This window comes from Myotis daubentonii, chromosome 3 (genome assembly GCF_963259705.1).
Source record: "Myotis daubentonii chromosome 3, mMyoDau2.1, whole genome shotgun sequence".
Lineage (NCBI taxonomy): Eukaryota > Metazoa > Chordata > Mammalia > Chiroptera > Vespertilionidae > Myotis > Myotis daubentonii.
In genome coordinates, this window is record NC_081842.1 from 24,289,991 (window position 1) to 24,361,585 (window position 71,595).

At 47.3% G+C, this 71,595-nt stretch overlaps 2 protein-coding genes and 1 pseudogene across 2 annotated transcripts; 2 read left to right on the forward strand and 1 right to left on the reverse strand.

Annotated features, from left to right (window-relative positions):
* Positions 1 to 1,755: 1,755 nt before the first annotated feature.
* Positions 1,756 to 9,491, forward strand: IL12A (interleukin 12A; the record flags this gene model as incomplete). Its single annotated transcript, XM_059685897.1, has 6 exons — positions 1,756 to 1,861; positions 2,831 to 2,979; positions 5,701 to 5,814; positions 6,335 to 6,376; positions 6,482 to 6,625; positions 8,898 to 9,491. Coding segments are annotated over 6 exons (711 nt in total), but the record flags the coding sequence as incomplete, so codon positions are not given.
* A 3,486-nt stretch (positions 9,492 to 12,977) lies between these two features.
* Positions 12,978 to 56,453, reverse strand: LOC132230061 (NACHT, LRR and PYD domains-containing protein 1a-like). The gene is made up of 17 exons (XM_059686910.1): positions 56,262 to 56,453; positions 45,386 to 45,417; positions 42,902 to 42,946; positions 41,659 to 41,700; positions 41,093 to 41,113; positions 37,298 to 37,342; positions 36,667 to 36,714; positions 36,499 to 36,545; positions 36,348 to 36,397; positions 35,859 to 36,076; positions 35,507 to 35,757; positions 32,878 to 33,012; positions 24,461 to 24,599; positions 23,722 to 23,775; positions 23,378 to 23,458; positions 19,613 to 19,876; positions 12,978 to 14,459 (listed from the first exon to the last, which is right to left on the reverse strand). Exons 1-17 carry the CDS (start codon positions 56,291 to 56,293, stop codon positions 14,449 to 14,451), a joined length of 1,515 nt encoding a protein of 504 aa, XP_059542893.1. The 5' UTR covers positions 56,294 to 56,453; the 3' UTR covers positions 12,978 to 14,448.
* Positions 17,578 to 18,851, forward strand: LOC132230062 (histidine--tRNA ligase, cytoplasmic-like; annotated as a pseudogene).
* Positions 56,454 to 71,595: the final 15,142 nt, after the last annotated feature.

Below are 71,595 nucleotides of genomic sequence, written 5' to 3' on the forward strand. Positions count from 1 at the left end.
CTCATCTACCCCGACGCCAATGGAGACCCAGAGGAGAGGAAGAAGAAACACCCACTCTTCTCTCCTGTATTCCCGAAGGCTTATCCCTATCCAAGACTGGTGAATCTGCACCATGGTGGTCACCAACGGCCCCATAGAGAAGTCCTGGGACCTTAGTGCAGTGTGACCCTTCAGAAGCCTTGAGTGTTGACCAAACACACCCTTCCCTTTCATAGACACCCAGGGTGACTAATGCTTGGGTAGAAATGAGTGAACTGAAAAGTCCCACAGGAATCTCAAACCCAGCACATCCAAAATGGAACTTCTCACTGTCGCCTCCAAACTCACTCCCCTCTTCCAGGAACCCCTGTGCAGGGCCTGGAACAACCTCCATTCAATATTCTCAGTGTCTGTCTGGCCCTTACACCTGAGGAGTTACCCAGCCTTGGCCCCTCTCTGTCCACCCTGTTCTCCATTCTAAATGGGGCCTTGGCCACACCCTCCCAACCTCTCCCTCCGCTCCACTCCTGGGATCCATCCTCCATGCTACTGCTGGAGAAATCTCTGCACCATGCAAATCAGACCATATATCCTGCCTAACACTCTAGAACAGCGGTGGCCAACCTTTCGGACCTCACGGACCACCAGTTGGCAACTGCTGCCCTAGAAGGCTCCCACCACCCTCAGCAGAATGTACACTCCTTTTTGTGGCATCTACCAATCTCACGGCACGGCCTCACATCCTCTTCAGTCTCCCACCCTGGCCGCAGGACCCCTGGATAGCCACTTGCCCTCCCCTCCCTGACTGCTTCTGGTGACTGTTCCCCTTACCTAGAACCTGCCTCCCATTCCACTGGAAGTGGTTTAAGGCCTATTCATCCTTCAACACTCAGGTTGGGGGGTGGGCAGGGGATGGGGAGGAGGAGTTGAGGAGGGACCTCTGCTCTTGGGAGCCTTTGCTGCTGCTTCACCCCCATGGCTCCTGCTGAGGTGCCCTCTCTCTGGGCTTCTCCTCCCAGGAGCTGAGCATCCATCCCACTACATTGTCACGATTCCCTCCTGGACTCTGTAAGAATCTGGATTCTTGAAAACAGTAAGTTATTACATAGTCTGGTTTCATCCCTTTTCCTGTTTAAGAGAGTACCCATGGGCAAAACACATTGAGTCAGACTCGGTCTGGCAGTGCCCCAAAAGGATCTGTTCACCGCTAGGTGTTCTGCTCCGGGCACAATGACCGCTTGGCACATTGTAGACCACAAGAATGGATAGATGGGTGGGTGGACGGGCGGACGGACGGACGAATGAACTAACGAACGAATAAATCAATTGCCCAACCCCATCCGAACCTGGCGGGTGGACGCCGTCAGGGCACATCCTCACTATACTAGATGGAAAGTGGGCAGCACCACTAGGCGCTCCGTCAGCAGGGGGCGCTGCAGGGCGGAGGGGTGAGGGCTGGGTACTGGGATTTGGGGGCAGGGGCGTCGGAGACCCGGAACTGAGGGGGCGGCAGGGGGTCGGGCGTACCCGGGGGGTGGACCCTGTGCCGGGGCGATTCTGCGCGAATTTTCGCTTTCGCTTCGGGCCGGGACGGAGGCGGCGGGGCCGTCCCGAGCGACTGCGGCCGGGGCCCGGGGGAGTTAATCCGAAAGCGCCGCCAGCCCCGCGGGCCCAACTCCACGTGTCACCGAGAAGCTGAGGTAGAGACAGAGAGAGAGAGAAAGCAAGTGATCTGAGTCGGGGAAAGTCCTGCGCGCCTCCGGGCAATTATAAAAATGTGACCCCCGGTCGGCTTCCAAACCACCGCCCTCACCTGCTGCGCCCAGCGGTCCGCCGGCTGCCGCTCCGTGTCCGCGCCCGCCCAGCATGCGCCCCCCGCGCAGTGAGTACCCGGCGGCCGGGACACGGGCTCGGGAGGGGAGGGGCGGCGCCCGGCAGGAGGAGGCAGAACCTCGGTACCGCTCACCGGGAGGCTGCAAACAATCAGCCGTTCCTAGTTAGAGGAGAACGAAGGGAGGGGGCGGGAGACCTAATTGCTTGCTTTCCAAGCGCTGAAAGGGACATGGCTCTTCTGGTCTTGAAACAACCCCTTGAGCTAAGTATTGTTATGCCCATTTCTCAAGTGACAAACGGAGGCCCCAGTGGGTGGCTTTCTTTCTTTCTTTCTTTCTTTCTTTCTTTCTTTCTTTCTTTCTTTCTTTCTTTCTTTCTTTCTTTCTTTCTTAAAATATATTTTTATTGACTTCAGAGAGAGAGGGAGAGGGAGAGAGAGAGAAACATCAATGATGAGACAGAATCATTGATGGGCTGCCTCCTGCACTCACCCTACTGGGGATGGAGCCCACAACCCAGGCATGTGCCCAGCCGGGAATGGAACCCTGATCTCCTAGTTCATAGGTCAGTGCTCAACCAGTGAGCCACACCGGCCGGGCGGGTTTCTTGCCCAGGGTCCCTCAGCTACAGCTCTAAGCGGGCAGATCCCAGCCCACTGCACACTGAGGCTTTGTCACCCCACTGTTTCCAAAACACTGGGTCGTGAGTCTGGGCCAGTCACTTGACCACCTGGCCTCAGTTTCCCACTAGTGAGGTGGAGACGTTTTCTGGTTGAGGTTTGAGTCAATACCCTTGTCTGAGCTCATTGGGGTTCCTTGCAGAAAGTTGGTTTCTCAGCTTAGAATGGAGCACTGCCTTCCAGGGACCTGATGCATCTCAGGTGTTTCAGGAAGATTCCAGGGTGGGAGGAGGTTGGCGTCCAGCAGAGGTAGATGGGTGGAGACAACCAGCACCGGTAGAAGGGAGAGGCAGGCCAAGTCAGGGAGACACCCTCAGCTGCCGCCCCGTTCCCTTCCAGGCCTCCTCCTGGCAGTTTCTCTGGTCCTCCTGCACCACCTCAGTTTGGCCAGGAACCTCCCCACCACAGCCACGGCAGGCCCTGGCATGTTCTCGTGCCTCGGCCACTCCCAGAACCTGCTGAAGGCCGTCAGCAGCACGCTTCACAAGGTGAGCTCTTCCGCGTCCTTGCTCCCACCCTGCAAGCCGCTCTAGGGCAGGGGCCTCTCCCAACCCCGGGTCACCTGCAGGGAAATGGTGGGCGTTTGTCAGGGGCTGTCAAGAGAGGAAGAGGGGCCTTTACAAATGGCCCGACTATTAGCTAAAGAGTCTCAATGAAATTGTGTCTCCAGAGAAAGCAGGAGTGGTAATAAATTATAATGGCATCCCTTTGGGCTGTGTCTACACAGAGGAAAGTGGATATTTACCGTGTTCCCTGTAGCCTGCCAACAGAGATGGAATGAATTGTGCCGGGCCCACACTGTTTCTCTGACACACTTATCAATCCAGCAAACCGTTATTAGGTGCAGCCTCCACGCTCCGGGGGCTACAGAGATGAATTAGACTTGCCCCTCACGCTGCTCGCCAGCTTCTCAGTCTGGTGACTCGGTTCGTTGTCAGAGCAACGCGTTTCAGAGAGCTGCGACGGTGCACGCCCAGCCTTCATTTTCTAGGGAGAGAATTATCTCATTTTGTTTACAGCTTCATTCATTTTTTAGGTTTCCTATGTTAATGCAAAAAAAAAAATTTTTTTTTTCTTTTAAAAGTGCTCCAGGAGCTATTGCTTTTGCTGCGACGGCCGAAGATGGATGTTTTCAAAGACATCCTTTTGCCGTCCTGCTCTCTAGTAAATCTTTCTTGAATATTTTTAGCTTGTTGTTTTACGAGTATCTTAAAATAAGCTCAATGCCACGGGGCCTTCTGAAAGAACTCTTTTTCCCCTTATCTTTCATGATGCGCTGCCAACTGCTCTGTACGGTTCAATCGATCTTAATTAAAAAGGCGGCTCACCGGAGGAGCACTGCTGAGATAAGTGCTGTGGCTCCTAGAGAACGGTTCAATATGGATAAAATGTAGGCGCTCCAATTTAAACAGAAGCTTTCTATGTAAAGGCTGGCTCTTTCCCAGACGTCGCACTAAAGGTCAAGGGATTGCAGAACTCGGTCTGATGTTTTTTACATCACTCTTGTGTCACATTTGCCAAGAACAGGTGGCCAGTGCCTGCCATCCACAGGTCGTATCCAGCACACAGGTTCATAGAGTTTGGCCCATGTCTTTCGGATTTTATTTAGATTTATTTAGTTTGATGCTATTGAAAAAAAAAAAAAGTGGTCTTTTCATAAAAGAAACCAAATTTCCAACTCCTCTTGAAAAGATCCGAAGAACTATAACAGCGGGCCCACGTTTCCAAACCTAACTTTTGACAACCCGCTCAAGCCAGTGGCTGCCCGGGTCTGTGTGAGCATCTCCAGGAAGAGTGTATTCATTTTCTTTGGCTACTGGAACAAATCGCCATGAACTTAGTGGCTTTAACCAACAGAAATGTATTATCTGACAGCCCTGGAGGTCAGAAATCCAAAATGGGTCTCGCTGGGCTAAAATCAAAGTGTCAGCCATGCTGTAACCTTTCCTGGAGACGAGGGAGATTATTTTTTCTTGCCTTTTCCAGTTTCTAGAGGCTGCTGAGGTCCCTGGGTATGTGTCCCCCTTCTATCTTCAAAGCCAGCAATGGCCAGTTGAGTCTTTCTCGTGCTGCATCACTCTGACCTTGACTTTTCTGCCTCCCTCTTCCACTTATCGGGCCACCCAGATACTCCAAGATAACCTCTCTATCGTAAGGCCAGCTGATTAGCAACCTTAATTTCATCTGCAACCTTAATTCCCCTTTGCCATGTCACAACATATTCTCAGGTTCCAGGGGGTTGGGAGGTGGATCTGTTGGGTGGTGTGTGTCGGGGGCATTATTCTGCCCAGCGTAGATGGGGATTTTACTGTCTGTTCCCAAATATGTTCTGAACTCTCAAGCTTTGATTCATGGCTCATGAAGTTCCCTCTGTCTGAAATTCCCCCTCCTCTGCCGGCCAACATTCTAATCTTCCTATTGCAGATGTGCCATCTCTCGCGAAGTCTTTGCTTCCCTTTCCACCTCCTCCTCAGAGCCTTCTCAGCTCTTCTCTCCAGCTGACCTGTCTCCTAGTCATGTGGGCACTTGCCTATCCCCTTGGATAAACCTGGAATCCTGAGGACAGAACATAGGCCTCCTCTCTGTCATGTTCCGTAGTGCCTAGCACAGTGCCTGGCACACACCAGGCTTGTGGAGTGGGAAAATGATCTCGACCTTCAATCAAAAAGTCATCAACTTCTTAAGATAAATTTCATTATTATATTCAACAGTGCTTTCCAAGGTGCTTGTAGGATGACGTGTGTGTGTGTGGGTGTGTGTGTATGTATGTGTGTATGTGCATACCACAAATTAAATCTCAATTTGTCTTTAGGGTTGCATGTTTGTTATATCCATCACGTTGTGACCTTAACAGTTCCCCTTTAGAACTTGTAATTGAACAAGATATTCATAAAACACAGGTGCTTTGGCAGAAGCAAAAAACGCCTTCACCAGGAGCAAGTGTCACAGCGTGTCGGAGATTCTGATTAGCACAGCCCGTTGAAATGATTTATGGTGTTTACACAATGGAAAAGCCTGTCATCCAGTCAAACACGTCCGAAAAGCAGAGGGAGAGAGAGTGTAAATGACCTGTTTCCTTTTGTCTCCTGAAGACCCTGAATTTCTTACAGGTCAAAGGAATAACAGGTGTTTTGCTGGCACCCCAGGGTATGGGGAGCCAGGTACCGTATTAATATTATGAACTGGGTTTCTCCTTATGACTTTTACAGGCCAGACAAACATTAGAATTTTACTCCTGCACTTCTGAAGAGATTGATCATGAAGATATCACAAAAGATAAAACCAGCACCGTAGAAGCCTGCCTACCACTGGAATTAACCACGGTATGGACAACATTCCTCCCAAAGCACATCATGCAATTAAAAGCTGTGGATCAAACTTCATCTTCTTACAAAAATGTGCATGTTTCTGGTCTCTACCATCCTGAAACTTTAAGAGATCCCCCTTCAAAGTTAGATTTGAGAAAAATTTATAAAAACAGATATGGTTTTTCACAATGTGAATATATTTAACACCACTGAACTGGACACTTAAAATAGTTAAGATGGTACTTTTTGTTAGGCGAACGTGATGACCATTACACTATGGAAACGGGCTTAAGATGGTACTTTTTGTTAGTTATTTTTAACCACAATAAAAAAAAACATATCTTTGAGAGGAAAAGTCAGAAAATTTTATATTAAGAATTAATATCTTTGGTGTGCGATTTTTTTCCCCTCTAGAATGAGAATTGCCTGGTTTCCAGAGAGATCGCTTTCATAACTATAAGTCAGAAAACTAAAGGTTTCAACTCATTTTATGAATTTATATCATTGATTGATGTCTGATTATTTTTTCTTCTAGAATGGGAGTTGCCTGCCCTCCAGAACGGCCTCTTTTATGACGGTGAGACACGGAACTTTTTCCTCAAATATGATGGGCAGGGGAGGGGGAGGAAAACACTTCTAGCTCATCTCAATGGTTTCTTCCCCATGTTGTCATATCACCCAGACCCTGTGCCTCAGTAGTATCTATGAAGACTTGAAGATGTACCAGGTGGAGTTCAAGGCCATAAATGAAAAGCTTTTGATGGATCCTAAGAGGCAGATCATTCTGGATCAAAACATGTTGGCAGCTATTGATGAGCTGATGCAGGTAAGGCCTTCATCCAATCAGTGAGAGCACCTTGTTCATGCCTAGACAGCCCATCAGAGTCCCAGATGAAGACGTATACAGTCAGCCCTTCCTGGACTGGGAGAGGTCTGAAATGCCCCCTCCTAAAACCCCTACGGAGTTATTGCCTTGAGGGTGTCCTCTAGAGCAGGGGTCGCCAACTGGTGGCCCGCAGACCACTGGTGGTCCATGAGGTCCAAAAGGCTGGCGACCGCTGCTCTAGAGCAGCGGTCGGCAAACTCATTAGTCAACAGAGCCAAATATCAACAGTACAACGATTGAAATTTCTTTTGAGAGCCACATTTTTTAAACTTAAACTATATAGGTAGGTACATTGTTATTAACTTAATTAGGGTACTCCTAAGGCTTAGGAAGAGCCACACTCAAGGGGCCAAAGAGCCGCTTGTGGCTCGAGAGCTGCAGTTTGCCAACCACGGCTCTAGAGAAAGAGCAGACACAAGCAGGACACATTTAGAAAAGCAGGCACCCATTGTTGACCAAGTGGTGTGCACCAGGCTCTCTGCGAATGTTTTCACACATTTTCTTAATGTCGTCCCCACAGCAAACACATGGGTTCTGTACAAAGGAGGAAACCGAAGCTTAGACAGCCACTTGTCCAAGGGCAGACAGCTTCCAAATGGCAGAGCCAGGGCTTAAGCCCCCAGCAAAGGGATTGCACTACCCTTCTTGCTCACCTCTAAAGGCTCCAGGCCCGCCTACACATCTGCAAATTTAACCAGAGAAAACAAGCAGAGCTAGTGCCTGGGTCTGACCCATTCTGAACCAAAGTGTGAATGAAATAAAAGAATGGCCTGTCACCTGGGGAGAGCCACAATGTTACTTAGAGACAAGAACTTGGTTTATAGTTTCTAAGTCATCATAGCACATAATGCTAATACAAAACATAGAAATCCTATATAATAAAAGGGTAATATGCAAATCGAACAAGCAGTAGAACAACTGGTCACTATGACATGCACTGACCACCAGGGGGCAGCCACTGAACACAGGAGCTTCCCCCTGGTAGTCAGTGCACTCCCACAGGGCTCACGGCTGGCAAGCGCAGCAGCGGTGTTGGTAGCCTCTCCAGCCTCTGCAGCAGCGCTAAGGAGGCTTGCGCCCACTACACCCAGGGAGGGGGCCTGAGCCATCAGTCGGACATCCCCCGAGGGTACCTGGACTGCGACAGGTGGCAGGCCGGGCTGAGGTACCCCACCCTCCACCCCTGAACCCCCGTGCACAAATCTCATGCACCAGGCCTCTAGTATTCACATAAGAAACAGCAAGGTCAATGCTTCAGTGACCAGGCATGCGATAAAAATATGGTGTCAGAAATCATTGTCTGAAAAGGAATCTTTCTCTCTTTCTTTCTTTCTTTCACCAAATTACTTGTTTGATAGGCACTGAACATCATATAGCATCAAAAAATCTTACCATCTACAGACTTATAGATAATAATTTCATGTTCAGGACAAAGAGGAGGCACTGGAGTCATTTCTACCAGTAATCAGACAACTATGACAAAGCCATTGGTACCTCTGTGCCTCAGTTTCTCCTTATGTAAAATGGGAGGACTTGACCCACCCTACCTTTCTTTTAGGCTTTTTGTGAGAATAACTGAGATTACCGATCATTGTGCAAACATAAGGTCTTGCTTTGAGTTATCAAATCAAAGGGCTAACCCTGGGAAGTCCATTGCCAAGTTTATTTATCTGACACAAACAAGTTTCTGCAGTAAACACCTTGGTACCGATAGAGAGTTTTGATCAATAGCAATCCATCACCTCCCTGTTCTAAAAAAGACTTCAGCCCTAGCTGGTTTGGCTCAGTGAATAGAGCGTTGGCCTGCAGGCTGAAGGCTCCCTGCCCGGGTTGTAGACTCGATCCCCAGCAGGGGGTGTGCAGGAAACAGCCGATCAATGATTCTCTCTCATCATTGCTGTTTCTGTCTCTCTCTCCCTCACTCTACCTCTCTGAAGTCAAGAAAAATATATTTTTTAAAATACTGATGGCATTTGAAACTGCTTTCAGGGTCTCTTCCAAGCTCAATGAAGATACATGTGCTTGGATCATGAGAATTTCTTCTTTCAGGTTCTGCCTGGCCATCTGGCTGGGAGAGTGGATTGGGTTTAGGAGATGTAATGAGGGGACGGGTTGCAGGCTCTGAGACACGTGTTGGCTTCCCCCATGTTTATGGGTGAATGCTTCAATTTTGGAATACCATGTATGCCATGCTCATTATCCGTCCTCCTAGGCCCTGGATTTCAACAGTGCGGCTGGGCCACAGCAACCCGCCCTGGAAGAACTGGATCTTTACAAGACGAAAGTCAAGCTCTGCATCCTCCTTCACGCTTTCAGAGTCCGCGCAGTGACTATCAACAGGATGATGAGCTATCTGAATTCTTCCTAAAAAGGCTCAGGTCTCGCCCAACCTTAAAGTCATTTGAACCAAAGCGATTTTTATAGGCTGTGCGGGAGGTGGTGGCTTGACCTGGTCCTACTTAAGCTAGTAATTTTCTTGTTGTTTACATTAGTCAACCACCCAAAAGTTGAACATGTAACTACTTTACTTAAATGGGTCCTTTCCTCGCGTATATTCCACATTTACTAGGGATAAGTTGTTTTTAAAGCTTTCATACGCAGATTGCTAAAGGGGGAAGTTTTCTTCACTGTGTGTGATTTTTAGAAAAACAGGAATTTATAAGCTATTTCTATATCAAAGTGTTTGTTGAAACACTCAAGCATAATTTATTTTAAAATATTTATTTATAGAAGGGTGTGTTCGTGAAGGCATGTGGGCTAACTTATATTTATTTATGTCATATTTATTAAAATATTTATTTTCAAATGGATTTGAGAAATACCTGATGTTGTTCTAAAAATAAGATGATGGAATTAAAGTAATTTTCATATTTCTCTAATGTAATTGGAGTACTTTCAGTGTCAGAAATACACGTTGTGGGGAAACTGAAAACACCAATAGAATCTGAACAGAATTACCTAGGAACGATTGTGGCAATGTTCTTACCCATTTCCTAATGACTTTAATCACCTGCTTTAAGGGAGCCTGGTTAGGCCAGATACATTTTAATACTGAAGTCCTCGAGTGAGTCACTTTATTTTTGTTCACTATCTGAGTCTAAAACACAGGAGCATGTTTTTCCCTGCTAGCCACAGCTCTATAACATACTGTGCACTAGACAAATACATAATAATACCCTCCAACTGGGAGAAGCATCATTAAGAGGCCTTCTAGTTAAATTATTCTAATTTTCATGACCCTTTGGGCCCGCAGGGGGAAGCTGTTTCTAAATTGCAATGAGAAAAATTCTCCATTTGCTTTAAATTATATAGAACTTCTGCCTGAACCACATGGGTAATTGCCTTGCGTTGGCTTAAGAGAGGTGCTCTTAAGGACCCAAATATTAAATTCCATCTTGTTAATTCTCTAAACCATGTGAATTTTAAAAGATGCACCTGATGGAATCGCATCATTTTAGTACTCTGATAATCATATTGTGCCCTTGGGAACAAACTATTCAGAGTACGCCCCCCTCCCCTCACCCTGGCCCCCCCTGCCCCGCCATCATGTGAACCCTCCCACCAGATCCCAATTCAGACCCCTGTGAACAGCGAGGGAAATGTGTTTGGCCAACACATGTCCTCATCTGTGTGGCAAATTACTCGTTTTTCAGATTCTCGCCCTATTTGATAGAAATCGTTGGTGAAGCTAGACCCCATCACATACCTTCTTTTCTTTAGAGATTCCTCCATAAACTGGAATGACCCACGAGTGACCCGCAGACAGGAGTCTCCCAAATTCATAAGCCCGTTGACTTAAACAATCCACCGTTTGGGATGATGTGGTTACTATCCTTCGGAAACCACGTGCCAGCACGCCACACGGGTGACTGGGACACGATCGCTTCCCGTGGCAGATGTGTTAGAAACAAACTCCTGGACGATCGTTGGAGAGATGCTAGTAGCCATCTCATCGGCTGGTCCCCACACCGCCCGACAAGAGTAGGTCAGGGTCGGCAGGGCTCCCTGGTAACCCCACAGTAGCCCCGGTAGTGCCCCCGGCCAGAGCAGCCCCACTTTTGAATGCTTGGCCAGTGCAGGGTCCGGGTGAGATTTCCCTTCACAATCGGCCTCTACAGCCAAGGAGAAGTTCCACACTCACTGAACTCCTCCAAGCTCCTCCCTGCCATTAGGTTTTCTTAAGGAACAAAACCATCCTTTCGATTTTCCAACTCTCTTGACAATAAAACATTGCTGTCACTGCAGAGCGCGGGCCCTGTCTATAGGTGGGGCTCAGGCCAGAGGGCACAGCGAGCAGCAGGGATGGGCTTCCACGGAAGGACGATGGCCGGCCACCTGCAGGCTGTCCCACTGGGAGAGACTGTGATGGGCACCGTGGTGGGGACAGACTGGATCTCAGTCCCTGGGAGGCCCCACCGCAGAGCTGGAGGTCTCAGCGGAGAAGCAGGAAGAACTTTGGGACCTGAGCTCAGAATTCAACCCCAGGGCCTCTATTTTAGTTCCAGCAGCCACAGGGCCATTGTCAGACATGCTCACACTGAATGGAAAAGAGCAATGCCAGCAGCCACATCCAGGCTACCCGGCTGGGACCTGCCCTTCAGCCAGCAGTGCTCTGATTCACACAGGCCTTGTGACGGCTGCTGGAGCCACCGCCTCCTGACAGCACATTTTGACATCGGCAACGACAGTGGCTTCTTTAGACAACGGAGTGAAAGTGTGCTTCCACATGACAAAGCCAGGGAGGAAACTTTCGCCCTAAAGCAATACAGTGAAATAACATGAGTTCCAAATGCAGAACAATCCCTTAGAGAGCCGCAGAGGTGAGGGACTCATCCAGATCCACCTGGTTTCAAATAAAAGCACACCTTCCCATGGCCAGGAGTGGAGGGGAAGCTCTAAAGCAGCGGTTCTCAACCTGTGGGTCGCCAACCCTTTGGGGGTCAAACGACCCTTTCACAAGGGTCGCCTAAGACCATCGGAAAACACACATATAATTACACTAGGGGCCCGGTGCATGAAATTCGTGCACTGGGTGTGTGTGTGGGGGGAGTGTCCCTCAGCCCAGCCTGCCCCCTCTCACATACTGGGAGCCCTCCGGCGTTGACCCCCATCACCCTCCAATCACAGGATCGCCCCCTTGCCCAGGCCTGAGGCCTCTGGCCTAGGCGTCCGGCCCGGGCAGCGGGGACCCACAGCTGCAGCGGCCCCGCGATCGTGGGCTTCGCTTTAGGCCCAGGCAAGGGACCCCTAGCTCCTCGGACTGCCAGCTTCGACCGTGGTCAGCTCCCATCGCTGGCTCCACCCCTACTTCCTGCTATCACTGGCCAGGGCAGAAAAGGCGCCTGATTCTCCGATCATGGCTGGGGGGCAGGGCAAAGGCAGCCCCAGGGCCGCCTTTGCCCTGCCCCCCAGCTCTTAGCTCCCCCCTGGGTTTCCAATCACTGTCAGTGGCAGGGGGCTTCTTCCTGCTTTCCCTTTCGCCTCCCTGCATTGTGCCTACATATGCAAATTAACTGCCATCTTGTTGGCAGTTAACTGCCAATCTTAGTTGGCAGTTAATTTGCATATAGCCCTGATTAGCCAATGAAAAGGGTATCGTCGTACGCCAATTACCATTTTTCTCTTTTATTAGTGTAGATATTGTTTTTGTGATTAATCACTATGCTTTAATTATGTTCAATTTGTAATAATGAAAATACATCCTGTATATCAGATATTTACATTACAATTCATAACAGTAGCAAAATTAGTTATGAAAATAATTTTATGGTTGGGGGGGTCACCACAACATGAGGAACTGTATTAAAGGGTCGTGGCATTAGGAAGGTTGAGAACCACTGCTCTACAGCATCCCTGGAGCCCTGACCGGTTTGGTTCAGTGGACAGAGCGTTGGCCTGTGGACTGAGGACCCCAGGTTTGATTCCGGTCAAGGGCATGTACCTTGGTTGCAGGCACCTCCCGAGTAGGGGGTGTGCAAGAGGAGCTGATCGATGTTTCTCTCTCATGGATGTTTCTAACTCTCTATCCCTCTCCCTCTCTATAAAAAATCAATAAAATATATTTTAAAAAATCATTTTAAAAAAATTAAAGCATCCTTGGAGAGAGACCTGTGCAAACTCTGGGTGCAATAGGTCAAGGGGGTTGGGAGGAGGTGGGTACACTCACTCAGCCTCTGTCCAAGACCTGGACCGCTGGGTGCAAGACCAGCCAACATCCAGTCACAGTAACAGCAACCGAGGAGCACGATGCTATGAGAAACCACGTGTAAGTAAGAACACAAGGGAGCCCGTGTGCACTGTACACATACATGTAGGTTTATTTTTCTTCCCTTCATCCATAGTATGAAAAAGGTTGAAAATGGCTAGCAAACCAGCTGATATACAAAGCACCTCTGCAATTATGCTTTTCTTGGAAAAACAACTTATAAAAAAAATAATAAACATTTAAAAAATTCAAGTCCTTTTAAGTAGTTTACACTTCTGAATGTTAAAACTCCACGTGTTTCCTAAAATATAGTACAATTTTTTTTTAAATAAACAAAACTCATTAAAGTGACACTGATTTGAATTCCACAGGATCCCGGACAGTTAAAAATGTTATTCCCTATAAAGTAAATTTGTTCTTCACAGGCAAAACAATCAAGTGTGTCTCTCTGCTTAATTCATTGAGATTCATTTTAACGCTCCAGCTAATGAGGGCAGAAGACTAATGGTAATTTATAGTGTCTTCAAATAAGTTAACAAAACATATCCGATAGGCTAATCACCACAGGCATGATTCCGGAAGAGCGACAACACCTGTACATACAAAACACAAACAAACACTTCCCCAATTATCAAGAGCCAATGTGACCCATTATCCCCGAGGGCGCGTCTTCTTCAAGAAGAGGTGACAGTTTCCCGTGGTCCTGCTGAGGCTGTTTCTGAGCAGCGTTCCCCGCCCCCACCCCCAAAGTAAACGATCCCGGGGTGAAAGCCAAGACAGATAGTGCTTGGGCTGGTGATTCTGACAGCAACTCTGACAATGGATCCAGTCGAACTTGCCCGGTAAGGTGAGGAGATCACCTGTGAGCGAGCCTACCAACTCTGTGATGGGGAGAGGATGACATTCCCTTCTCATCACTCCAGGGCCAGGCAACATGACTGGTTTGACGGTGTAACGGGCCACTAACCAGAGAGGTTAGTAAGGTGAGATGCAGAAATGAAATCCCACATGAAGAGACAGATTGTACCCAGCGGCACGTGTGTCTGTGTGGAGGCTGAAAGATCAGGAACCTCTCTTCGTTATTAATGTCAGCCCGATAAAAGCTAAACTAAATTGGTGCACGTTTAAGTGCGCCACTATTTAATTGCTAAAAGTGTTTCAAGCACTTGGTAAGAATTTCAGAGTCCACACTACTCCAAAAAAGAATATTACCACATGTCTCACCTGCCTGAGTTGAGTTATATTAAGCACCCTTTGTAATGATATCCGTTTGGGTTGGGGAGCTGGTGGGATGGTGTGAGCAGGAGGTGCCAAAAAAGAAAAAAAAAATATTGATATTATAAAGGTGTTTTCTTCCTCAAGTTTTCCAAAATTTTACATTCTCTTTGTTCCTGGATTAGTGTGAGCTCCAGAGTGGCTGGCTGTGGAGAAGTTGCTTCCAGAGACTAAGTTCAAGGTCTCATTAAGGCGATACCCAATGACCAGGTGAAATGGTGCTTTGCAGATAAAAAGTTCCTGAGGCTTCCTTTTCTGGTCCATCTTCCAAATCTCATGTTGCCTATAAGAAACCTGACAAAACAAAGAATTAAACAAACTCAGAGATTCATTAATGGAAAAAAATGGGGCAAGTGTTGAAATAAAATCACTTTTCTATTTAAAAAAAAGAAAAAGAAAAAGAAACTTGGGGAAAAAAGGAATTCCTGGGAGTTGTTAGACATGAGCAGAGCAAGATGATGGTCTAGGTACAAAAACTCACCAGGCCTATGGATGAGGACAGTGGATGGGGAGTGAGGGAGGAGGGTGAGGTGGGAACTGGGTGGAGGGGAGTTATGGGGGGAAAAAGAGGAACAAATGTAATAATCTGAACAATAAAGATTTAATTAATAAAAAAAATTAAAAAAATAAAAAAGAAACTCACCAGGGCAGGAAACCCCCATGCCTAGCAAGGGGCAAAGCTGGGAAAACAAGACCTTCCGCCCAGGGTAACCCGTCCTCCCCTCGCTGTCACTGGTCATGCGGGCTGGACCTCTGATCTTTCATCCCTGGTCAAGTGGTGTAGACCCCCTGACCTTTTCCTCCCCAGAGATAACAGCCAGGCCTCAGTTGTATTTCGGCTCCAGGCCCAGAAAAGCAGCAAAACCAGACAAGTGGCACCATGGCTGCCACAGGACCAGCTGCATTGACTGAAGACCCTCTGCCCTGCACGGACCAATCGCCTGAAAGAGGGGAGACCGCCACCCTGAAAGAGCACACCTGAAAAGCTGCTGAATAGTCTATGAAGACCCTCCCCTGAGGCCTCCCCTAAGATTCCCACCTGCAAAACAGAGATAAATGTGCTCAGGACAGAGGCCCCAGTGCACGCTCTCCCCACAAGGAGCAGGCCCATGCCACTCCCTTCCTCCTCTCTCTCTCCCACATGCATGTGTCCCCCATCTTCTAAAGGACCCCACGAGACTTGCAACCAGGGGAGCAATGGGCAGTGGCAGCTCATCCTGGGCTCACCCCCTGCACCTGCCTCCAAGGCCCCCTTTTCTCTGACTTCCCAGAGAGCCAAGGCAGCCCAGCCAGGCTCTCCTGCTGCTGCTTCTGCGCCCTTCCTTGTGTCACTGTCCTGAGTATATTTACGCCGCCATCACCGATCCAATGCCCCCTGGGTTCCGGGCTGGGCAGCTCTTCGCTTTGGATATCCCCACCCTCTTTTCCGTAAATAAATTCCATTTCCTGTAATCACCATCTGAGATGGCTATTTAGCCTGCCCACTCAACAATGACTTGAGCCTTTCATTGCTGCGTTTCCCGAGCTTAAGAGAAGCCACTGCGATGTAAAGGTGATAAGATACTAAAACATCCTGATAAAGATATAAAACTCAGCCAATTAACCAGGTATTCTGGCTTCAGGAGGGCATAAAATATTGGTAAATTAAGGGGGGGGGTGTTTTTAGCGGACAGATTTTTTTTCCTATTTAATGAGGAGATTGGGACAGTAAGTGTTGATGATCCCTATACTGCCAAAAAATGTCACAAGCCCTTTTGTATTTCTAATGTATCAGCAAATCAGGTGTCAGTGAGGCCAGGAGCCGATAAAAACAAACAACATAAGATAACAACTTGCTATAAAGGGTTTGAGATGGATGTTCTGAGCCATCTGGTCATCACAGTTGCGTGCGGGGCCACTGCTGTCCACAGCGCCAACATGCAAATGAGCAGATTTCCACACGTGGGCCTCAGTAATCCACAGAATTTCAACATAGCCAAGAACAAGAATGAAAACCTCGACAACGAAACTAGCCATTCTGTTTGGGTTGAGGCTTCGGCACCCAACGTCTCCTGGGGGAGTTCAGAAACCTTGCCCACCACCCCTGAAAGCATCCCGAGGGATCACTGAGTGCTTATAGACTTTCAGGGCGAGTATACACTTTGCATCCTCTGTGGAATAAAAATTTAACTAGCATTCCAAATAAAAACCTCTCTCCGACCTATTGAGGTTTCTGAGAAGTAACACTGCATTTGTTAACTATGGCAACAATATAGAATAACCAACGTTTTGAATTGGTTTGATCTTGGATATAACGAAATCAAAACCACAAAAAAAAAAAAAGAAGTGCTTAAAAACAAAGGAAGGAACCCTGTGGTTTTCTGGATTGAGACCAGGAACAACTCCCTTTGGCCTCTCCCACTCACCTTCCCTTCCTTGCCAACTGAGGTTCACTAGTGCCACCCAGTGGACTCCTGGAGCACTGCTTCAGCGCCGGGGAAGGCCCAGCAGGCCCAGTGCTACCAGTAGTCTCACGTACCATGACATTCTTATCTATTCTTTACAGAGCCTTACTACCTGCATGAAGCTTTCAATATGTTTTTTATTGATTTCAGAGAGAAAGGGAGAGGGAGAGAGAGAGAGAAACATCAATGATGAGAAAGAATCATTGATCGGCTGCCTCCTGCCTGCCCCCCACTGGGGGTCGAGCCCGAAACCTTCATGTGGCCTGACTGGGAATCAAACTGTGACCAAGTGGCTCATAGGTCGACACTCAACCACTGAGCCACACCGGCCAGCTGCCTGAAGCTTTACATGCATGCAGGACCTCTTTTCGTCTTCACAACAGACCAGGACTTAGAAGTTTTTGCATCCATCTGACAGATGGGGACAAAGAGGCTTAAAGTTAGGCCACGAATTTGCGCTCTCCAGTTTGCAGCCAGTATGGCAAAGGGTGCGCTGAGAAGCTGGTGCGACTTCAGGGAGAGCATGTGCGGGAACTGAAACAGCAGAAGGCCGGCACTGAGCAGATCGAGGAGGAGTTGGCAAAACTACTGAAAATGAAGGCACAGCCACACAGCGGGGGCCTGAGGAAGCGAAGCACAAGTTTGTGCTCAAAATCCCCAACGGGGCAAGAGACCACAATCCCAGGCAGGTGGCAGTTCGGGAGAAGGTGTTTGATATAATCATCAGCTGCTTCAAGCGCCAAGGTGCACAAGTAATTGCTACACCTGTGTCTGAACTAAAGGAAACACTGACGGCAAAGTATGGGGAAGACTGTAAGCCAGTGGCTCTCAGCCTTGGCTGCCCATTAGAATCACCTGGGAATCTTTTTAAAATCCTGGTTTCTGGGCCTCATCCTCTGGAAATTCTGTTTCTTTGTTACTAATGTTGTGGCCCCCACCACATAACAAAGAAACAGAATTTCCGGAGGATGAGGCCCAGAAACCAGGATTTTAAAAAGATTCCCAGGTGATTCTAATGTGCAGCCAAGGTTGAGGACCACTGCTCTAAAGCTTATTCATGACCTGAAGGGCCAGGGTGGGGAGCGGCTGTCCCTTCGCTATGACCTCACTGTTCCTTTTGCTCAATAATTGGCAATGAATAAACTGACCAACAATAAGCGCTACCACACAGCACAAGTAAATCGGCGGCATAACCCAGCCACAGCCCGGGGCAGAGATCGGGAATTCTACCAGTGTGACTTTGACATTGCTGGGCTATGTGGCCCCAGGACCCCTGATGCAGAGTGCCTGAAGATCATGTGTCAGATCCTGAATTCACAGAGACAGGTGACTTCCTGGTCAAGGTGAACCATGGGCGCATCCCAGGTGGGATGTCTGCGATCTGTGGGGTTCCTGGCAGCCAGTTCCGCACCATCTGCTCGTCAGTGGACAAACTGGACAAGGTGTCCTGGGAGGAAGTAAAGAACGAGATGGTGGGAGAGAAGGGCTTCGCACCCGGGTGGCTGACCGCACTGGGGACTATGGCCAGCAGCTCGGTCGGGTATCCCTGGTGGAACAGCTGCTCCAGGGTCCTCAACGTCCTCAAAACAAGCAGGCCCTGGAGGGCCTGGGAGACCTGAAGCTGCTGTTTAAGGGCCTGACCCTGTTTGGCATTGCTGACAAGATCTCCTTCAACCTGGGCCTTGCCCAAGGGCTGGACTCCTATATTAGGGTGGCCTATGAAGCGGTGCTGCTACAGACTGCAGCCCAGGCAGGGGACGAGCCCCTGGTGTGGGCAGTGTGGCTGCTGGAGGGCGCTCTGATGGGCCTGTTTGACCCCAAAGAGTGCAAGGTGCCATGTGTGGGGCTCAGCATTGGTGTGGAGCGGGTCTTCTCCAGTGTGAAGCAGAGGCTAGAGGTGTTGAAGGAGAAGGAATGGACCACAGAGACACAGGTGCTGTAGCATCCGCACAGACGTTGCTGGAGGAGAGAATGCAGCTCGTCTCAGAGCTGTGGGATGCGGGATCAAGGCTGAGCTGCTTTACAAGAAAAACCCGAAGTTACTGAACCAGCTGCGGTACTGTGAGGAGGCAGGCATCCCGTCATCAGTGAGCAGGAGCTCGGGATGGGGTCATCAGGCTCCGTTCAGTGGCCAGCAGAGAAGCGGTGGATGTCCGAAGAGAAGACCTTGTGAAGGAAATCAGAAAGAGAACGAGCCAGCCCCTTTGCACCTGCTGAATTGAGCAAACTATGAGAGGAAAGTGGGCGGCACCACTGAAGGCTAAGACAAAGCTTTGCCTATGTCCTTCAACCCCTTCGCAACTTCCAGTGGAAAACCTGAAGAGCAGTCAGAACCGAGACTTTGTGATGGTTTTATCGATAATCACAGGTAATTTTACCGTGCCATTTTCCGTAGGAAGCCCCGGGGGCTCAATCTGGCTCCTAAGCTACAGGGACCGGGCCTGAGATGGCCACCTCTTCAGGGTGCTACACCAGCAGGGACTGCTTCCCGCAACCAGTCACCAAAGGTGCAATAAAGTATCTCAACCACTAAAAAAAAAAGCCCTAGCCAGTTTGGCTCCGTAGATAGAGCATCGGCCTGCAGACTGAAGGGTCCCCAGTTTGATTCCGGTCAAAGGCACATGCCCCAGTTATGGGCTCAATCCCCAGCAGGAGGCAGGAGGCAGCCGATCAATGATTCTCTCTCATCACTGATGTTCCTATCTCTCTCTCCCGCTCCCTTCCTCTCTGAAATAAAAAATATATATATTAAAAAAAAAAAAAAGAATTTGCTTAGTCACAAAGCTAGCCAGCACCTGAGCTGGGATTGAACCCCTTCCTCTGACTCCGTGCACATAACATCATTACTTAGGCCATCACAGGCCACGAGCTCACTGCGGCATTTGCGTAAGAATCTGAACCCAAGCTTACAAATAAACAAGCCTCACATTTTACAGTGGAAATTTGCTACCCACAAAGACAGCTTGACTCCAAGCCAATGACTTCAGACCATTTCCTGCTCACCTTCCAGCACATCCTGGACTTCAGCTGAGACGTTTTTCAAGCAGTTATATAAATTCTGGACTGTGGCGTTGCTTAGCTCCTTGTCTTGCCACTTCTTCAGCATCCGAAACTTACAAATTGTCACATTTTCTTCCTTCTTCTGGATATCATCAATATCGCTGGTGTCCAACTCCAGGTTGACAATGCCAATTTTTATCCAATCTTTCCCCAACTTCCCAGCAAGGGTAATCAACTGATCGTCTGTTAACAGGGTCTTGGCTCCATCTAAAAGCAGATGAGGAATTCAGTAGTTCCTCTCAACACTTAATCATTGATAACTACTTACAATGAAAATGCATTCTCCTCCTATTAGAAAAGACACTAGTCCAAGCCACTTTGGCTCAGTGGATAGAGACTTGGCCTGTGGACGGAAGGGTCCCAGGTTCGATTCCAGTCAGGGGCACGTACCTCTGTTGCAGGCTCCTCCCTGGCCCAGGCCCTGGTCAGGGCGTGTGCAGGAGGCAACCAATCGATGTGTTTCTCTCACATTGATATATCTCCCTGTCTTTCCCTCTCTCTAAAAATCAATGGAAAAACATCCTCGGGTGGGGATTAAAAAAAAAAAAGGAGACTACATTTGTAGTAATTGTAACTGCTTGTAAAATATATTTAAATGCCAAAAAATCCTCGCTATCCAAAATATCTTAAGAAGTAAAGGGAACTCTTTTATATAATAACATTAAACTGGGGTATAATGTTCATAATTACAAATGTGACTTTCATAAAACAGCACAAATCAGGTTGGAATAAAAAAATTCAGATATCAAAAAGAACTTATGTGGCTCAAAAAGAAAAATATACAGCCCTGCCCTTGCCCACCTTTGTATCTCATATAAATGCTCGCAAGATGTCTGCATTGAAGTCTCTATTTCGCCATCTCCTGGCACGAGGGGAATAGCACGTTCCATAGGAAAGTCATGGAATGGTATTTGTAATAGCTGTTGATCTCCGAGAAGCAGTGTTATAATCTTGGAAGGGCATATATCTGCCAATGCAAACCACTGGCCCCATAAAAAATATTAGCACTATCATTAAACTAGATTTGCAACGATCACTTTGTGCTATGATGCAGCCAAGCTCACAGGTTGTGGAGTTCCAGGTAAGGACCCTCAAGGCATGACAAATACTGGAGGATATGAGAAGGGAGTGAGAGGTAAGAAGAATTCCTGCCCCTCCTCCAGGACTGCAGCACCTCTGCTCTAAAGACAACAGTTTATTCATGTGGATCTAACATTTGTTCTTGGACCCTTTTCCACTTGGGCCTCCTCTCTCTAACTTTCTAGACCAGCGGTTCTCAACCTGTGGGTTGAGACCCCTTTGGGGGTCGAATGACCTTTTCACAGGGGTCGCCTAAGACCATTGGAAAACACATGTATAATTACATATTGTTTTTGTGATTAATCACTATGCTTTAATTATGTTCTATTTGTAACAATGAAAATACATCCTGCATATCAGATATTTATATTACGATTCATAACAGTAGCAGAATTACAGTTATGAAGTAGCAATGAAAATAATTTTATGGTTGGGGGTCACCACAACATGAGGAACTGTATTAAAGGGTCGCGGCATTAGGAAGGTTGAGAACCACTGTTCTAGTCTGAAGAATGGGTTCTTAAAGAAGGCCTTCACCCTCTGGTGGTTTCCTGATACATGGCTGACCGCTCCTAGCTCTCAAGACTCCTGTTGATGAAAACGACTGCAAGGGAACCTATTTAGATGAAAGTTCTCAAGACCATCCCAAAACTCATTGTATCAGACTCTGAGCCTAAATTTTAACAAGATCTCAAAATAATTCTGTTCGGGCTGAGGGCTGATCATATTTTTAAAAGCAACACAGTGATATACTGAGTTTGAAACTACCAAGCTAGTGACTGGACATCTCAAAGAATATTATTGAGGGAATACCTAAACAAACAAACAAAAAATCTTTATTTATTTAGATCCTACACTGTCAACTCCAAAACAGTTGGAAATCCTTAATCTTTCTGGGTGAATCTGATTGTTTTGATTCTATTTCTAGCTACTTGTCTTTGGAACTCATTTTATTTTATTTATTTATTAATATTTTTAAATATATTTTTTATTGATTTCAGAGAGAAAGGAAGAGGGAGATAGAAACATCGATGATGAGAGAAAATCACTGATCTGCTGCCTCATGCACAACCCCTACTGGGGACCAAGCCCATAACCTGGGCAAGGTTCATCTACACTCAACCACTGAGCCACGACACCTGGGCTCATTATAAATAGCCAAATAATTGCATGAAACAGAAAAACTTGCCCAGCCAGCGTGGCTCAGTGGTCGAGTGTCGACCTATAAACCAAGAGCATACCAGTTTGATTCCTGGTCAGGGCACATGCCTGGGTTGTGGGCTCGATTCCCCGTAGGGGGCGTGCAGTAGGCAGTCCATTGATGTTTGTCTCTCATCGATGTTTCTCTCTCTCTCTATCCCTCTCTCTTCCTCTCTCTCTACAATCAATAAAAACATATTTTTTAAAGAAGAAAAACTTGTCCTATAAATCAATCAAATAAAAACTATGTCCCACTCAGTTATGAGTAATTTCTGAGGATCTAATGTACAGCATGGTGACTATAGCTAATAATACCGTATCGTATTATATACTTAAAATTTGCTGAGAGTAAATCTTAAGTGTTCTCACCACTAAAATAAAAAGCAACTGTGAGGTGATGAATGTGTTAACTTGATTGATAAATATTTCATCATGTACACGTATACCAAATCATCATGTTGTACACTGTAGTATATACAATTTTATCTGTCAAATATCCCTCAATAGAACTGGAAAAAATTGTATCTCAATGTAGTTAGGTTTGAAAAATAATTCCAGAGCCTCACTTATTTTGGTGTTGACCTGATAAAAATAACAAACATCTCTATAGCAACATACAGTAAAACCACACATGTCATTCTCATGGTCTCCTGCTCTAGAAAGTGTGGATAGATATCTTATTTCATTTTATAGAGAGTTTGTCTGCTTTTATAGATTCATACCTTCTTACAATAATAGTAAAAGAAAAGGTACTTTGGTGAAAGGGTTAATTTGGAGACCTATGTGAGGTCCCTAAATGCTTGAGATCTTGTCTCATATAATTTGGGTCTGGGCTTTTAAACTTAGATTTGTGAATTCTTGTTGGACTTGCATTTTTGAACTACGAATTCCATCTTCTGGCTCCTTAGAGTATTGTTTAATGTTTTAAATCTCCACTGTATTTTCACAACCTTTGAGCCTTGGTCTCTGCCATTTAATTGAAAGAAACTAAGTTGAGACCTGCCTCTATTGACTGAACTGGAGGTGCTTCACCCCGAAATAGCTAAAAACAGTGGAGCCAATGAACGCACACATGGACATTCACAATTCCGTTCACTCAAACTATGCTCACTGTCTCCTACACGAAGGCTCCATGCGCAGTGCTATGAAATGTAAAGATGGGTAGGTACAGCCTTACCTTGAAGGACTGCAAGGAACCCCCCTGCCTCACAGTTCTGCTGGGTGAAGGGGAGAAGTGGGGAATCAAATGGGAATATAGGCCGGGGCAGGCCACGGAGGACCCTTATCCAGGCCCGAGGCGCTGGGACACAGGTGCACACAACCGGATGTGGCGCGAGGAACACCGACCCAAGAGCATGTGTGATGGATGCGCATCGACGGGAGAGCCCAGGGAAATAACTGATGGCCACGGAGGGCAGTGTTACAAACCTGAAGTGTCAACCTGCTTCATTCTTTTAGCATTGACCTCCTCTTCAGGTAGAGTGTTACTTACTTTACGTCGCCTTTTACCTTAAAAAAAAAAAGAATCAACAAGTTTGCTTTCCATTATGTTTATTACCTTCAATCTGGATTTTTTTTTTAAAAAGCATCATCATTCAGGTAGAAACCAATTGAAAATGGATTCCAAGATTGTTCAGATGATTAACAGAGTCACAGAGCACTTAACAGATTCATAATGCAACCACCTCGGCGCAGCAAAGCACAGATCCTAGCGGATGGGAGGAACCCAAGGCTGGGCACAACTCGCTTAGTGTCCAGTTACCAGCACTTACCACTTGTTCTGCTTTTTGAAACGTTCTGACTCTGATCATGTTGAACCCAGTCACCTGTTAAAGGATGGAAAGCATCACTTAGAAAAACTGGTATGAAATCAGAATTCAAGAAATCAACTTGTGAAAGTGTATGGAGCTCTAGGGTCTTGGCAACCTCTCTGAAGTTCGCGTATGGGTTTGGAGTTTCCCTTGGTATGCGCACAAATGCGCTGGGCTTGAATTCTGGAGATAAATAATGAGCAGGAGAGGATGTTAAAGGGGAGGGGGGCGCTGTCAGAGGGCTTCCCAGCCCCAAGAATTTGAACAGGGGGACATAGGGGCTGTGGGGTCCCCCGGCAGAGCTGTAATCGCACAGAACGGGAGCTATCCCTTGAAGACCAAAGAGGCAGAGTCAGCCAATGAGACACACAGTCAGCCAAAATGCAGAGCTACATCCAGGTTGTGTCATAACACCCCTAAAATATCTGACTGAGGTCCAAACCTCAAGAAAACAACAACTCCACTGGCCAACTCCCCCCCCACTCTCTGAAGTCTCCGCAAACACGCTGAGCCACCCACTGACCCCCAGGATCTGGATGTGGGTGCCTGAGAACCAGGGCCGCACTTCTGTCCCAGGAGCAGCGCCTTTCCCTCCATCGGATCTTTAAATGTTATGCTGACGGGACAGACAATTACTCTATTTGCTTTCCCACCCCCACCACCCACAAACCAGTTTTCCTTTAGGATATAAAACACTTACATTCTCTCAGTTTCGCTTTCCATACAATCTCGTCGGAATCCATTTCAACCAACAGTAATTTAAACTCCATTGGCTGCTCCAAATAAACTTCAATATAATTTTTCAGTTTTAAAAGGGAACCATCCACAAATTCAATTTCCTTTAAAAAAAAAAAGTGACTTTTTTAATAGAAAAGTTGTATTCACTCACTGATGACATCATTAGCAAACGATGACAATTATTAGATAGGTTAATGCTTACTTGAATGCTCACAGACACCTTGGCCCTGGAAATCCCATTCCTGAATCACACACCCTCTTATTCTCTTGCTTCTCGGCCCCCCTTACTCCAACTTCCTTTTTTGTTTCATTTTCCTAAAGCTTAACTTTTCAGCCCTTTCCTGATTTCTTGTTTCCTGTTCCCAAACTAGAACGTGTGCTCACCCACCAGCCGCCCTTTCGTCAGTGCTTTTGAACTTCCTCACCCTCTCTGGCTTAGATCATGCCACACAATCTGGATGGAACAGATTCAACAACACGTACAGACTATGCTGCGTGTTTTATCCACACTCCCTCACTGAACACCTTCCCCCACCAAATCCTCTTTTTGCTATTTTACGGGTAAAGAATCTCAGAGAAGCAAATTAAACTTGCCCAACTTTACATGTAGGAAGTGGTAGAATTTAACGTGCACCCACACCTCCTGACGCCAAAGAGTGCGCTCTTAACCGCTACACAGCGCCTCCTGCCTTACACCTCCGCTGTTCCTCTCCGGGCTGCCTACCGAGCCTGGAGGGAGAAATGCACTTTTTATAAAGTACAACCTGTGCCTTGTTTTATTGCATTTCACTGATGTTACGCTCTTTACAAGCTGAAGGTTTGTGGCAACCCTACTGGCGCCATTTTCCCAAAAGCACTTGCTCACTTCATGTCCCTGTGTCACATTTTGGAATTCTCACAGTTCAGACTCCTTCATTATTATTATACTAGAGGCCCAGTGCACAAAATTTGTGCATGGAGGGGGGCAGATCCTTCAGCCTGGCCTGCACCCTCTCCAATCAGGGACCCCTCGGGGGATGGTCCGACTGCCGGTTTAGGCCTGATCCCTGTGGGACCGCTGGCTCCTAACCACTCGCCCCCCTGCCGGCCTGCCTGGTCACCCCCCAACAGCCCCCCTGCCAGCCTGACTGCCCCCAACGGCCCCCCTACTGGCCTGGCTGCCCCCCAACTGCCCCCTGCCGGCCTGGTCGCCCTCCAACTGCCCCCCTGCTAGCCTGGTCACCTCCTAATGTCCCCCTGCTGGCCTGGTCACCCCCTAATTGTCCAGAAGGAAGTCAGACGTCTGGAAAATGTTCAGTCAACCAGTCTAATTAGCATATTACCCTTTTATTAGTATAGATTTGCAATGGTGAGCTGCGATCATGATCTTTGATGTTAGTATTATAATTGTTTGGGGGCATCACGAATTTAATTGATAAGTATGTATGTGTTCTGACTGCTCAAACATCTAGCCATTTCCCTACTTTTCTCCCTCTCCTCAGTCCTCCTTATTCCCTGAGACACAACCATACTGAAAATAGGCCAATTAATAACAGGAAAATGGCCTCTAAAAGTTCAAATGAAAGGAAGAGTCACAAATCTCTCACTTTAAATCAAAAGCTCAAAATCTTAGTGAGGAAGGCATGTTGAAAGCCAACACAGGCCGAAAACAAGGTCTCTTGCACCAGTCAGTCAAGTTGTGACTGCAAGGGAAAAGTTATTCATGGAAATTAAAAATGCTATTCCAGTGAACACACAAATGGTAAGAACATGAAACAGCCTTCTTGCTGATATGGAAAACGTTCTCATGATCTGGATAGAAGACCAAACCAGCCACAACATTTTCTTAAGCCAAAGCCTAACCCAGAGCAATACCCTACCTCTATTCTATTCTGTGAAGGCCAAGAGAAGTGAGGAAGTGCACAGGTTTAAGGAAAGAAGCCATTTCCATAACATAAAAATGCAAGGTGAAGCAGCAAGTGCTGATCTAGAAGCTGCAGCAAGTTATCCAGAAAAATCTAGATACAATAATTAATGCAGGTGGCCACACCAAACAACAGATTTCAATGCAGACAAAACAGCCTTCCATTGGAAGAAGATGCCATCAGGAGAGGTCAATGCCTGACTTCAAATCTTCAAAGGACAGTCTGACTCCTTTGTTGGAGGCTAATGCAGCTGGTGGCATGAAGTTGAAGCCAGTGCTCATTTACCATTCTGAAGATCCTGGGGCCCTTAAGGATTCTGCTAAATCTACCCTGCCTGTGGTCTGGAACAACAAAGCCTGGAAGACAGCACAGCTGACTACAACATGGCTTGCTGAGTATTTTAGACCACTGTTGAGACTTATTGCTCAGAAAAAAAAGATTCCTTTAAAAATATTGCCGCTCAAGTGCAGAATCTCAGAGGAAAGGTGGGGGAGGGTGGGTGGGTGGGAGGTAATCAACCAGGGCCCTTGAATGCATATATGTATAACCCAAGGATGCAGGCAGTGGGGTGCTAGAGGCCTGGGGTGGGAAAAGGGGACATGGGGGAGGGGTGGAGTCAATGGGGGAAATAGGGGTCCTATGTAATACTTTCAATAATAAAGAATTATTAAAAAATAAAAAAAATAAAAATATTGCTGCTCATTGACAATGCACCTGGTCACTCAAGAGCTCTGATGGAAACGCACAATAAGATTAATGTTCCCATGCCTACTAACACAACACCCATTCTGCAGCCCATGGATCAAGGAGTAATTTCTACTTTCAAGTCTTATTATGTAAGAAATGCATTTCCTGCCCAAGCCCGTTTGGCTCAGCGGATACAGCTTTGGACTGCAGACCAAAGGGTCCCGGGTTCAATTCCAGTCAAGGGCATGTACCTCGGTTGCAGGCTCCTCCCTGGCCAGGCCCTGGTCAGGGCACATGTGGGAGGCAACCAATCAATGTGTCTCTCTCACATCGATGTTTCTCTCTGTCTTTCCCTCTCTCTTCCACTCTCCCTAAAAATCAATGGAAAAATATCCTCAGGTGTAGATTAACAAAAACAAAACACACACACAAAAAAAATACATTTCCTAAGGCTATAACTGCCATAGTGATTTCCTCTGATGGATCCAGGGAAAATAAATTGAAAACCTCCCAGAAAGAATTCATCACTCTAGATACCATTTAACAACATTCATGATTCCTGGGAAGAGGTCCAAATATCAGCATTCACGGGAGTTTAGAAGAAGTTGGTTCCAACCCTTAGGGATGACTTTGAGGGTTCAAGACTGCAGTGAAGGAAGTAACTGTCGGTGTGGTGGAAACAGCAACAGAAGTGGAATTACATGTCAAGCCAGAAGATGTGACTGAATTGCTGCAATCTCATGATAAAACTTTAACAAATGACAAGCTGGATGAACAAAGAAAATGGTTCCTCGAGATGGAATCCATTCCTGGTAAAGATACTTGTGAATGCTGGTTTAAACGCTTTAAAAGTGATGATTTCTATGTGAAAGACAAAGAACGTCCAGGTCAACCGAAAAGTTTGAAGACCAACAATTACAAGCATTACTGGATGAAGATGCGTGTCAAACTCAAAAACAACATGCAGAAAGATTAAACGCTGTGCAGATTGTTGAAATGACAACAAAGGGTTTGGAATATTACATAAACTCACTTGATAAAGCTGTGCTAGGGTTTGAGAGGATTGACTCCAATTTTGAAAGAAGTTCTACCTGTGGGTGAGATGCTATCAAACAGCATTGCATGCTACAGGGAAATCTTTCGTGAAAAGAAGAATCAATCTATGTGGCAAACTTCATTGTTGTCTTATTTTAAAAAACTAAGCCCTAGCTGGTTTGGCTGAGTGGATAGAACATTGGCCTGTGGACTGAAGGATCCCAGGTTCGATTCCAGTCAAGTGCATATGCTTGGGTTGCGGGCTCAATCCCCAGTAGGGAATGTGCAGGAAGCAGCCAATCGATGATTCTCTCTATCACTGATGTTTCTATCTCTCTCTCCCTCTCCCTTTCTCTCTGAAATCAATAAAAATATATATTTAAAAAAAAAACTAAGACAACAGGTACCCCAACTTTCAGCAACCTCCATCCTGACCATTCAGCAGCATCAACACTGAGGCAAGACCCTCCACCAGCAAAAACATTTTGACTCGCTGATGGTTAGCATTTTTTAAGAACGTATTTTTAAATTAAGTATGTACATTATTTATTTATTTATTATTTCAGAGAGGAAGGAAGAGGAAAAGAGAGATAGAAACATCATTGATGAGAGAATCATTGATCGGCTGCCTCCTGCATGCCTCGCCCTGGGGATCGAGCCTACAACCCAGGCATGTGCCCTTTGACCGGGAATCAAACCGCGGCCTCTTGGTTTATAACTTGATGCTCAACCACTGAGCCATGGCAGCCAGGCTGTATGTTGGTTTTTTTAGACATAATACTATTGCACACTTAATACTGATTATAACTTTTATATGCACTGGGAAACCAGTGACTCACTTTATTTCTAGATTCACCTTATTGTGGTGAATCTAAAACACAACCCGCAGTATCTCGTTGCCTTTGCATCACTAAATCACCCGGGGCCTTGCCATCATAAAACAATGGCTTTAACCAGGCAGGCCCTCTCCCTTTCTATTCCAAATCGCTAGCTTTATCCTCACAATCTTCAAAGGTTCACCAAGGCCCATAAAGCGAAAGTAAAGCCCTCCCTTGGCTCCACTCTTCCCAAAGCCCCATGTCTTCCCCTCCCTGGAACGACCCCCATGCGGAGCCCTGCTGCACATCCACCACCTCACTTAGGCACTGCGTTCCCTCCCCCAGTGATTCCCGCCCCGTCCAAACCCAAACCAAATGTCACCACGTGGTAACCTTCCTGAAAACCCACTGCACTTTGCACCCATCTCGATGGTAATATCGCATTATATGAAAATCACTTCTTTACGGAAATGCAGCATTTCTCCCTCTACGCGGGTGTCTTTGGAGGGAAAAGCTCATGACTTACTGGTTTTTTTAATTCTTAGCTCTTATCCCAGGCCTACTTGGAATAGTCACTTCTCACAAATGTCAGTTAAAGAAATCATGAATGGTATAAAACGAGTACGAACACCTTAAGATTTACACAGAGTTTTTCAAATTTCAGAGTGCCCCCCGAACCACGTCTACGACCCTTTGAGCAATGCTGGGAGATTATCCCCATTTTTAAATGCCCTAAATTTGCTTAAGAGAGCACACACAGCTAGTGACAGAACTAGACCATTGAAAGTCCCCAGCCACCACCACCTTTGTAAGAAAAACCTTGTGGGACCACAACGGTCTCTTTCTGGGCAGATCCATGCGCTCACTATGCATGATTCCCTCTCCGAGTGGCTGTTAACCTTGGCAGCACGTCACAGTCACCGTGGGCGGGTTAACAAGCCCGAGGCCCAGGCCCTTCCCAGAGCAGTGAGTCACTATCGGCTTCTTAAAAGCTCCTCGGGGACTCCATGAGGCAGCAAAGGCCAAGAATCACTGTCCTAAGCAAACCCTTCAAATCGAATTGCACCTCCCAGACAAGGCTGCAGTCGGCTTCCTGTAATTGTCTTGAGGTACCGTCTGCTAGGGCTTGATCAGAATCGGTGACACGACCTTGGCCTTAGGAGCCAAGGGCAGATGGGGCGCGGGGCCAGGCTCTCCTGCTCCCAGGTATGCGATCTGATCACATGCCTGCTCTGCACATTCGTTTCCACAGCTGCCCTGTCGTAAGGCTCAAATGACATGGGTGCAAAGAGACCCTTGGAAATGAAATAAGACCGTCTGTGTTCGAAAGTTACAGGAAACTGATAACCTGATTGCTCCAAAGAGCACGAGCCTCCTGATAATAAAATAATGCAACACAGATCATCACGATTAGCTCTCTCTTGCTTCATATTTTAATATAATAAAATCAAAACATGTTTTCGACTCTTTATATACTACTAGAGGCCCGGTGCACAAAAATTTGTGCACTCGGTGGGGAGAGGGGGTCCCTCAGCCCGGCCTGTGCCCTCTCGCAGTCTAGGACCCCTCGAGAGATAACAACCTGCTGGCTTAGGCCTGCTCCCGGGTGGCAGAAGGCAGGCCCAATCCCTAGGTGCAGCCCCTGGTCGGGCTCAGAGCAGGGCTGATTGGGGAGTTGGGGCGCCGCCCCCTGCCATGCACAGAGCAGGGAGGATCTGGAGGTTGCGATGCCACCCTCAGTCACACTCAGGGTAGGGCCGATTGGGGGGTTGGGGCACCGTCCCCTGTCACACTCAAGGCAGAGTCGATAGGGAAGTTGCGGTGCCACCCCCTGTCACACACAGAGCAGGGCAGATCAGGGGGTTGGGGCGCTGACCCCTGTCATGCACAGAACAGGGCCCATCAGGAGGATTGGGGCTCCGTACCATGTCACACACAGAGCAGGGTTGATCAGGGGGTTGGAGAGCTCCCCCTGTCACGCACAGAGCAGGGCCGATCAGGGGGTTGAGGAGCTCACCCCTGTCACGCACAGAGTAGGGCCAATAGGGGAGTTGGGGCTCCGTACCCTGTCACACACAGAGCAGGGCTGATCAGGGGGTTGAGGAGCTCCCCACTGTCACTCACAGAGCAGGGCCCATCAGGGGGGGTTGGGGCACCGCCCCCCATCACACACAGAGTAGGGCGGATCAAGGGGATGGGGCGCCGCCCTCTATCAGCCACAGCAGGGCCGATCAGGGGGTTGGGGCGCCGCCACCGTCACACTCAGGGCAGGTCCGACGGGAAGGTTATGGCTCTACCCCGTCATACACAGAGCAAGGCCCGTGGGGGGGTGGGGGAGGGTTGGGGCGCCGCCCTCTATCACCCACAGAGCAGAGCCCATCAGGGGGTTGGGGCGCTGCACCCTGTCACACACAGAGCCGCAGGGCGATCAGGGGGTTTGGGCGCTGCCTCCTGTCACGCTGATGATCCCAGTGCTGGGAGGCATATTACCCTTTTACTATATAGAATAGAGGCCTGGTGCACGGGGCCGGCTGGTTTGCCCTGAAGGGTGTCCTGGATCAGGGTGGGGGTCCCCACTGGGATGCCTGGCCAGTCTGGGTGAAGGGCTGAGGGCTGTTTTCAGGCTGACTGGTGACTGAAGCTCCCAACCGCTCCTTTTTTTCTTTCTTTTTTTTTTTTATTCTGGGCCAGCTTTAGCTTTGAGATCTCAGCTGCTGAAAACAGGTTTCTGGCCTTTGTTTACCATCTGTATTTGATACAATGTTGCGGTCCGGCTGGCTGAAGCCCGGCTGAGTAAAGTAGATTTCTGGGGTTTTGTTTATCTTCTATATTTGCAACATAGTTGCTTAGAGTTGCAGCTGAGAGGCTGGCAAGTCAGGCGGGGAATGTTGGAGTCCTCCGTCACTGAAGCAAGCAAGCCTCCCTGTTCGCATCAGCTGCCTGGCTGCCAGTCACCATCTTGGCTGGCAGTTAATTTGCATATCGCCCTGATTAGCCAATGGGAAGGGTAGCGGTTGTACGCCAATTACCATCTTTCTCTTTTATTAGATAGGATTAGAGAAACAAAGAGAGGTGTTCAAAAGGAATTTCTACACCGACGGCTAGGCTAGATAAGCTACGGCACACGTTCAGAGCACATAATGAAAATAAGTTTTAAAAATAACTCAGTCATTTACGAGAAACTGAAATCACTTGCAAATGCCATGGTGTGTTCAGCAAAGAGCTTAAATCAAAATGGCAATATGTTCCCATAACTATTTTTCAAATGTCTTCCAGTAAGAAAAGCCCAAACTCCCTTGTTAGCAATTCCTTCCCATTAACCTTAAATGCTCTTACAATAAAAGTTGAGTTTTTAGTATATAGTATTGCAACTTACAATAAAAGTTGAGTTTTTCATTCCGTTGATGCTAACACTGAAGAATTTAATAAAACATTCAGGAAAATTTAAAACCTTTTAAAAGGGAAAGTGATCAGCTAATCTATCTTTGCAATGGTTGCAGACTAAACCTTAAATTCAAAGCATCTTTGGGCCCTAGCCGGTTTAGCTCAGTGGATAGAGCATTGGTCTACAGACCAAAGGGTCCAGGGTTCGACTCCGGTCAAGGGCACATACCTCAGTTACAGGATCCTCCCCGGCCCGGGCCCTGGTCAGGCCTCGTGCAGGAGGCAACCAATCGATGTGTTCCTCTCACATTAATATATCTCCCTGCCTTACCCTCTCTCCAAAAATCAATGGAAAAATCAGGTGAGGGTTAAAAAAAAAAAAAAAAGCATCTTTGGAATAACCTACAAGATTAGCCAGACAACTGTTTTCTTATAAGTAGGAAATAAAAAACGAGAACAAAATGGATTCCTTTGCAACCTTCAAAATACTATAGCTAAGAAATATCCATCCATCCCTGCTATTACTCCAAGTTGGTGTGTAAAATATATACCTCAGGGGTGATGTCGGCTTCCGGTTCACTGACCAGTCTGTACTTCTTCCCATTCTCCAATAACTTCAGGCACACAGGAGGCTTGTCGATCTTCATGAATTTCTTAGAGGAGTGCTTGACAGCCTTGGCAATATCCTAAAGATGGAGATAGGTTTTGGCTGTGAAATGCACCAGCAACAACTCTACGAGCTGTAAGAGACCGAGCCGTGCAGGCCAGGCTGCAGGTTCTTCATGTCCTCCTCCCAAGTGCCGGCCCGAGTGACCTCCTCGGTGCCCGCAAAAGAAATGCTGAAGCTCAGGCGCCCTCAGTCTGCACCGCGGGCTCCTAGGTCTCCAAACATCCTCTGTGCCCGAGAGCTAAAAGCAGCACAGGCAGCCGGCGGGGCACCAGCAACTTGCTTCTGGAGAATCTGACAAACTGAGGTTAGCACCAGCGTATACATGGGTGCTCGTTACATGCCCACCATGGGAATGGAAAGCAACTGTTTTAGGACTCGGTTCCAGTTTACTCAGAGCTGTTTCTACCCAGCACTTCGTTTCCAGCGGATTGTCACAACCACCCCCCTAGAAGGGGACACCGATTTTGTACATATTGCTCGAATGACCTCAAGAGGTGAAAGCAACCTTTGGCCCAGGCTCCCCTGATAAAGCAGCTGTGCAGCTGACGTGAAATGTGGGTTTCCTGTAGGCAAAGGTCAAGGAAGTCTTTTCCTACATGGGAAAAAAATCAGGAGAAGAATGCAAACATAAAACATCGCCTTCGCTGTGCGTGCTCCCTCTTGTTCCAGCGGCTCCTCCTCTCCGTTGGCTGACAGGACAGCTTCTTACCCAGCTTCCCAGCAAGCATGGAAAATGCCCGTTTAATGAACTGAATTTACTTTTAAAATACAAAGCTCTTGACTTTGGGAGGTTAGCACATTGCAGTAAACAGATCTTGTATCATAGAAATGTACACTTGAAACCTACATGATCCTACTAACCAATGTCACCCCAGTACATTTATTTTTTTAAAAAGCTGCCCAGCTCAGCCAGGTGTGGCTCAGCCGTTGAATGTCGACCCAGGAACCAAGAGATCACGGGTTCGGTTCCCAGTCAGGGCATATGGCCAGATTGTGGGCTCGATCATCAGTGATTCTCTCTCATCATCGATGTTTTTTTCTCTCTCTCCCTCTCTGAAATCAATAAAAACTTTTTTTTTTTTTTTAAGCTGCCCAGAAATCAACCAACCCACCTTGGGTTTGCTTTAAAAACTGAACCTTTATTATTTTGAACAAAAAAAATTTTTTTTAATACAAACTTCATAAAATAATAGTATTTATTCCAAAGCTACGCTAATTATACTTTAGATGGGATTGTTTTTATACCATTTTGAAAACTAGCTTCCCAATTGAACATGTTATCATTAATGAGATTACAAAAAGCAGGTTTACCTTCTTAGGAAGAAACTAAAAGCCTATTATTTACTATAAAGTATTTAAACTTTCATACATATTGCTAATTATAATCAGTATGATTAATTTTAAAGTCAAGGAAATACTACAACCTAAACCACTGGGAGTAGATAGTTTGATATAAATTCTGTAATTCAACCTAGAACTCCTCAATTAGTATAGTACACTTCAAATCTAATGCTTAATTTTTTGTTTAGTTTTTTAATGCTTACATTACTTATGTCAATCCCTGATCTAAAATCTGAAAGTATAATTTCAAGTCACTGTTTTATCTGTTTACTTTGTCTATTTATTCTCCACCTACCTCTAAACCATTACAAGAGCACTAAGAATGGCAAAAAGTATGAAAGGACATTCAACTACCACTATTCTAATCTATTTAGTTCAGAAAATGGGCTAAATATCTCAGCCTTCTTCTACATTCTGGAAAACTGAACCACGATGAATATATCCAAACTCCCTCCTCTTCCCTCACTGCAACAGGTGACTCATGAATATTTGCTGCCATAAAACATAGACTGTTGAGCCCACGAACCATAGGACAATTTTTATCCAAAACATCACTCTGAGTTAAATGAGTTAACCTGGGAGGCCCATCGTATCTGAGAAGCATTAGGCCAACAAGAAATCTCAAGTCGCCTTACTCTGGACCCAAAGACCCCAGATGTCCCCCCAGTGTTTTCTGGAACAGGTGCTTCTCACACTCTAAACCATGCCCGAGTCCCCTGGGAATACCCGCTCTGCTTTGGTAGGTCTGGGATAGGGCTGAGAGTGCGCTAAAATTTCAACAACAAGCTCCCAGCTGATGCCGAGGGTCCTGGTCCCCTGGTTCCCAGACGACGTTTTAAGCAGCATTGCTGGAGAGAGCAGCCGGCCTCGGCTGTCCATCAGGCAGCCCTCTCCAAGGCCAGGCCTGCTTGCCTGGGCCAACCCCGCCCCTGAAGAGCTACTTCCCCATCTGTTGTCTTCGTGATGCTCTTTGCGTGTACAGACAACCGTACTCCGTGGATCTGAGGACTCAGGGCCCACCCCGGCGCTGACAATATAGCCTCTGTAGGTTAAGGGCCAAATTAGACCCAAACGGGGGCACTTAACAGGGACAGGACCCACACCCTCACGCGGTGTCATGTTCGAACACGAAGAACCGAACATTTATTATTCATGTTTATTGGCTTTACCTTGATGAAGGACTCGTTATTGGTTGCTACGTACACCCGAAAAGATAAGGAGGGATTCTGGTCGATGACTTTGTACAGAATCACAGCCCCGTGGTGGTATAATGTCTCTTCGCTTTGAATGACAGGTCCCACAGGAGAAAGAGAGCTCACGTGCCACTTGACGTGGGTCGCAGAATGGTCCACAGCACATTCTAACGAGGCCTTGGAGTTTTTAACATGGAAGACTCTGAATGTCATATTGGCATCATGGTCTGTGAAAACATGAAGGTGCAGGAGTGGTCCAGGTGTGACAGGGGTTGCACACATGCACACACACACACCATCGTTAACATTTCAGCAAACAAGTACTTACGCCCCAAGCAGAGGGAATGTGGAAACTGAATGGAGGTAAGACAGGCTGGGTCACATTTGACATCAAACATGGGTCCCCCAACAGCCCAGGGCTTGACAACCAGGTCTGCGTATTTGCTCCAGGACAAAACGCAATACTTGATGTCAACTTTTCTGTTAACCTCAAAGATCAGACCAGTTTCCGTGCACTCATACACTCCCTCTGTGTCCACCTTCAGCCTGCAATGGACAGATAAGAACACCTGCTGAGTCTTAATGTTTGGTTAGGAGAGGACTTCTTACAGTTACTTACGTTTTTAATTTCACTCAAAAGCATTAAGGAAACTGTGCATTGTGAAGAAGCATCATTATCAGAGACAACAATCCAGGTAATTACATAAAATGTGTGACATTAGTTATGCTATTTTGTGTCTCCCCTAATTGGCGTTATGTTTATGCAGAAAATTAAATTACTGATCATACTAAGTCTCCTGTATTCACAATTACTTACAAAAACTGTCCCCTGGAAAGGAGTCTGGGGGTCACTTGTTCATTGTGTTTCTGGAGAAAAATAATATGTAATATATAAATAATATATAATTAAGTGTCTCCTTAAATAAAACAAATCAGAGAGTCATATTTTATAATTAAAAGATACTTACATTTTCAGCATTACAGTGTTGACAGTGAGGTTCAATTTTAACACATTCTAAATAATAGAGACATTAAATAAATATGTGTAATAAGCTCAATTATAAAATTCAAAGGTATATATGCCCCTCAGCAATAATGATATTTAAAATAATGTGTTGGCAAACTTCAGTTCATACCTGAATTAAAATGATTTGTGGGTGATTCTTTGTCTCCCCATTCTTCAGCTGTAAAAGATGTCACACATGTATTGGCACAAGTCAATCACGGGGTAAATCTCCTACTAAACACCCCCCTTCAGCTTCACAACCAACAGGAACTTTAAACACATATTAACGGTCTCTGTGTGTTGACTCCATGACACATGAAATGTCACCATATTTGAGAATCCCACTGCAGGTCTAATGCAGGGGTGGGAACCTTTGCTTCTGACAAGGGCCCTTTGGATCTTTATATCACTTGTGGGTCAAACAAAATTATCAACTTAAAAAGTAGCCTGCCATTTTTGGTCAAGCATTTGATGAACTCATCCCTAATGCCTTGGCAGGGCCAGACCAAATGATGTCGTGGGCCTTCGATGGCCTGCAGGCTGGACGTTCCCCAGCCCTGGTAATGCATGAAAATAAGTTTGAATGTGACAAGTTTCAACGCACCCCGTTTGGGCACATAATTCTTTATCTGACGTTTTTATACAGCAGCCACTGCTCTCAGCATCCCTCAACCTGATCCTCACATCCTCCTGACAGCACTGCATGGAGACGGCAGGGTGAATCAGACAAACTAGAGGGCAGCACGCTGCCTGGCTCTTACCCTGAGCGGAAGCGCCCTCGGCGGAAACCTCTCCCAGTTCCCCATCTGTGGAGACAAGAAGGGCTCAGGGCACAGGTGCTCTAGAACAATCTCCTCTTTCCCTCCCCCTCCCCCAGGCCAGCTTCTCAACCAGAGCACTGTGGCCCCTCCTGAAGGCTGACCAGAGCCAGGAACTAAGCAGGAGTCCTTGTTCCCCAGATAAGGCTTGGCTGGCACCAGCCCTCTAGGCTGTTAGAGTTAGGGAGGGATTAGCTTGGGAGGAAGGGGTTAACAACTGATTTCAGGCATAAACTGGAATCTGAGTTGAGGCAGTTTGTAAGGCTCTCTGACTTAGCACGCGGGCTCCTTCTATGTGGTTCCAGACACAACAGGACCCAGGTGCCCACCTCTGGGCACTGACTGCCCTCCAATCGCAATCACCACCACCACCACCCCACCCCCTGCCATTTCTCCACCCCAAAGCACAAGCCTGACTCAGGGCCTTTGCACTTCCTATCTCCTCCCACAAACACTCTTGTTGCTCACTCTCTCACACCCTTGAGGTGTGTGCTCAGGGTCACCTTGTCCTACTGGCCGCCCTGAAACAGGGCCTGCCTGATGCACTCACTCTTCCCCCTTCATTTCCCTTCAGCACCACCCACCCCACCCCCACACCCCCGGACCTGGCACCTGCAGTTCTGTGTGTCTGCTTCCTGGCTCTCTCCCACCAGAATGTAAGCTTCAGAGCTGTTACCGCTAGGGCCTGGTAAGTGTGCAATGCCTATTTCCTGCGTGACCAGAATTCCGTAATACCGAAAATCCTATATAATAAAAGCCTAATATGCTAAGTGCCCGGTCGTCCATTCAACCAATCAAAGCGTAATATGCTAATGAAATGCTAAGGCTGCTCAACCGCTCACTACGATGTGCACTGACCACCAGGGGGCAGAGAGTCGACCAGTCAACCAGGTGCCATGACATGCACTGACCACCAGGGGGCAGACGCTCTGACCCATAGGTTAGCTTGGTGCTGGGTTCCAGCCAATTGGGACTGAGACGGGCTGGATACACCCTAGAGCCCTCCCTCGGCCCCTCCCCGCCGGCCAACCTCCCGCGCACTTCCTCAACCCCGATCGTGCACCAGTGGGGGTCCTTCAGCCTGGCCTGTGCCCTCTCACAATCCGGGCTGAGAGAGCCCCCCCCCCCCGGTGCACAAATTTCATGCACTGGGCCTCCAGTGTACTATGAAAGGGAATAGTACTGGATCTTCCTGTTATCTACACTGGCCACTGGTTGCATGAGCTTGGGCTGTCATGTTACTAAATCTCTCCGTGCCTCACTTTCCTCATCTGTAAAATAGGGACAAAAATAATACCACCCCACAAAGTTAGGAAAATTAATTATAGTTAGGGGTTGTGCCTCGAACTCAACAATTCATCAATGCGTGTTACCTGTTAACTATTATATCGCTATGGTGATGGGTAGGAATCATTAAAAAATTCAAGAATTCTAAAGTAGACTGGTCAGTATGGCTTAGTGTTTGAGCATCAACCCATGAACCCGGGCACATGCCCAGGTTGCAACTCACTCCCCAGTGGGTGCGTGCAGGAGGCAGCCAATCTATGTTTCCCTCTCATCGATGTTTCTATCTCTCTATCCCTCTCCCTTCCTTTCTCTCTAAAATCAATAAAGACATTTAAGAAAAAAAAAAAAAGAATTCTAAAGTAGACAACAACCTTGTCACTTGGGGTCAGATGCCTGGTTTTATATTGTAAATGTCTGAACAGCCTTTGGGAGGGTCACCCTGGGGTGGCACGGGCACTCCTCAACACGGGTGTAAGGCCCAGTGCCATCACCAGTGCCCAGAGGTGCGGCCCTCCCGCAGGACAGAGCTCCATCCGTAGCTACACAAGCTGCCTCATCTCTGGGACTCTCAGAGCAGTCAGCATCCAGGGACCAGGGTTGCAAGAGAGAACCAACTTCAAAAAACAGCACTAAAATGAACGGCAAAAGGAGACTGAGTATTCAAATCCTGGACTCAGAATACGATAGATGAAAAGGCTCTGAACTACTGACCCAGTCCTGCACCACACACCCGCCAATCAGATTTCCTCAGCCAGTCCTTTAGAGGATCATTAATTCTAAACTACGTAATGCATACATCACATTGTATTTCGTCCACATCCCATGTTTTTCTGTCTCGCTGTTTGCCTTGGGAGTAGAAAAAGGAAGAGAGTTTAGAGAATCCTAACCAGCAGGCAAACCCTGTCTTTGACTAGGTCTTCCCAGCCGAGGTGGAGGAATTGGAGCAATTCTCCCCAGCCTATGAGCCACAGCTTCTCTTCGCTCTATACACAAGGACGATCGCAGAGCCTGGGAGTAGGGATACATCCAATCACAAGGAAGATGGATGGGCCATGGTGCCAGCCAGCCCACACAGGAGCAAGCATCCCAGGGGGGCCCACCTCCTCCTACATCTGACTTGAGAATGGAGGTGAGTGGGAGGGTGTCTGCCCCCTCTCTCCCCCAGTGTGGAGAACAAGAGGCCTTTTCACAAAAAAGGGTAACCCTGGGGGAAGGCAGGGCCCCGTGGATGAACCTGGGGCTCTAGGGACAAGCACCCTCTGCCCACAGAAGACATTAGAGCACCTTCACTGCCAGAGACTTCGGTGTCTAATCCAGCAGGGCCAGGGCCAGCCGCTCCTGCGCGCACATGCCCTGCCCCGCCTGACCGCACTGACCCCAGCCCGCCACCCAACTCTGAGCCTATCGTGAGCTTCGCTGACTCCACATGCCTTCCGCCGGGGTTGCCGGCCGTGGCCCAGACCTCACTTCTGGACTGTAAAGCTCCTGCCTCTGGACCCTGGGTCCCCATGGCCATTTACCCAGTTAGCAGCCAGAGACCACGAAGATGTGACCCTACACGCAGCTTTCTACTTTAATTCCTGCCCTAAGCCAATCGGTGGAGGCCGGACTTTTGACTAAATAATCCATTGATGTATAAAGAAGACTGGGAGGCGGAGGGCTGGCTCACATTTTTCCCTTTTGCATATCAGAATGGGCAGCTACTCCACGAGCGTAATAGGGAGATAATTACAGGTTTCTATCAACACACAACATGACTGCAAAGAGCTTACAACTGCTAGCCTTGGGAGATTCCCATTGGGAAACTGCAGAGAGAATGAGACTCAGTGCAGAAGGACTTCTGAGTGAAGAGACCTCATTTATTTTAAGGGCTACGAAGAAGCCCTCCGACTGCCTGGGATAGTGTCTGTGGTCACGGGCAGATCAGATTCTCAGAACGGGGACAAAATCCCTTCGTACAATAAAATCAGTGACAATACAAGCTTAGTCACTCACCAAACTGGAGACGCAAACCATACTTTATATTTAGAATCTGTGTCCTGAAAAGTGGTTTCAGACTCAAGTTGCTCACAAAGAGCCAGAACAGCAAGCCAGGAACTGCAGACCACAAGGGGCGCCGCGCTTTGGGCAGCAGCGTGTTTACCCTGCGATCGTTCCTGAGCAGAGACCACCAGGAAGGAAGCCGGCACCGCTGTGGCCACACTGCATATCGGGTTCGGCCTGATTCTTCTCTCCCCGGGGAAACCGTGAGAGCAGAACCCCCGTCGGTGCCCGTGCAGAGAACACGAGCTCCCATGTTCAAAATGCTTAGACGGTGCCTCATGTCTAGCCCAGTTTTGCACAGAAGATCATGAACAAACCATTTGCCGCTTAAAAGCCCCGAGGGCTAATAACCTTCTCTGTCTTCCTTTCAACAACAAACGTGAAAATTCAGAGGAAGGATGTACTTACTTGTTTTTGGCTCCTCATTATCTACAAAAAAAAAAAAAAAAAGCCTAAGTCAGCTTCAGATGCCAGCTAAGAGAAAACCCAGGCTCATGGGAGAATAGGTAAAATGTTTGCCTTTCACCAATAGCAACCATTTCCTGCCTTTCTTCTTCAGCTCATCCTGTTTTGCTACTTCGCTTGCCAACTAGAATTATTTCCCATGTAAGTGCTTTTTTGGTACTGTACAAAACCACCACGCTAGAAATTAATATGTCCTAAAGCAGTGGTTCTCAACCTTCTGGCCCTTGAAATACAGTTCCTCATGTGGTGACCCAACCATAAAATTATGTTCGTTGCTACTTCATAACTGTAACGTTGCTACTGTTATGAATCGTAATGTAAATATCTGATATGCAGGATGGTCTTAGGCGACCCCTGTGAAAGGGTCGTTCGACCGCCAAAGGGGTCGCGACCCACAGGTTGAGAACCGCTGTCCTGAAGCAATGAGAGGCGCGTGTATGACTTTAAAATAAAAATAAAGGGCCATGTGCTTCGCCCGAATTAAAGAAAGAGATGCACATCCCACTTACCGGAGTCACTTTCAGAACTGCTCTCGGAGCTGCTGTCCTCTCCTAATAAAAACACGTGTCAGAAGCACAAATATAAGTAAGAAGTGGGAAGCACTGTAACTATTCTGTTAAAAAACAAGTCCAAACTCAACTGATTTCTCCTTCTAGTCACTTCCCAAGTCCACCACGAAGGGGGCTTAGGCTTCTCTGGAAATGGATAAAATAAACGTTAGCCGTTTAAACATGAGCGCAGCTCACAGGCTGGCTGCAGTCGCTGTACATGGGTGTCACCCGAGTCCTGCCCGGCCTTGACCTGCCTCCTGCGCCCATCTCGCCCCTGCACTTGCACGTCTAGGAGGTTCCCAGGCGCACGTTCAATGAGGAGGGTGCAGAATTCTGGAGTGTGGGTGCCATTTCACGGAAGCACAGGACAAATTTAGTCCATGTTGTTGACACTACGGGAGTGGGCCCCAAGAATGCCCCCGTCACTTCCTCACCCCCCAACTCAGCCCCTCCGCCCACTGCAGTCAGGCTTCTGTTCCCAAAACTAGTTGGGGATCCTTTCCCCGATGACCCACAGGCCTGCTCAACCCCAGGCCCATGGCATCCACAGGGAAAGACACCAGCCACTTCCTCTTGCCCACATGACCTTCCGGTGGAGCCTGTCCTGGCTCTCCTCCAGCCTCTCTGAGTGCCCTCCACTTGCCTCTGGGCTTCTCTCCACCATCCACCCCCATCTCTCTTCACCACCCACCCCCGACTACTAAAGCCCCAGGCCCCACTCCCCACTCCCAGCCTCCTTTCCAGCCATCTGACCTTCAGTCTCTAAAAGCAGCACTGTCTCTTGAACTAGGACAACTCTTCCCCACATTTGCCCTGTTACCCCAATTTATCACCTCCTCCAGGAAGCCTCCCAGGACTACCCTGGCCAAGTGCCCACCACCTGGCTGGACTCCCTCGGGACCCTGTATTAAGTTAAAGTGGCCAGTCTTAAAATGACCTAAATGCTTCATTAGGTAAATTCTCAATTCCACTAAGTACAGCTTTATCACCAAACTTTAAAGTAACTGATTTCATGAGAACAGGTAATCATAAAAGTTTAAAATTTATTCAACTCTTTCAAGTTGAAAAATGGAAGTCCCCACCTTTCACTCAGATTGTTTGAATTGAATCAGAAAAATGAACTGTAATTTATCTTGCTATGAATTAGTTATTGTATAAAAATTTCACTTGGGCATTTACCAATATCAGTCAGATCCTTTACCTGATTTAGAGTCCTTTGACGTGTCTAGGTTGGAACTAGGGCAATCTAAATTTTGAGAAAGAAAGAAATGTGTAAATACAAGCATAAAATAAAAGATTATGTTCTTTTTTGTAAAAGCCACTAAGCCAATAATAGTAGAAGCTCCCTCTACTACAAACTGAATTACCTCTTTAGACCCACAGCAACCTTGCATGTCAAACTAATGCAAATGATGTCATAGTCTCAGGAGAAAAAAGAGATAGTCCAAGAAACCTTAAGCCTTTTCCAGTAAAGAGAGAACAGGAAGCCAACAAACTTGAGATTTACACTTGGTTGGTTCCATGGTAAACTCTGAGTTTTGTGCCAAAGTAACTGCATTTGTTTCTCTGATCAGCTCAGCAGCTCCCTAAAAACATTCCTGGCAATTAAGTAACTTGACACCAGAAAGAAAGAAACAGCACCTGGTTTTAGATTTTGTCACTGAAAGGCAGAGGACGGTCCCCAGGAGAAGGACTGTCAACGAATTGGTGAAATGACACAAATGGGTTGACGCGAAGGCTCTGGAGTTGGCAGGATATGTGGAGACCAGACCGGAGAAGGCCTTGAATGCCACTGGGAAGAGCGGGCATCCCTGATGGTTCGACAGGGAATGCCATGGAGGCACAGACGACAGAAGAGCTTCAGACTGGCCCTGGCGGTCCCTGAGATGGTGGCTACTGGGGGACACTGATGTTCAGGATGGACCAGACTCCCGCGAGCCTCAGCCTAGGAGGCCACTGCAGAGATCCGGATGGGAAGTGATGAGAGGAGGCCAGGGTGAGTGGGTGCGGGAAAGGAGAAATGGCAGGTGATGGAGGAGAAGGGGGTGCAGAAGTCACCTCCAATGTTAAATGAAGCCAGAACATGTCTGTGTGGGGAAGGGCTGCCCCTCAGTTATCATGCCCATGCCTGTATTTATGCCACGCTCAATTAGGCTGCCCCAGAGAGTGGGACCTAGCAGCCTCTCATGCCCCCGGTACCCCAAACAGGCGTCCACACTGGGCCGGTGAACACAGCGGCTTACTAGTAACTACGGGTTAACTAATCCCCTTGGGCTTGGACCGAGACTACTGTCCCCCTCAATTTTATAAACATGGACTTAGCGCCTACTGTGCGGTGGGCACTCGGCAAAAATGAGGAGAAAATCCATGCCCCAGAAAACAGCTGATGGGCCAACGCAGCCATGAGGGCAGGCGTAGCTGTGCATTGGACAAACCACTGCAAGAAATCACAATACTATACGAAATTAGGCCAGTGTTTTGTTGGTCCAAGAGAGAAACTGAGACCAATCACGTTAAAAAGCAGAAGTTCATGAATCTGGGTGAGCGGACACAAGTCTTGGGGGGGAAATGTGAGGGGAGGGAGGAGGCACCTCAGGCAGGCAGAAATGGGCAAACGCAAAGCTGGGGTGGGGGAGGGAGTGGGGGTGGCGTGTATGCGGGTGGGCGGTACATGTCAGCGCTGGGAAGCAGGAGAGCCGCCAGGTCTGACCACAGTCTTGACAGATGCCTGGCATCCCCATGCACTGCACACTCCAGCCAAACGCTGCACAAACCTTTATCAGATTGTAATCGTGATACTTTTATTAGGCAGGTGATTGCTCTGCACTGAAAAACATGAGCCACCAGACGGAAACAGACCTTGCAAAAGTAAGACAGGGGCCCAAGGATGGACTAAGGAGTTTCCAAGTTGGTCCGCGGTTGAGTGACACAGACTAACACCTCTAGCGGCCTTGGGACCCTCCTCCAGAATGGCTCTCAGCCATGCAGCGTGGGCCAGAGGCCAAAGCAAGAACTACAGCCCGCACACGGTTTACAGACTCTCAAAACACAGCACACGTCGAGAGAGGACTCGATCCTCAGCAGTCCCACCAAACCCAGGAGCAGACCTAGTTTAGTCCTTTAATTTGAGAGTTCTGATTTGACCCAGAATCGGGGAGAGAATCGTGTTGCTGTTTCATTAACTGTATAAAACTGATGATCACACTCAAGTATTACAGATAACACCTAGTTTTTATGTATGGAAAATTTATAGAATTCAGTGGTTACTACGTCGTCATTGAATTTAAACTTGAATGGCAATTCTTCCCAGTTGCATCCAATACTTACGTTATTGAATTTAAACTTACGTTAAAAAGAACATTAGACCCAGAGTTTGAAAGGAGTGGGGTATTATAATAAGAGCATTTACGTCCTACCATCAACTTGTGAAAAGTTACAAAGGCCCAAGTTCTTTACATTTCACCCTTTTAAATATCAGTTGAAAAATAATCTTAAAATTCTAAAGAAAAATCATATCCTATCATCCTAACCTAATGATTATCTTAGTACACTTCCATAAGTCAGTGAATGCATGAACGTAACACAGCAATTGCAGCCAGTAAGTAAAATCAATAAAGAAATCATTTTCTAAAACTGCCAATGTTTCATACAGTTTTTCAATAACACTGACTTAGAGGTACCATACCTTTTTCTTCTGAAGAGACACTACGATCATCACTAAAACAAGAAAAGAGAAATAGTTTTATAGACTGATACTAATTTTATACACAATCATTATGAAAACCTTCAAAATGACCACTGTATTATGTTTCTCCAGAAATGTTGCAGACGAAAGAACTCTCTCCCTGCTCAATCCTCTTCCTGCCCCTCTCAATCTCCATGGCCTGACTCCAAACCGCACGAATACAGGCGGCTTACCCAGCGTGCCCTTGTCCTGGTCCACCCCCAGAGCCAGCACACCTTCCCAGGTTCACAGCACTGCCATGTCCATGCCCAGCCATCAGCCTTCTTGATCATGTTTCCCGTAACCCAATCCTAACTACCCATCCTGCACTGGCCTCTAGCCCTCACCTGGCTCCTTTGAGAGCCTCTCCCGGGTCCCCCTCCTCTCCCGGTCCCCCTGCTCTCCAGGGGGGAGAGGGTGAGGACCCTGCACATTGGAACAGTAAAATCTCGAAGGATTTCAAGAACAGGCTTAAGACTTCAAGGGGGTATTATAAAATGAGGGTATTTATTGCATGTGAATTATATTAAAACTAGAGGCCCGGTGCATGAAATTCGTGCACTCAGCGTAGGGGGGGTGGGTCCCTCAGTGTGGCCTGTGCCCTCTAGCAGTCTGGGAGCCCTCAAGGGATGTCCGACAGCAATGAGCCCAGCTTCTGGGTGAGTGGCGCTCCCCCTGTGGGAGCGCAATGACCACCAGGGGGCAGCTCCTGCATTGAGCGTCTGCCCCCTGATGGTCAGTGCGTGTCAGTGCCATCCTCACCACTGCCTGAACCTCTCTGCCCTTCTCCAGCCAATTCACAAAAGAACTGGGTTTCCACGTTCCCACTCTCCATTCTCTCCCGTGTGAGCGAAACTGCTCTTGTTGGAGCCACCAATGACCACTGCCCGGCAGACCCAGTGGGCTTAGTGACCTCATTCTCTTTAGATGAAGCAGGTAGCAGCCTCCTCCCATGGCTTCCAGACCCCCCACCTGGTCTGCTCCCACCTCCCCTGTTTCAGGGGCCTCTCCTCTCTCATCTCCCGGCTCTGTCGGCTCCGCCTCCTGGGGACTGATGTGACCCAAAATCACATTGTGCACCCTCCTCTTACCGCTCCTCACGGCCTCGGAGCTCACCTTCACACCAAGGCTTCAGGTCCCAATTCTTCACCTCCTTCTCGGGCCTCTTCTCTGAGTTCCAGGTGCCTGGGACCTGGGTCAACTGAGTCTCCTCATATCTGCCCCCCTCCCACATACACTGTCTCGGCCTCCATTCAAGCCCTCTTTCTCCCTCCCTCTCTCATTGGCTCTCACCTGGTTTGTTCATTATAAGTTCCTCCTAATGATCATGTCTGCCTGCAGTCTCTCCCTTGGCTCATCCCTCAGGTGACCATCAGCATGTTATAATCCTGGCTTTGCTTATACCCGTCTGTGGCCCCTCACCGCTCCCTAAGTCCGTTGGCATGGCACGAAGGACCTCCACATGCCCCGTCTCCACCTGCCTGCTCCCTCCGAGTGAAAGATCTTCAGTGTGCCAAGCACACCCTGAATAGCCCACACTCTCTCACACACACCTCTCTGTGAAGCCCCGCAGGGCCACTGCCTGCGGCCTTGCAGGTCATGCACCCCAACTCTGGGTGCTCCATGGACACGTACTATGATGTTGGGGTACCCCCTGGAGTTGTGTGTGTGCATGCAAGTGACAGCCCTGCCTCTCCCTTGATGCCCAAAGTCCTACTCGTGCTTTAAGAATATCCCTTCTCCAGGTGTGGTCTGAGAACCATCCGCACTCTATTTGATGCCCACTAAAAATAGTTTTTCTCATCCACTGAATCGGAATCTTTGATGGGTAAATGAGAAGGCAGGAAGAAAACAATAATGGTGTTATCTGCACTTAGGAGTGTTGAAAATATTTTTTTTTCTCATTTAATCAACCCCAAAATCTTATGAAGGCTATTTTACAAATGCAGATACTAAAGCCCAGAGAGGTTACTTAAGTTCCCCAAGGTCACACAGCTGATAAATCAGAAAAGGATGCCCTTGACCCTAGGCCATTATGACTTCAAAGACCATGTACTTGCCAGGTACCATGTCTTCCCTCACTCCCCACCTCACCTCAAAATCCCAACTGCTTCCACAGCTTAGGAAAAGTAAACTGAGGAAGAAATGAAAAGGTGCAGACCGAGTGCTTACTCCTTCCCTTCTTTGCCCAAGTTAGTGGGAACCCACAGATTTTTGGAAGCCTCCCTAACTCAAGATTTTACACTGGTGAGCTTTCCTGGTATACATACAGTATTCCCAGCTCCATGATCTTAGGAAATACATGTATTCTCATTTTCAAACCTAAATCTTCTTGTTTTTTTAATCCTAAACTGCTCAAAAAATCAAGAGTAGAGGTGAACCGAAACTGGTTAAGGCTTCAAGAAACTAAAAAAGACTAATATATGGTTCTGATGAAATGCATAAAAGAGCAAGCCAACCATTACATCTTTTTTATTCTCAGTTCAAACCTTTTATAATGCAGTCACTATGTCTTTCAATATTAAAATAATTATAAGAACATGGGTTGAAAGTGAGCCATTCTTATTTTACAAAATATTTCTGCTTAAGACCCACTCCTGTGTCCTCGATGACAACAGCGCATTTTTCTCTTAACTGGCACTTTCATAATCCCCTTTCTGCAGCTGCTTATCTCTATTTCCAGGCATGTACACATCTGCTCAGATATTAGACCTGCTGCTGAGACCCAGAAACCTCTGTATAAAACCTTTATTCCCTCCATGAAGCAGACGACAGCAAGTGGTGTCCAAGACAAGATTAGTGAAGTTGCGGGGCAGATGGCCAGATTTCTGCACAAAACACCTTCCAGTTAAGAAGGATGGGAGATAGGCTTGGATCCGGGAGGAGGAGTCCATCCACATGGAGCCCCCCTGCCGCCTTGTACAGCAGGTGGAGGAAGCAGACCCTACGGGGCCCCTGCTGGTCCATGAATGCTAGATCCCCACATCTCTTCCTTTCTGCTTTTCCCGTGTGGTCTGTTATAAGGAAACCATAGCAGCCCTAGAGAGAGAGCACCCATTCCAAATGCTCACAGCGTGATTTAGGGACTAGAGATCAGCAGGGAAGGGGACTTGGACATTTACTTAATAGCACTTAAAACGCCTTAATTTTGATCAAGACTCAATCATTATGACTAGGTATAACTTCATGCCCACCAGCTTCCAGGCCCCACCTTATTACACCTTTCCCTTAGAAGGTGAGGGGGGCAGGGGGAGACGGTGAGGACCCTGCATCTTGGAAAAGTAAAATCTCTGAGCTACAACAGGATGTAAAGAACAGGCTTAAGACTTCAAGGGGGTAATATAAAATGAGGGTATTTATTGCATATTTGTTGGGAAAAAATGTGGATTATATTAAAACTAGAGGTCTGGTGCATGAAATTTGTGCACTCGGAGGGGGGAGGGTGGTCCCTCAACCTGGCCTGTGCCCTCTAGCAGTCCGGGAGCCCTCGGGGGATGTCCGACAGTCGGACATCCTTAGTGCTACCACAGAGGCAGGAGAGGCTCCCACCACCACAGCTGTGCTCGCCAGCTGTGAGCCCGGCTTCTGGCTGAGCGGTGCTCCCCCTGTGAGAGCATACTGACCACCAGGGGGCAGCTCCTGCGTTGAGTGTCTGCCCCATGGTGGTCAGTGCATGTCATAGCGACCGGTTGTTCTGCCATTCAGTCAATTTGCATATTAGCCTTTTATTATATGGGATTATATAGGATAGGTGCAAATGAATAAAACAACAAACTTGTGGTTGGATTAGGTCATGGTGGCAGCAAAATGAGACCTAGAGCAAATCCTCAAAGAGGCACAGTATGTTAGCGCTTTCAACCCCAGGAGTGCACCAACTCCTCCCAGTAACTGCTAGGAATGCAGGGGAAGCACTGCCATCCCACCGGCAGCGAGGACACCAAGCCCAGAGGTGTTACACCCGTTGGCCAAACCTACCCTGGCTGGTGAAGCTGGGAGCTGGAGGGAGAATTCCGAAACTCTGACCTGTGCGGGAACTTTTCCCCCATCGTGGCCCCTGGCCTACCTTTGTGCAGCCTAGACAGGTTGGTATTAGGTGTCAGGAAGCATTAGCTCAAATCTAGCTCAATAACTAATGATTCTCCAGTTAAAGATGTTTAACGATGCTTTAAGTAAAAGTAATATGTAATGTCATCATAGCTAATATTTACTTAACATTTACTGTGTGTCTGAAACGAAGCCAAGGACTTGGCTTGTATCGATTAGCTCAGCCGTGGGCAAACTACGGCCCTCGGGCCGGATCCAGCCCGTTTGAAATGAATAAAACTAAAAAAAAAAAAAAAGACCATACCCTTTTGTGTAATGATGTTTACTTTGAATTTATATTAGTTCACACAAACACTCCATCCATGCTTTTGTTCCGGCCCTCCGGTCCAGTTTAAGAACCCATTGTGGCCCTCGAGTCAAAAAGCTTGCCCACCCCTGGATTAGCTCATCATAACCACCTTTTAGTGCCAAACAGTGAACCTCTATTATCCCCATTTTACAGATGAGGAAATAAAGCCCCCAAATTCTTGGGAAACATATCCAAGAACACTGGTCCATCTGAGTACAATGCCCAAGCTTTGACCAGTATGTTTTATAAAAGCAAAACACTTCCCAGTCTCTCTTCCTATGGCTCGTACCGCCTGTGAAGGTAATTCTCAACTATAACCACATTATAGTAGCTAGTATAAAGTTTTCAAGCACAATTAAATCCCTAATGAGCCCCAAATCCTCCTTTAACTAACTTTTCCCCAGAATTAAACCAAGCACTGTTTTGCTTCTCTTAGCCCCTATACACCTTCTAGGAAATAAGCCATAAGAAGTAAACAGTTTAAAGAAAGGGGAAAAGAGTTTATATTAGTCACAAACTAAGAGTTAATCTGCATAATCCCCAAGTAGCTATGCTTCCCAGAACACAATGTCAACGAAAGTAACATTCTCTAAAATACAAATCTCTTTCATCCACTCAAATGAACAGATGCCTATTTACCTATTCTAGGCGGAGGAGGATATAAAAGTAACACGTGACACGTGAACCTTGCCCCCAAGAGGCACACAAATGGAGGACAAATCCGAAAATAAATGTAGATGGGATGGGAAAAGCAAAATAAAACCAAATGTAAGTTGTAGTACAATGCACTGGGAAGAACCAAGCTCTTATCAAGAACACAGGCATGTATCTAGCTACAAGGCCAGGGAAACTCTGATGCTAAGGCCATCTTGCATTTTCAGGGTGCAACCATTCCCCAAACAGGGTCCTCCGAATGTTAGGAAAAGGTGAAGCCAAAAGGAACCTACGAGATCTTCCAAGTCTAACGAATGATTTTACAGAGCGGGAGATGGGACTCTAGGAGAGGTCAAGAGAATAAATACCCAAGATCACATAGCAAGTTACAAGCAGAGACAACCTTACAACCTGTCTCTGTCTCTCACCGCCTCCTGGCTGACGTCTCAATTCACTCCTTTAGCAAACATGTTGGGTTGTGTGCTAGGCACCAGTGAGCAAAGCAACTGGGCCTGTGCCTGTGAGAAACCGTCAGGTCAGCCCAATGGGGAAGGCTCTTCTTGTATCTGAAACAGGAAGTGCTTTGAGAGCAGACAAGAGAGCTTGTCTAAGATTGAGGAATTGGGGAGGGCTGCAGGGGAAGTGACTTTTAAGCTGAGCCACAGAGAACCAGTGGGAAGGGACAAGAGAGGAAGAACGTGGGGGGGGGGGGGGGGCAAGGGTGGGATTCAATCTGAGGCAGGAAGGAGTTGATCAAGATCCAGGAACAGGAGGAAAGCAAGTGCGGTCAGGGGGAGAGGCAGGAGATGAGGAGGGGGAGGTAGGGGGAGAAACCCTCCCTGTGTAACCAAACTGATGGCAAGCACTGAGTCTGCTGGGCAGGCTCCAGGAAGGGCTGACACTGGAGCGCGGAGGAGGAAGTCCACAGTGCAGGGTCCCAGACCCTGCTGCCTCCCACGTCACACATGGGCACCGCCTGGCCCTGGGCGGCCTCTGGCAATCTGCAGGGTCAGACAGTGCCGGGTGGAATCCAAAAGGCCCAAGCGCTTCCCTCAAGAAAAGCCTCTCTCCCAGGCCACATCAGCCAGTCTACCCAGCTCAAGAAGCTGCAGACCAGATGAAAACCCTGCCAAGGAGGCTGGTAGCTTTAAGGCGTCCTTCAGGAAAACAGCCATCCCTCAGAATCCATTGGCAGAAGCCCACAGAGCCACCTCCACGCTGGCAAGGACAGGACTTCCTCAGGGCCAAGCCCTCTAGGACCAGGCCCTGGGGGGGACCGGGCAGGTGGAGGGCAGGAGGGGCAGGTAGGAGAGATGTAGGCACCTTGAGCTGCCAGCTACGACGCCCTTAGGGGACACTGCCCGGGCCAGGCTGGGTTCCCAGGATTGCCCAGTTTCTTTTCTAAACACCCCAAAGACCACTTCCAATCAACTGGCCCACGACAGAAGCCATCCCATGGCTTTTTTCCTTCTATGTCCGGGTCCCTGAGTGAGAGCACAGCTTTCGATGCTTCTGAAGACCTTAGCTCTGGGAACTCCACAGGGCTGGCTCTCCAGGCTGGCTCCTCCACCTACTCCTCTTCCTCCCTTTTTTCAGTCACATCAGGTGCAACTGGTGGCTCTTTGGGTATGAAAAGGCTAAAGGATTCATTACATCGTTATTTGTAAAAGGCAAAAGCTGGAAATAACTACCATGCTCATCAAGAACAGAAGAGATGACCCTAGCTCAGTGATGGCGAACCTTTTGAGCTTGGCGTGTCAGCATTTTGAAAAACCCTAACTTAACTCTGGTGCCGTGTCACATATAGAAATTTTTTGATATTTGCAACCATAGTAAAACAGAGACTTATATTTTTGATATTTATTTTATATATTTAAATGCCATTTAACAAAGAAAAATCAACCAAAAAAATGAGTTCACATGTCACCTCTGACCCGCGTGTCATAGGTTCGCCATCACTGCCCTAGCTGGTTTGGCTCAGTGGATAGAGCATTGGCCTGTGGACTAAAGGGTCCCAGGTTCAATTCCAGTCAAGGGCACAATGCCTGGTTGCAGGCTCGATCCCCAGTAAGGGGTGTGCAGGAGGCAGCCAATCAATGATTCTCTCTCAATGATGTTTCTATCTCTTGCCCCCTCTCCCTTCCTCTCTGAAATCAATCTATATATGTATATAAAAAACCTAAGCAACCGTTCGGCCGGTAGCTATAATGCACACTGACCACCAGGGGGCATGGAAACATAGAACAGACTGATGATTCTCAGAGAGAAGGAGGAGAGCAGGAAGAGATTAACCAAAGATCTTATATGCATACTAGAGACCCAGTGCACGATTCATGCACTGGTGAGGTCCCTGGGCCTGGCCTGTGGGGATCAGGTCGAAACTGTATGGGGCCTCCGACATCCCCCGAGGGGTCCCGGATTGCGAGAGGGTGCAGGCCAGGTCAAGGGATCCCAACAGTGTGTGCACCAAGCCTCTAGTAAAAATACATTTTTAAAAAATAGACTAGATAAGTAAAATGTGATCTACTCATAAAACAGAATATTGTAAGCCATTAGCACAAAAGAACTACTACACACAACCATGAGTATCGCTCTCACACATATAACATTGCACAAAATAAGCCAGGCACAAAAGTATATACTGTGTGATTAATTCTATTTTGATAAAGTTTACAAGCAAGTAAAACTCATCTCTGGTTCCTTCGGGGAGGCAGGATATGACAGTAAAAGGAATATGAGGGGCGCTTCTAGGGTGCCATGTTCTAGTTCTCGACATGGGTGATTACATAAATGTGTTCACTTTGTGATAATTCATTAGGTTGTACACTTAAGAAGTGTTTTCTGAATGATTGTAGACACACACACACACACACACAGAGGATGGGTTTTCAGCATCTTGGGAAAGGAAAACTAGGGCTTTAGCTTTGCTGGCCATGGTTCTGAACAGGGAGGGCCCCTGGGTGGCAGTGGAGCAAGGTGAAATGTCTGAATGCATTGAGAATGTGCCCTAAAGGACCGGGGGGGGGGGCAGGGGGGGGCAGGAATTAGGGGGTGGACAATTTTAGGGCTTATTCCCTTCTTCCTTCTGGTAACTGTCAATGAATTCTCTGCATAATGTACTTCAAAGGGAAGGAAAAGGGCTGGGACTAGGCTGGCAGAGAGGAGGGCAGCAGCAGGAACATTGCCAGCAGTGAGAGGGACAAGGAGGAGGGAGGAATCGAAAGGAATCCTAAGTGCCCAGGGTGGGCAAGGAGAGCATGGGGTGGGGGATTCCACCACTCAGCCCAGTAGGAGCAATCCTTTCTCTACTCCCTCCCTGAGCCAATGTTTGCTATACAACTGGATTGAAGGTTTTACTGGGCAACTCTGCATGAGTGTGAGTGTGAGTGTGAGTGTGTGTGTAAGGAATCCGCATCCCCAGCATCCAACAAATTGTTTGGCATATAGTTTGCACTGAAAAAAAGGTGTCATTAGACAAATAAGTGACAGAATATGGGAGGCAGCTAGATACAAGGTAGAGACTCTATTTCTCAATACTTAAGAAATCTGTAATAACAACTTACATGACGAAGCGCTCAGAGTGGTATATTATGCAGCCGCCAAAAATAGCAAGCAACAGTAGCAAGCATCTGGAGGGTGCTTTCAGTTTCCTAAGGACTGCACCTCACCCTTGTCTGACACAGAACTATATGGACTTTGTTGCCACAGTGAAATGGGAAAATGACACTTTAGCAACAACCTCCCTGAGGAGGCCAAACGATGAGATGGTGGACTAACAAGTTTTGATGGAAAGGGGTGAGAAGTGTCCACATCTTAAGAGCAATACTAAGGAGAGCTGGCAATTCTGAGCGGCCTGCAGCACTTGGTTAGCTGTTTGTGTAAAAAAAAACTGTGCTAATTTCATATACTATATTTCAATTCCCTTCCTCTATTGTTTTCTTGGGGAAAACTTTAGAGATGTTCTCTTTAACAATAATTCACAAGTCTTGCTATTGAGTGAAACCTCTCAGAAGTGTTTGACGTTCAAAGTGGACTCGGTTCATGTTCCAGTGTGGTTTTATTCATTCTCCTAACAACAAGGGATGGCGGGGGGGGGGGGGGGGGGGGGAGCCTTGGCCAGTGTGACTATGTTGGTTGGGCGTTGTCCCATGCACCAGGAGGTTGCCAGCTAGATTCCAGTCAAGAGCACGTGTCCAGATTGCTGGCTCCATCCAGGTATGGAAGGGAGGGGCGTAGGGGGCAGCCAATCATTGTTGCCCTCACATTCATTGTTTTTTGTCTCTCCCTTCCTCTCTAAAAATCAATAAAGTATTCTTTAAAATAAAAAGGGGGGGGGACCTTTTCTGTCTAGGCTGTCTTTCTGACTGCAACAGTGTTATAAAGATAGGAAGACACACACACACACAAAAGAATACCGGCCCCCACCCTGAAAGAAGCTGGGCCAAATGTTTAACGATGGATGGAAAAAAAAAATGAAGTGTGGAGCCTTTAAACCTTGGCATTCTCTTCTGCCTCTAGTAGTGGTTCCTATAGAAACTTTGTTTTGCAGTGTGTGACTGTCCCAAAGGTAAATTCTCTGCAGGCTCTGAATCTGAGCGTTTCTGCACTGCTTTGGGTGGACTTCCTGCAGTGGGAGGATTGCTGAAAGGAGACATTTCACAAAACGCCCATCACGTGTCTTTAGATGCGACACGACTTCCAGGGGTAAAAGCCTGCTTTTGCAGAGGAAGTGGGTACCTCTGGAGGACCGGACAGCCCACAACACTCAGAGCTTTCCCACGTCAGCTCCTAGTAAACATTCTCATGCAAAAAGCTGCTTTGCAAGGTCTGTGGGACTCTGGGGACAGAGGCACTTTTACAGCAATTGCAGAAATCCTTCAAGCAGGAAGGCCTGTGGCAAGACTGGGTGTTAGTGCCACATGGGGGTGAGGGGCTGGCGGGAAGGGTGGGGACTCCGCGCTGGGCGAAGAGGGGCGTTGAGGAAACTAATCCTGCCTTCCCCTCAAACTATTTAAAATCTGTGGCCAAAGCGCTGACAGTGTTCAGGAAAAAAAAATTATATATATTGCACCCGCATGCAGCCCCAAGTCCTCCTCCTGGTACGGAGGGCATAGGGACGCGGGAGACCTGAAGCCCGAGAGCTGGGGGCACATGAGGACACAGAAGCTGCGCCCCGGGGCTGGGAGTGGCCCGGGAGGCGGGAAGGGCGCGGGGCCAGCACCGATTGCAAGGGAGGCTCCGCAGCGCCACCCGCCCGCCTCTGCCCGCCCCCACCACCCCCGGCCCCCATCGCCGCCAGGCGGTGAACAAATCGCGCTCACCTGCGGCCCCGCCACCCCGCGGCTGGGTAGCAGGAGGGAAAGCCGCGCCGGGCAGCAGCGCCGCCTGTCGGCCCCGCCTCCGGGCCGGGCCCGCCGGGCCTCCCGACCGCGCGCCGCCGCCTCCGCGCGGGCACCTGCGCGACCCGCCGGGGCCGGGGCCGCGGACTGGGGCTCGCAGTCGGGGTCGGGGCGCCCCGCCTCCGCACGCTCCGCACCCCACGCGGGCAGGTGCCGCCGTCGAAGGGCTCTTTGTTCGTGCGGCCAAACCGGAGATGCCGGCCGGCGGTGGCACCCGCGCCCCGCCCGGTGCAGGGCTGGGGCAGAGCCCGGGTCGGGGCGCTGCAGAAGAGCAAAGCCCCTCGGTACGCGGCGACATCGGGCCCAGCCGCCCCCGCCCCCACCCCGCGCTCAGCACTTTCCCCTTCCGACCGCCCCCCCCGCCCCGCCCCCGCCCGGCGCCCGCGCTCACCTGCTCTCCGCGGCTCCCCCGCCGCAGCTCATGGTCGCCCCGCGGCTGGGAGGGCGCCCCACGCGCGCCCGCGGCTCGGCGCTCGGCTGCTCCGCGGCGGCTGCAGGAAGGACTCGCACGCCGAGCGCTGCCCTGCGCACGCGGAGGCCGGCGCTGCCGCGGGTGGGAGGGAGGAGGGCGAGGGAGGGCTGCCGGGGGAGGGGACTGGGGGGAGGGGCGCCGGGCTTGCATCTGCAGCCGCGGCCCCAGCCAGAGGCGCCCGGCTCCCGTAACGGAAACGCGAGCTCGCGGGTGCACCCCCGCGTGCACAGCAGCGTGCACAGCCGCACACCGCGGCCGCGCGGGAACTCGGCTTGGGTGATGGTGAGACCGAGGCTTCTGGAAAGGAGAAGGGCCTGTGCCATTCTGGAGGGGACCGAGCGCGGGTCACCGTCATTGGAGTTGGATACTCCTGTATCGGGATTTTTACTGGGGACCACGAAACACCATCCCCCAAGGGGTTCCCAGATTCGCCTTAGGATCTGTAAAAGCCCTGAAATTCTATGCCAGATTTTGTATCTAAATAAGTGTGTAGAGCAGTGGCTCCCAACTTTTGGGGGGCCATGCCCCACCTAAGCATCTCTAAAATCCTGATCCCACATAGAATTCTTACTATTCAGAAAGTGAACTATTCACTGGGAGGAAGCCTAAAAGGCCATTAACTTGGTATAAACAGGCTTCCAAAGAACATGGCATCTATGAAAGAGAAAAATAAAAGAACGAAAGGACGGTTGAAGTACTGAGGAAGAAATCACTAAAAAATTGTTTCAAAAAACAATATAAAATGATATGAAAAATAGCAAATAAAGTTTCAAAACGTGTAATAGAGAACTGAAATGCATAACTATGTCACAATGTATATTTCTATACTGTATGTGAGGTCCCCTAGAACCATAAGAAATGCAAAAAATCCACTGTTAATAACTCATTCTTGAATTGCCCCCTTTAAAAATCAAATTGGGAACCACTAGTCTAGAGTGAGGGACCATAGCCTTCATTGGATTAAAGAGCTGTGTGACCCCCACCCCCACCCCAAACTAAGAATGGATGGATTAAACCAGTGGTTCCCAAACTTTGCTGCAAATTGAATCACTCGGATAGGTTTCTTTTTGTTTTTGTTTTTTTAATTGGGATGCCTGGAATGTTATCCCAGATCCATTTAATAGGTAGAGTGGGACGCAAGCTTCAGTAGTTTTAAAAATCCCAGATGATTTCAATGTGCAAAAAAGTGCCAGAAACTCTGCTTAGACTGTTGGTGGCCCTCACCGTATAGCCTTTTACCTGCCATTTCGGCATGATTGTTTGCCTGCCTGTGAAAGTCCACCCTGCTATCTGTGGAGAGCCAGGGTTCATGTTCACGTGGGTTTGTGGGGAGCCAGGCTAGCATGTCCCTTACTCAAGTGAGCTTTGGCTTCCAAATGAGCCTGAGTTCCAACCCCAACTCTGCCCTTTCCTAGCCATAGGAATTTGAGCAAGTAATTTAACTCTTCTCAAATTCAGCTTCCTTGCAAACAAAGTAAAAATAAAAATAATGGGGTGTCCTAGGAACTGGTGTTTTTTTTAAATTAAATCTTTATTGTTCAGATTATTACATTTGTTCCTCTTTTTTCCCCCATAACTCCCCTCCTCCCAGTTCCCACCCCACCCTCCTCCCTCACTCCCCACCCACTGTCCTCATCCATAGGTGCACGATTTTTGTCCAGTCTCTTCCCGCATCCCCCTCACCCCTCCCCCCCACCAAGAATAGCCAGTCAACTCCCTTTCTATGCCCCTGATTCTATTATAATCACCAGTTCATCTGTTCATCAGATTATTCACTTGATTTTCAGATTCACTTGTTGATAGATGTGTATTTGTTGTTCATAATTTGTATCTTTACCTTTCTTCTTCCTCTTCTTAAAGGATACCTTTCAGCATTTCATATAATCCTGGTTTGGTGGTGATGAACTCCTTTAGCTTTTCCTTATCTGTGAAGCTCTTTATCTGACCTTCAATTCTGAATGATAGCTTTGCTGGATAAAGTAATCTTGGTTGTAGGTTTTTGCTATTCATCACTTTGAATATTTCTTGCCACTCCCTTCTGGCCTGCATAGTTTCTGTTGAGAAATCAGCTGACAGTTGTATGGGTACTCCCTAAGGTGAATGACTTTCTTTCTCTTGCTGCTTTTAAGATTCTCTCTTTGTCTATTGCTCTTGGCATTTCAATTATGATGTGTCTTGGTGTGGTCCTCTTTGGATTCCTTTTGTTTGGGGTTCTCTGTGCTTCCTGGACTTGTAAGTCTATTTCTTTCACCAGATAGGGGAATTTTTCTGTCATTATTTCTTCAAATAGGTTTTCAATATCTTGCTCTCTCTCATCTTCTGGCACCCCTATAATTCGGATGTTGGTACGCTTGAAGTTGTCCCAGAGGCTCCTTACACTGTCTTCATATTTTTGGGTTCTTTTTTCATTTTGCTTTTCTGGTTGGGTGTTTTTTGCTTCTTTGTATTTCAAATCTTTGACTTGATTCTTGCAATCCTCTAGTCTGCTGTTGGGAGTCTGTATAATATTCTTTATTTCAGTCAGTGTATGCTTAATTTCTAGTTGGTCCTTTATCACAACCTCGAGGGTCTCATTATATTTCTTGTAGGTCTCATTAAGTTTATCGGCAGTTTCTAGAAAATTCTTGAAAAACCTTAAAAGTGTGGTTTTGAACTCTACATCCAGTAGTTTGCTTTCCTCCATTTCTGTCATTTGTGTCCTTTTTCTTTGTCTCCGCATTTTTTATGCTTCCCTGTGTTGATAAAGTGGTTTTCTGTGCTGAATGTCCTCTAGGGCCCAGTGGTTCAGCCTCCCCAGTTACCTGACACTCTTGGTGCACCCCCTTGTGGTCTTTGTGCACAGTCTTGTTGTAGGTAAGCCTTGATTGTTGTAGGTAACACTGGGAGGAATTGACCTCCAGGCCAATTGGCTGTGAGAATCAGCTGTGTCTGCAGTGGGAGAACTTCTGTGCTGGAGACACCCCTCTGGGGCAAGACTTGCTTCAATGGGGCTTTGGTGCTCACTGAGTCTGCCCCCTGAGTGTGTCCTTTATGGTTCAATGGAGTTGTAAACTGGATGGTCCCACTCTGACCTCTGGGTTTCCTGGCTCCTGGATCTCTAGGGAGGTGCTAATCTAGCCTTTGCCTGAGGTTATCCAGCAAAAGCCTCCCTGCAGGGCTTGGACGGGGTGGGTCCCACGGGATCAACAGGGCGGGCTAGCAGTTATGGCTGCTCTCAGTCCTGCTCTCAGAGGCTCTGCTTTTCAATGTCCCAGTAATCACTACAAGCCCCTCCAAGAGAAAGCTGCCCTCGAGTTCCAACCGATGCCAGACGGTCCCGCTTCTTCCGAATGAGTCTGGGTCCCTAGAGACTTGCCCGGAACTGGAGCTCAGAGCCTGAGACTCCCTCCCGATTGAAAACGACAACCACGCCCTCAGCCGCCAGCCCGCTCCACATGCACCTCCGCACCTTAGTATTTTACTTCTGCATGGCGCCTCCTCTGAGTCTCGGTATGTTTTTCTGTTTCCTTCTAGTTGTAGAATTTCCACTCAGCCAGCCTTCCTGTGGTTCTGGATGATGTCTGTTCCATCTTTTAGTTGTATTTTTGAAGTGGTTGTTCGAGGCAGCAAACTCCGGTGTTTACCTATGCCGCCATCTTGGTTTCTTCCTCTTTCTGGTATTGTTTTTTAAATTGAGATATAATTGACATATAACATAGTTCCTGGTGTGCAATATAATGACTTAATATATCTATATATTGTGAAATGATCACCACAATGAGTCTAGTTAACATCCATCACCACACAATTACATTTTTTTCTTTTCTTGTAATGAGAACTTTTAAGATCCGCTCTGTTAGCAACTTCAAACATACAATACAGTGTTATTAACTCTAAGGAATTGGTATATTTTTCTTTATTACATATGTTTTTTATTGATTTTAGAGAGAGGGGAATGGAGAGGGAGAGATAAAGAAATATTGATGAGAGAGAAACATCAATTGGCTGCCTCCTGCACACTCCCTACTGGGGATTGAGCACACAACTTGGGCATGTGCCCTGACCGGGAATGGAAATGGCAACCTCTGGGTGCATGGGTCGATGCTCAACCACTGAGCCATGCTGGCTGGGCAGGAATTGGTATATTTTTTATAAGCTCCGCAGGTGGCCCAAACCAGCAGCTGTTGCAGACCCTGGTTTAGGATCTACTGGCTGTCTCCCTTTCCCTCCCTCCAATTCCCTTCTCAACCAACCTTGTGATGTGGTTCCTCACCCACTCCCCACTCTCCAGTGAGCTTGCAGCTGCTAGACTCTGGTGCCCTTTTCTGTATGCCACTGACTCACTTGACCATTTCCTCCTTCCTGAAATTCTCCTTTGGCTTCCAGGAGGCCCGTGTGTTATGACAAGCACCTGAGACCCGCAAAGAATTGAGGCTCTTGATCCAACAGCCTGCAAGAACTAAAACCTGAAAACAACCATATAAGTGGGCTTGGAATTGGGTCCTTTGGTCCCAGTTGGATCTTTTGACGACTGCAGCCTTGGCTGCAATCTCCTAAAAGACCTTGAGCAACAAACACTCAACTAAGCCACTTCCAGATTCCTGGCACACAAACAATTAAATAATAAATATTTGTTGTTTTAAGCTGCTAAATTTGGGGGTAATTTGTTATGCAGCAATAAATAACTAATACAAACAGGAAACAAGATTCCATAGTTAGTGCAATGGAGTCACATCATTTGTACTTTTATGTAAATTCAACCATAGTTGTGCAAAAAAGAAAAAGAGGACACTATAGAGTGTTGCTAATTCTGCCTGTTCTTCCAGTGAAATGAGGTGATGAGATGAAAGAGGTGGATCTGGTTCCATTCGCTGTTCTCCATCCAAGTCCTGATCACCTCCCATAGAAGAGCAAGTCTTTTTTTTTTTAAATAGAGAAAATGAGCTTTTATTTGTCTATAATTTACCGTGGATGATTAGAAGATAAAAGCAAAGAATTATCTGAAAGAAAAAATCCTGAATGAATGACAAGCAAATCTACGAACAACAGATGGCGGCAAGAATTCGAATTTTGCACCACTCTCTCTCATCCCCAAGGCAAGGTATGAGATAAAAAGTTTGGGGAATAAAGGTACTTAAGTTATGACAGTTTTCAGGGTACCTTCAAAATAAATCTTCCCCCAGAAAACTGAAAATTTCTTAAACTTTAAAAAAGTAAACTATAACATAAATTCGGAGGAAAAAAACACAAATCATTAGCCTGCGTCTCAATGAACCACTACCTGGTGACCACCACCTGAGCCAAGAAATAGAGCGCTAACTCCTTCTCTCCTTGAAGAGTAAGCCTTGATGCTGGCTGTGCTGCACAAATTTTTAAATACCTAACACAGCCCTAGCTGGTTTGGCTCAGTGGATGGAGCATTGGCCTGCAGACTGAAGGGCCCCAGGTTCGATTCTGGCCGGGGGCACATGCCTGGGTTGCAGGCTCGATCCCCAGTAGGGGGAGTGCAGGAGGCAGCCGATCAGTGATTCTCTCTCATCATTGATGTTTCTATCTCTCTATTTCTTTCTCTTCCTCTCTAAAATCAATAAAAATATATTTAAAAATAAATAAATAAATAAATACCCAACACAATACAAAGTGGGAAGAATGAGGCTAAATCACTGACTTTGATTCTACATCTAATGTAGTCAAAATGACCCTTGAAATCCCTTAACTCATGAGGACCTGAACCCAGGACTCCCCCAAACCCAGAATAGTACTTAGAGCAATGTAAGAGGGGGCCCAGCCCTGGACCCCTTGCTTCAGAGAGCTCCACCATGGCCCTTTGCCAACCACACCTCCCACAGGGTGAGGAGTCAGTGAGGCCCAAGGAATGTGCCTTCCAGAGCCTGTGTCCACTGCCCCCCAACTTTTAGGCCAAAGTCTGGAATGAGAGACCCCAAATTTTCTGTCCAAATGGGCCCTGAGCCCATTTCCAGGGCCTGCATAGGCCTCTCCCCAGGTCCACCTTTCCAAAGGTGGAACATACCACTGGAGTGCACACACCAGGCCAAGGTGCGACCAAGGGCAGCTGTGTAAAGGGTTGCAGCTTGTACACGGGAGCTGAGTGATCCTGATATGTACACAAAACCCCTTGCCAATCCAAGGCAAGAGCTACTAGCAGATGCAGGAAGTTGCTGGGGCTCAGGTCACAGCCAGTGCCCTCGCTCAGGGGAAGTCAAGGGAGGGAGCAGCATTTCCAGTTTAAGTAATGAGTTTAAGTAATGAGAGGAAGGATGTGCCTCCAAAGGGGAAGGAAGCCAGGGAGGGTCTTCAAAAGAGGCGCGGGGCTCAGCTGCTGGGTGGCCAAAAAGAATGACAGGCCTCTCTCACCTCTTCCTTCACGTCTTCTCTGAAGATTTCATTCCCGTGCTCCCATTCCGGATCGGTTGTTCTCTCCTCTGTGCTGCCCGGAGCCTGCTTGACCACTTGATGGGGTCACTCTCCATGCTATTGTCACTTTGTTTTTTTAGTTCCATTTTATTTTTATTTATTTTATTTTATTTTTCTCATCACTATTTATCCCCTCTATGCCCTCTTCCACCTTCACCCCCCACTCCCGCAGTCACCACACTGTTGTCCTCTCTCTCCTTTTCTTGTTAATCCTCACCCATGGATATTTTTCCATTGGTTTTAGATAGAGAGGGAGGGAGGGGGGAGGGAGGAAAGGAGAGAGAGAGAGAGAGAGAGAGAGAGAGAGAGAGAGAGAGAGAGAGAGAGAGAGAAACATCGATGTGAGAGAGACACATCTATCGGTTGCCTCCATACACACTCCCACATCTCAACCAGGGCCGGGGGTCAAGCCTGCAACCTAGGTACCTGCCCTTGAACAGAAATCTGAACCCACGACCCTTCGGTGCATGGGCTTGTGCTCTAACCAATTAGCCACACCAGCCAAGGCTCTCTCTTTTTTTTACTGTTATTTTTAAGTGATGGTTTCTATTTACACAGAGCTTTACTGTTTTCAAAGCATCCCCGTGAATACTTATGTTTTCATTTGAGCCACAGGACAACTCTGTGTGATAGAGAATGGAGTGTTATCTCCATTTTACAGTTTGGGAAAGAGAGGCAGTGCAGAATGACTTGCTTGGGAGTGCTGAGACCACAGAGTTCAAGCTCCTCATGCTGTAACTTTGTCACCACAGTCTAATGAGTTCATGTATGTGAAAGTAAATAGAAAACCGTGATGTGTTTTTATAATAAAAGGTCCTTATGCTTGTGTATCCAGAATCTGCAAGCCCCTTTCTCTCCTTGTGGCATGATAAAACTATTCCCAGGAAAAGTTAATAACATCATCAGTGGTGAGGTGCATATTAATGAACTATACAGGAATGCCACAGAAATCCAGATAGAAGGAACTGATCAAACTAAAATTATTTCCTTGTTTAGTCTCCTGCAGAAAGTAACTGAGAAAATCATAACTTTTCTTTTATACTATTTTGAAGAACTAAAATGACAACCATTTAAATTATTTGTTGTTTATCCTCATACTTTTTAAGTCCTTCTACAACGTCCTATTCCAGCTCCAGGGGGTTAAAGGGCAGCTAAAGGGCAAAGACAATGCTAGCACGCAGAATTCAGGTCTTCTGTTCTACAAAATCAATGCTTATTTTGGGTTTCTCAAATAATGAGCCTCTTCAATTTTTTTCTCTAGAAAGACACAATAGTTTTCTTTTATCTCTCCTTTAACAGTAGGTCACACCCCATGGTTCTTTTATCATCTGATATGAATTCCACTAACTCTAGTTCTTTTTTTTGTTATTGATGTTACATCAAGTGAAAGACTTTTCAACAGGGTTTTAAATTGGGTGAGATTGCAAGGTCAAATGTCTTTGGCAAAGGCTGCCCAGGGAAATAAGTTCTCAGCTAAAGCAGCAGAGAAAGGACTGTTACATTTTTTAACTTTATAAAATCCCTGCTCTGCAAATATCTGATGATAAATATCACCATCCCGTCTAAATAGAAATACCTTTATTTATATTCACTTATTTTCCTTTATAGTGGGTAAAGGGCTCCTTTTCTATTTTGTATGGGTCATAACAGCCATGGTGCCCACTATGGACTATTCTAAGTATTTAAAATGTATTATTTCAAACCCTCTATGGTCCTATCAGCATATCAATAATATTATCAACATTGTACAGTTGACTAATTACAATCATACTGATACCATTATAATAACCTGTTTATTATTTGACAGAAAAGGAATAAGGGAAGACTAGATCATATAGGCATGCCATTTACACAGCTTTGCTAATTTAACATTCTCCGAGTCTGTTCCCTGCTGATGGATGGGGGAAGGGACTGGACAAAGGCCGTTTGGACCCATGCCCAGTAAGGGGTAAGTAATTGGGAAAGTGCTTACCTGTCAGTCACACCTGGAAGTGAGTCAGTGGCCAGAATAAGTGTGGACATTGCAAGCACGAGGAAGCTGAATATTTTAACTCCTAGGCAAAGGAGTGTGCTTTCTGGGCTCTTGGCTTCTGGCCCTCTGGCCCTCTTGGCCCCCTGCGTCCACATGACCCACGGCCATGTGGGCTCCACACAATGGACTAATGGACGTCAATTAACCTGAGGCTGAACCCGACCCAGCTTAACGTGGAACGGAAGCTCTGGACACTGGCCCCCTTTTGGCTCTGCTGGAACCCCAGCTGCACCTGCTTCGGGACTGGCTTAAGGGGTGTGGGGCTTGACAACCCCAGGAATATAACTCCATGCAAATAGAGTCTTTACCACATCTCATTCTCCTGTGGGGCTTCTGAAGATTCATATTTCAGCGGCACCCCAAGAACCCCACTCCTACTTGTGTCTGGGAAATCTGGCCCATTAATTTCTTCAGTAACAATAATAATCATTCGTCTTTACTGCTTTTTATAATGCAGTTGGCAATAGTGCTAAGCTCATATACATTGTCTTGCTTGGTCCTCACACTCTTCTTTTTTTTAAATATATTTTATTGATTTTTACAGAGAGAAAGGAAGAGGGATACAGAGTTAGAAACACTGATGAGAGAGAAACATCAATTCAGCTGCCTCCTGCACACTCCCTACTGGGAATGTGCCCACAACCAAGGTACATGCCCTTGACCGGAATCAAACCTGGGACCCTTCAGTCCGCAGGCCGACGCTCTATCCACTGAGCCAAACCAGTTAGGGCCTGATACTCTTCTTATAAGATTATTACTGTTATCTCTTCCCATTTTACATATAAGGAAACATTGTGGAGGGGAGGGGCCGGGTAGAGGAAGGGGAGAGAGCCTATGGAAAGTAACCTCACAGGGTGATCCGATCAGACTTCCGAACTGGGCAGTTCACAGGTGGATAGGCACACTCCAGGCATATAACTTCGTTACTAAAAGGCTCTCTTTGCGTAAGCAAGTCCTGTCCATTGCTTCTGTGTGTCTAGGTGAGCACCTTTGAAATGCCCCTTTCAGACCCTTCTTCTAAAGCAGACCCCCTTTGTGAGAGCACATAATCTTAACTGCCATGTAATTCACCTTCATGTAATCTTCCAAGGTCCCTTAATTTCAAAGGCATAAAAGAAGCTGCACCACTGTTACTCTCCAAAGCATCTGAGATCTTGCTCCCCAGTATATGTCATCAGTTTGGCTCAAATAAACTCTACAAGAATTCTCCACAGGTTTGGACGTTTCTTACGTTGACACGAGAGACAGAGATATGAAGAAATTTGCTGTGGTCATTGGATTAATAAATTTTGGAGTCAACATCCATCCCATGTAGGTTCATTGCCAAAGCCTTTTTGCTTCCGAAGAGCACATTACCTCTGAGTTCTGCTAAATCCTTCTAAATGCAGTTGCCTTTAAAAAAAAAAAAATTATATATTTATTGATTTCAGAGAGGAAGGGAGGGGGAGAGATAGAAACATCAATGATGAGAGAGAATCAATAGTTGGCTGCCTCCTGCACACCCCCTACTGGGGATCAAACCCACAACCCGGGAATCCCAGGCGTGTGCCCTTGACCAGAATGGAACCTGGGACTCTTCAGTCCACAGGCCGACGCTCTATCCACTGAGCCAAACTGGCTAGGGCTGCAGTTGCCTTTGAAAGGCCTTGGAAAGCCTAGCTTAGCATAGGCTCCAGATTCAGACAGTTCTGCCTTCAAATCCCAGTGAATTAGTTTGGCAATAACCATCAAGAGGGTTCCCCCATTTCTACCACCAAATCCACTTTCCAGTGGGGAAGGAAGAAAGAAAAGAAGCACAAACCCCTTCCGTATGTGGCAGGCCGTTAGACAGACGTGAACAGAGCAAGTGAGATGGGCCAAGGACAGAAGGTCACTGAGGGGGAAAAGTCCTGGGTGCCCAGCAAAGGGCAATTGTAGGGCAGGACCTCGCCGGCAGGGTGATCTTTCCTCCCCTCGTGCATCACTGGTAATGCAGTTTGGACCACCTGACCTTTCCTCCCAAGAGATAATATCTAGGCCTCAGTTACCTTTTAGCTCCAGTCCCAGATAAGCAGCACAGCCAGATGCTCCAACACATATAATTACTGAGCTTGCTCCTATCTATATTTCAAAGAATTCTGGGAGCTAAATCAAGTATTAAAATAAAATACTTCAAGATTCTTGGACAACTGAGGTCTCATTTCCCAGATAGAAATGGTGACCCCACTTGAGGATATGTGTGTTAACCTATATTACCTAGATATATCTAGAAAATAACCTAGAACAGTAACAGCCTTAATTTTGCAAAATTTCAAGTTATCTCCAATTATGTCTAAGAATTCAGCTAAATTCTTTAAAATAAACTTAAATAAAATAAATGTTTACGTATGCAGTATATACAATAGTCTGATATTATTTTATGCAAGATTTATTGAGCTCAGACTATGCACCAGGCACTCTGGTAGGCACTGGGGGTACAGTGACAGGTGAAGATAGACATGGGCCCTGTCTTCCTGGAGTGGACAGACTCATAGAGGAGATAGACTCTAATAGACTCTAGTTATGTGACTACACAAGTCAATGTTAAAATTGTAACTTTGGTGTTATGAAAAAGAGTTACATGGTGCACCTGGCCAGTGTGGCTCAGTGGTTGAGCATTGACATATAAACCAGGAGGTCACAGTTCAATTCCCGTCAGGGCACATGCATGGGTTGCAAGCTCCAACCCCATTGTGGGGCGTACAGGAGGCAGCCGATCATGATTCTCTCTCATCGTTGATGTTTCTATCCCTCTCTCCCTCTCCCTTCCTCTCTGAAATCAATAAAAATATATATTTTTAGAAAAAAGAGTTACATGGTGTCATGAAAATGTACAATGAGGGGAAATGGCTACCCAGGGAGAGGAGAGAGGTTTTCCTGAGGAAAGGTATGCCCTTTGGCCGTCTGAAGCATGAGGAGGGATTGACGAAGAGCATAGAGGACATGTTCTAATGCAATCTGGAGTCAACCCAGATTTTCTGAGTGCATATGTACTGGGAAGCCCTCCTTCAGAAAAAGTATACCAACATATATGACTTATGACAATTTCATAAAACTCATGACCATGCAAACACATTAAGGGCCCCATGCAAGTGAGGGATCCGAGGCTTCCACGGCATCAGCTCGACCTCGGAATGGGGTAGACCCATTTCATGGTGTGGGATGGGCACAGCAAAGCATTTGAGCTTGGGATCAAGAGGCAGCCCTAGACTGGCCCCTTGCCCTGCTATGTCCTACTCTGTGAACTTTGAGCAACTAACCTCTCTACTCTGCTTTTCCTTGTTTGCTATACTTAGATAATGAAACCTTTAAATAAAATAGTACGTGTAAGCAGCTGGAACGTGGTATGATAACTGGTAGCATTGTTACTAAAGAATTTGCAAGGACCGCTTTGTCCTTTTATGGATGCTGAGTTACTCCAAAGTGGGTGGCTGTCCCTGTGGGTGATGGCTCAAGGATTCCCTCCATTCACAGTGTGGCCTCTCCCATCACGAGGTGGCTGCTCGCACCAACCAAAGCCTCATGCAACTGGTGAAGGCTAAAACGGGGATGGCTTTTAATGAGCAAGGGAAGTTTCTAGGCCCTACCAGAGGAGACAAGTACTCTAGTCCCCTCTCAGAGTAGGGGCCCATTGAGAACTCTTTGGGCAGTCTCTGTAGCGACCTCAATTCTTAATTAAAAAGCGCAAAAGAGTTTGGGGCAGATTTTTCTGAAAGGTATAATCACGGGCGGAGAGATGCCTCCACACTCCATCGGCAGGATGTACAACCCAAGGCAGAACCCAGCTAGGGTGACTGACCATCTCAAATGGCATGAAACTCTCCCAGTTTTAGCACTGAAAGTGCCATATCCTGGAAAACTTCTCAGTCCCAGGCAAAAATGGGAAGGTTTTCACCCAGCAGAGGGCAGCCTGTGAATCCTTACCACTGTGCCTCTCTTTCGGAGAAGGGGTGTGAGGCCGGCATCAACTACGGTCCACCTACACCCTGTCCCTGTATTTCCCAGCTCCTTTGACGTTTGACTTGCTGTGGGACTTGCTTTGTCCAATAAGACAGGAGTGGAAACGATGCTTGTGACTTCTGGGTAGAAGCATTTAAGAACCAGGATGTGATTCTCCATCTTTTCTTTCTCCTGCCCCAGCCCTGGCAATGCCATAGCTGGTGGAGCTTTTGTCAGCCTGAGTCCCTGAGTAAAGACGACACGAAGCAGAGCCCACTTATCAACCCTCGAGGTCATGTAGTGTGAGTGTGTGGTAAACTTCGTTCTCTCCAGCCCCTGAGATTTGGATGTCATTTGTTACCGCAGCATAGCCACGTCCATCCTGACTGATACTGGAAGTGAAACTGAGCCCCTGCTTAGACTCTGTAGTAGTGATTTGGTTAAAGTGATTTTTCTATGGACCTTTGTACATATCCCAGGACGCTGCTGGCAGGTGAGAAACCAGTGTCCCCAACTATCTGCCAGGAGAAAGGCCCTGAAGACCTAGTGAGCAAAACTCCCTGGGCCTCAGGGTCCTCTGGCCGATGCTGCTCTTGACTTCACAGACTCAGGTGCATGTGTCCAACCCCTTCAGAGGAAAGGAGGGCTCTGCCAAGAGTGTGTTAAACAAGAGATTAAAAATTTACCATGTACTCTGACAGCAACAGGGTTAAATTAGATTTTACATAGATATGCTTATGGAGGAATAATTCATATACCATTAAATAATTTTAAGTGTACAATTCCATAATGTTTCGTAAGTTTACCAAGTTGTGCAACTATCACATATCCATCCATCGGAACAATTCCATCACCCCCAAACAATCTCTCCTGCCCAATCAGAGTTAATTCCCATTCCCACCTCCAACCCCAGGCAACCACTAACCTACTCTCTGTCTCTACAGGTTTGCCTTTTCTGGACACTTTATATAAACGAACTCATGCAATATGTAGTCTTTTGTGTCGGCGTCTTTCACTTCACATAATGTTTTTGAGGTTCATCGATGTTGTATATATATATCAGTGTCAGTATGTATTTTTTGCATATATTTATATATTACCTATATATATTTCTAAAGAGGCAGGGTACGGTGGAGAAAGCATAGGCTTCAGATACTATAAAATGTCAGTTCAATTATTCCCCGCGCCCTTAAAAAAGTAACAGTCTCTTTACCTGAGTACAGATCCCCCCTTAAGTTCCCAGCATCTTTTTCCTGGAGGATCACATGGAAAGGTGACTGTCCATTAGCCACAGTATCTCCCTGCCCAGCAATATGGACGGGGCAGAGCACCAGAAACCTCGCGGCGACCACCCCCTCCTCCTCCCCCACTCAACATTTCCTCAGCCAGACAGACAGAACAGCCGCAGGCGAGCACCTGAGCCGGCCCCTTTTCCTTCCTCGGGTCTGTCTTTCCAGAGGCGCTGATGAGCCCCGGACTAAACTGCCCCAAAACAGGCAGCAGGAGGGGGACAGGGAGGCAGGAGAAGAAAGGGGCAGGATAACTCATAGTCAGAGAAAGAAGCCACAAACCACGCTGCAGATACAGCCCAAACAGCCTCAGAGCAAAACTCCTGGGTGCCGGGGTTTGTCCTTAAGATACAGACCCCTGTACCTGCACATAAAGATTTTCACTTCCTTACCGTGAACTCTATATATCCTGGCAGTGCCCATAGTGCATTAAGTATTTCCTCTGCCAAAAGATAACAAAAATATAATTACGACATCACAATATTGCAAAAAGCATGAGGCCCTGAGCTGTGGAAAAATACCAGGGGAGACGCTTCCGTGATGTCCCATTCCTGTGGTTCCCAATCCTGGCGTCACATTAGCTTCACCATGGGAGCCTTGAAAAGGCACAATGCCCAGGCTACGCCCCAACTGTATCAGTTTCGGGTGACTGTTAACACACACGGTGGCTTGAAACAGCAGACATTTATCCTCGCGCAGTTCTGGAGGCTGCAGGTTTGGAATCGAGGTGTCAGCAGAGCCTCGCTTCCTCTGAAGGCTCGAGGCCAGAACGCTCTCAGTCTGCTCCAGCGGCTGGTGGCTGCAGATGTTTCTGGGCTTGTGGCTGTGTAGTTGCCATTCTCACCTCCACCTTCTAGCTCTACCTCCTCTCCTCCGTGTGTCTCTTCTCTGGGTGTCTCTTCTAAAGGGACCTTTGTCATTCCATTCGGGGCCCACCGGGATAATCCAGAATGACCTCGTCTCAAGATCTTTAACTTAATTCCATCTGCAGAGACAAATAAGGTGACATTCACAGGTTCTGGAAAGTGGGCATACTTTCCACGAAACTCACTACAAATGCTGGAGTGTTTGCCTCCCAAAAGTCATATGCTGAAGCGTAATCCCCAGTGTGATGGTATTTGTTTTTCTTTAAATATGTATTTGGCCCTAACCAGTTTGGCTCAGTGCATAAAGCATCGGCCTGCGGACTGGAAGGTCCCAAGTATGATTCTGGTCAAGGGCATGTACCTCGGTTGCGGGCACATCCCCAGTGGGAGGTGTGCAGGAGGAGCTGATCAATGTTTCTCTCTCATCGATGTTTCGAACTCTCTATTCCTCTCTCTTCCTCTCTGTAAAATATAAAATAAGATATATTTTTAAAAAAATAATAAATAAATATGTATTTGTTTCCGGGTGTACAGCATAGTGGTTAGGGAGTTATATAATTTACAGTGATTCCCCCTCATAATTCCAGTACCCACCTGGCACCACACACAGTTATTACAATATTATTGACTATATCCCTATGCTGTACTTTACATTCTTATGACTACTTTCTAACTACCAATTTGTACGTCTTAAT

What these genes read in the sequence shown, in the direction of transcription:
- LOC132230061 (XM_059686910.1), bottom strand. Translation starts at nt 56,293, where the DNA reads ATGAGCTGCGGCGGGGGAGCCGCGGAGAGCAG. An exon ending in ACATTCCCTCTGCTTGGGGC is followed by an intron (nt 35,758 to 35,858) that starts GTAAGTACTTGT and finishes ATGTTTTCACAG; the next exon opens with ACCATGATGCCAATATGACA. An exon ending in ATAACGAGTCCTTCATCAAG is followed by an intron (nt 33,013 to 35,506) that starts GTAAAGCCAATA and finishes CTCCATCTTTAG; the next exon opens with GATATTGCCAAGGCTGTCAA.